General features: G+C 42.1%; 1 protein-coding gene across 2 annotated transcripts; it reads left to right on the top strand.

The window, feature by feature from the left end:
- The first annotated feature begins 23,540 nt into the window (after positions 1-23,540).
- On the top strand, positions 23,541-52,079 carry LOC124650622 (midasin). Of its 2 annotated transcripts, none has more exons than XM_047190139.1 (66): positions 23,541-23,953; positions 24,174-24,258; positions 24,384-24,655; positions 24,744-24,896; positions 24,986-25,134; positions 25,943-26,052; positions 26,125-26,244; positions 26,580-26,658; positions 26,806-26,928; positions 26,998-27,097; positions 27,167-27,263; positions 27,965-28,096; positions 28,179-28,235; positions 28,316-28,492; positions 29,303-29,428; positions 29,749-31,605; positions 32,097-32,164; positions 32,244-32,439; positions 32,540-32,644; positions 32,735-33,040; positions 33,385-35,613; positions 35,701-37,194; positions 37,263-37,449; positions 37,536-37,601; positions 37,892-37,974; positions 38,055-38,288; positions 38,468-38,603; positions 38,684-38,769; positions 38,853-38,929; positions 39,102-39,243; positions 39,317-39,406; positions 39,846-39,972; positions 40,442-40,596; positions 40,870-40,977; positions 41,411-41,563; positions 41,700-41,879; positions 42,086-42,283; positions 42,391-42,492; positions 42,570-42,788; positions 42,871-42,993; positions 43,201-43,282; positions 43,353-43,480; positions 43,556-43,720; positions 43,799-43,874; positions 44,137-44,249; positions 44,336-44,412; positions 44,486-44,599; positions 44,764-44,832; positions 44,911-45,070; positions 45,432-45,559; positions 45,633-45,730; positions 45,838-46,064; positions 46,229-46,465; positions 46,572-46,698; positions 46,774-46,835; positions 46,920-47,078; positions 47,318-47,536; positions 48,008-48,280; positions 48,359-48,493; positions 48,610-48,816; positions 48,900-50,558; positions 50,666-50,947; positions 51,145-51,324; positions 51,408-51,506; positions 51,594-51,719; positions 51,810-52,079. In XM_047190139.1, exons 1-66 carry the CDS (start codon positions 23,541-23,543, stop codon positions 51,840-51,842), a joined length of 16,149 nt encoding a protein of 5,382 aa, XP_047046095.1. In that variant the 3' UTR covers positions 51,843-52,079. The 2 variants fall into 2 exon arrangements, with proteins under 2 accessions (XP_047046095.1, XP_047046094.1); XM_047190138.1 differs by having other exon boundaries at positions 48,897-50,558.
- The last annotated feature ends 20,010 nt before the right edge of the window (positions 52,080-72,089 follow it).

Genomic DNA, 72,089 nt, shown 5'->3' with positions numbered 1-72,089 from the left:
ATACATATCATCTCATGCATGCTGTTACCATCGATGCCTTTCAGACCCCAATCGTTTAGGCTCCCAAGAAGTCCACAAGTCATCATAATAGCGTGTATCTTTTCCTCTCCCAGCCGTTGCTCTTTCCCCTCCATATTCTGTCACTATAAATACCCGAAGGTCCTCTCCCACCGCATCCTCCAAGTCTCCTCTTTCTCATTCGCCATCCACCCCGTCCTGGAATCCTCCATGGTTCTATCGGTCAGTAAGGACATCTCCACTTCTCCAGACCTCAAAGCAGTTGTCTACAGGTCATAGCACTAGCCTCCTATGACTTCTTCAGCAGCAGGAAGTCAGGAACCATTCGTGGCATCGGATCACCCCGTGGTATTGTTGACGGCAACCTGCGGTAACCCCTACACGGCTGTGCCTCTACTAACTACGGTTCTTAGAATCACCTGCCCGTGCTGTAGCCATGCCGTTTTATTTCAGATGTTGCTTCCAGGAGCTTTGTCTGTTCTTAGTCATGCAACGATCACAGGTTTCGTCTTTCATCCTGCCAAAAGCAATTGATTTAATTTTCTGCTCTTAGGCTCACGTGGGTGGAGTAAGGGAAGTAATGAAGTTGCTCCTATACTTATAATCGGCAGCGACGGATGCCACAAGGTTAGCTGAACTACACGACTGCAAAAACATGACAGCTTATGCTGACTATTTCTCTTTCCATTGACGTTTCTTTGGTATGCCTTTAGTTGGGATGGTGTGCTTCCTTTGATGGTAACTAATCTTTGCAATACCCACTGCCTTACCATATTGGTCATCAAGCAAGTTTCCAGGTGTGCGTGCCATTATGTTGACCACCGAATGCTTGACGCAATGCCTCGCAGGTTCACAGCAAGACATTTGGCTGCAAGCACGGATTCTGATTGTCTATTGTTGCAGCTGCACAGGTCTAGGCCGAGAAGGTCCTGTATCGGAGACTCTAGCATGCTCTGGTTTGTAGAATCGTAACCTGAAGTACCCTCTTATATTTTGTTTTTTAAAATAATCCCAAATCTCACGTTTACGGCTTTATAGTTAACTGATGGTAACCATTGTCATGCAGATTTCATTGTTGTTTTTGATATGCTTTCTTCAGTATAAATGTGGCTATGGTCTTTGCCCAGATGGTACATTTGATCCGAATTGTGCAGGGCAAAGATAGAAAGGAGCATGTAAGGTGCCCTTACCCTCTTTGCTCGGTAAGACTAAGTACTGATTTCATTTGTCAGTGTAGATGTTTATGATTCGTATAAGCTCCAATGTTTTTATCACTTCCCATTTAAATCTTTATAGCCTTTTAGCATGAAATATTGAAAACGTAGCTACTTATCCTTCCACATTTTGTTGTTCTTAATCAACACTTCACATTATTTTAAGCTCAACGAAAATGGTTAGCCTCTAATCGTTACAAATTAGAAGTGATATGTTTGTCACTCTTTGTACACATGCGTGGATGTACCATTTAAGGTGGTAAGATATACTTATTAATATCTTGCAGGAGAGGTAATATAATGGTGGGAGGAAGCATCATCCAAGGAAGACGTACGAGACCCAATGCATTAAATAGCTAAGATTTTTTCTTCAATAAAATTAGGTAGATGAACGCCCAAGCATTCGTTTCAAAATGCTTATGCACAATATGATTTTATTACTATGTATGCCCACAAAAAGTGTTTAGATTTGTTTCGATGTAAATCACTCTTTTATGAACGGTGGGATTATGTGAAATGAACCGGGATGACCTTTTCCGAAAAAAGGACCTTACTTTGTAATTAAGCACAGTAAAATCACTTATGTTCCATTTATTTTGATGGCTACTTTTAACAGTATTATCTAGACATAATATATTTCTTTTTTTCATCCGTGCTTTGTGAATGCCTTGGACGCTTTTATGGTACTTCTAATTCAGTTTACTAAAATTATTCCAAGGTACAATTTCATACATCTAAATTTTACATTAGATTTTACTATTTCATAAACTTCTCGCAGCAACGCGCGGGGTATCATCTAGTTGAATGAAAGTTGCGTACATATCTGAGGATCATGCATGTAAATTGGCATAATTTTCTGAGCTTCCTGCAGGGCAGTGGGCTCAGATTCGTGACAGCAAAGAAATCTGGAACTGCGCAGTAATCCAAATCTAGTACTTACTTTTCTTTCAACGGCTTAACTTGGCACAACAAAACTCAAAACTAAGATAAGGAGAGGTTGCTACAGTAGTAAACAACTTCCAAGACACAAAATAAAAACAAAGTACTGTAGGTAAAAACATGGGTTGTCTCCCATAAGCGCTTTTCTTTAACGCCTTTCAGCTAGGCGCAGAAAGTGTAACTCAAGTATTATCAAGGGGTGGTACTTCTACAGCGGGGTATGAGCTCTTCTCAACCAGGCATATTATATTAGATACATAAGTTTTAGCATCTCCCTTTTCATTAGTCTTAGGCGTGCTACTCTCATCAAACAAATTTTCAGGAACAAGCCAAGCATAATTATTTTCTAGTGCATCATTCATAGCTAGGAACTTGCATGGTATTGGTGCTTTGATCTCCCCACCATCATCAATATTATTAGTGTATCTTATTCTATCCATATCCATCCTTTCAAGGAGACTAGCAAAATTAGTAGGAGAACCAAGCATATTAAATTTAGCAAAGACCTTTCTAGCTTCTCTTGCTAGACCACCAAATTCTCTAAGAAGGGTTTCTAAAACAAAATCTTTCTTTTCCCCTTCTTCCATATCACCAAGTGTGAAAAACATATGTTGGATTATAGGATTTAGATTAACAAATTTGGTTTCCAACAAGCGAACTAAATGCGCGGCAGCAATTTCATAAGTAGGCGCAAGGTCTACCAAGTGTCTATCTTCAAAATTTTCAATTGTACTAACATGGTTGAAGAATTCTTCTATGTTATTTCTCCCAACTATAGACCCACGTCCTACCGGTATGTTCTTTGTGGTAAAATTAAAAGGAAACATGATGAAATAAGTAAAGTAAATGCTAGTAACTAATTTTTTTTTTGTGTTTTCAATATAGCAAACAAGATAGCAAATAAAGTAAAACTAGCAACTAATTTTTTTGTATTTTGATTTAGTGCAGCAAACAAAGTAGTAAATAAAACTAAGCAAGACAAAAACAAAGTAAAGAGATTGAGAAGTGGAGACTCCCCTTGCAGCGTGTCTTGATCTCCCCGACAACGGCGCCGGAAAATATGCTTGATGGCGTGTATTTCACACGTTCGTTGGGCAACCCCAAGAGGAAGGTATGATGAGCACGGCGAGCAAGTTTTCCCTCGAGAAAGAAACCAAGGTTTATCGAACCGGGAGGAGCCAAGAAGCACGTTGAAGGTTGATGGCGGCGGGATGTAGTGCGGCGCAACACCAGAGATTCCGGCGCCAACGTGGAACCTGCACAACACAACCAAAGTACTTTGCCCCAACGAAACAGTGAGGTTGTCAATCTCATCGGCTTGCTGTAACAAAGGATTAACCGTATTGTGTGGAAGATGATTGTTTGCAGAGAAAACAGTAAAAACAAGTATTGCAGTAGATTGTATTTCGGTAAAGAGAATTGGACCGGGGTCCACAGTTCACTAGAGGTGTCTCTCCCATAAGACGAACGAGCATGTTGGGTGAACAAATTACGGTTGGGCAATTGACAAATAAAGAGAGCATGACCATGCACATACATATCATGATGAGTATAGTGAGATTTAATTGGGCATTACGACAAAGTACATAGACCGCCATCCAACTGCATCTATGCCTAAAAAGTCCACCTTCGAGGTTATCATCCGAACCCCCTCCGGTATTAAGTTGCAAAGCAACAGACAATTGCATTAAGTATGGTGCGTAATGTAATCAACAACTACATCCTTAGACATAGCATCAATGTTTTATCCCTAGTGGCAACGAGCACAACACAACCTTAGAACTTTACATCATCTGTCCCAGTGTCAATGCGAGCATGAACCCACTATCGAGCATAAGTACTCCCTCTTGGAGTTAAAAGTAAAAACTTGGCCAGAGCCTCTACTAGAAACGGAGAGCATGCAAGATCATAAACAACACATAAGCATAACTTTGATAATCAACATAACAAGTATTCTCTATTCATCGGATCCCAACAAACGCAACATATAGAATTACGGATAGATGATCTTGATCATGATAGGCAGCTCACAAGATCCGACAATGATAGCACAATGGGGAGAAGACAACCATCTAGCTACTGCTATGGACCCATAGTCCGGGGGTAGACTACTCACTCATCACTCCGGAGGCGACCATGGCGGTGTAGAGTCCTCCGGGAGATGATTCCCCTCTCCGGCAGGGTGCCGGAGGCGATCTCCGAGGATCCCCGAGATGGGATCGGCGGCGACGGCGTCTCAGTAATGTTTTCCGTATCGTGGCTCTCGGTGCTGGAAGTTTCGTCACGGAGGCTTTAAGTAGGCGGAAGGGCAAGTCGAGAGGGGGCACAGGGGCCCCAGATGACAGGGCGGCGCGGCCAAGGGGGGCCGCGCCGCCCTAGGGTTTGGCTCCCCGTGGCCCCACTTCGTTACGTCTTCGGTCTTCCGGAAGCTTCGTGAGAAAATAGGCCTCCGGGCTTTTATTTCGTCCAATTCCGAGAATATTTCTTTACTAGGATTTCGAAACCAAAAACAGCAGAAACGACAGAATCGGCACTTCGGCATCTTGTTAATAGGTTAGTTCCAGAAAATGCACGAATATGACATAAAGTGTGCATAAAACATGTAGATAACATCAATAATGTGGCATGGAACACAAGAAATTATCGATACGTTGGAGACGTATCAGTCGCCCAATCTTATTGGTAAATATGCCTCTTATATGTGACGTGATACATTATTGCATCACATATGGGTCTATGCAAATAACCAACTAAAGATAGGCAGGATTTCCGGTGTTCTGGAATTTCCAGAAAACCGGATAATCCGGCCTTTTGGAGCCCCGGAAAATCCGGCCCGGCCGGATTATCCGTCCTTACTTAGGGCCGGATTATCCGGCCTGGGCAGACCCTGAGAGGGTTGAGGCCGAGGCCGCGGGGGGCAAACGGTTCACACCAGCCCCCACACGCTTCTCTCTTCTCTCTCTCCTCTCAAGGTCGCCGGAGCTCCTCCTCCTCGCCGGAGCCGCCCCGTCCACTCCCTCCCGGAGTTTTTGAGTGGATCGGGTGCCCCTCCTCCCTAGCTACCTTCTCCTCCAAGCGGCTTTCGTAATGGATGCGGGTATGACTCACAATCCCTAACCCTAGGTGTTGTGATTTGTATGTGCTATTTTCTTGGTGGATTTGGTGTCTAGTTGTTCCAAATCGTGTGTAGTATACTCCTCTTGCATGCTATGAGGCCGATCTGGTCATAGACAAGTTTTTGATTGGAAGAACTGCAAGATTCGCAGGGCCGGATAATCCGGCCCCTGCAAAGACCGGATTATCCGGCCTGGCCGGATTATCCGCCCCCAGGGGACACCGGATTATCCGGCCTGGAGCTTCATCGCCGCTGCAGTTCTGTTTTAATCTATCATGTCTAGCCTTGTACCGACTTATAGTATGTTTCTAGAGTACATTACTGTATCATACATGACTTATGAGCATTATGTTCTCTTTGCTATCCATCTTTGCTATTCACAGGTCGTGTTTCTCGGGGTGCTCGGAGACGCCCAAGGGCTGACCGGTCAAGTGATGAGTTCGCGTCCAACGCTCCTCGCAAGTCCTCCTCATCTAGGCACAAGAACAAGGAACAGAGGCAGAACTACAAGGCTATGGACAGTGTCTCTTATGCAGCTCTCCGTATGAAGAACTGGTATGAAGAACTCCCAAGGGATGAAGAGACAGAGGGCAGAAAATTCTGGTACATGCAGCAGGAGTTCATCTATAAGGATATCTATGAGCCCATGAAGAAAGTGCGATCCATGCAAGCTATCGATGTGGATCTTCTGGCAGTCAACAATCATTTTGAGGATGCCATCTGGGTGACTGGTAAGATGGGCTTGCAGGATCTCATGAAGATTCAATGTGACTATAGTCCGAGTTGGTGAAGCAGTTCTTTGCTACTTTGGCCATCCGGAAAGATGAGGACCGCACTATGGAATGGATGTCTGGCTCCACTCACTGTAGGGCCACCTTGCGCCGTTTTGCTGGTATTCTTGGAGTTCCTGCAGAAGGAGGTCGTCGTCTCCATGGACCTCAGAGGGCAGATAAGAATGTGCTGTTTGATCTCTATACATCAGCTGGAAAAGTTGGTGAGACCAAGGGGCTGCTTACCATCTATGGTCAGTTACTCAGATTCTTTCGGGCCACCATCTGTCCAAGTGGTGGTAACAATGATGCTATCCGGGGAACACTGGTGGATCTCATGTACCTCAGCTTTAGGTGTGCTCGTGATGAGAATGAGGAACGTAACTACACTATTGATGTCATGGACTTCATCTTCCATGAGATTCGTGATGCGATGGTCTCCCGGACCACTATACCTTACGCACCATATATCCAGCTCCTCATCAACAACACCGCGGGCGTGAGTGGTGAAGACTTGAGCGGGTACCCTTTGATGAAGCACTCTGTCAAGAAGGCCTACAAGCTTAAGCATGTCTCTTCTGCTGTACCTCCACCTGACTCCTTCATGGGTGATGCTCGTTCTAGTGGTTTTGCTCCTGCTCGCCATCCTGACCTCCCGACTATGAAGAAACAAGTGAACAGGCTCAGTTGGTTTCAGCGTTACATCCTTTGCATGAACATTGAGATCCATAAGGAGAACTATGCGGCCAGCCGAGAGCGTTACGAGATTAAGCATACTCAGGCGGTTATTCTGCACAAGCTCAGTGGTGAGCAAGGACCCCCTCCTCAGCCTCCAGTTCACCCAGGTTACAGTGGGTGGCATTCCGCACAGGTTCCATGGAGTGATCTTGATGATTGCATTCAAAGGTCCAGCCTCACTCGCCGCTCTCCGGATGCCCCTGACACTGATGAAGAAGAAGAAGAGGAAGCGGCGTACGAGTCCGATGATGAAGATGCCTCCGAGTGATCCCCATGGGGCGAGTAGCATCGCGCTTGTCCCCTTTTTGGCGTCTCGATGCCAAAGGGGGAGAAGTGTTCTATTAGGAACTCTCTCGGGGATTTGCATGGTTTGGGCACAAGCATATACGTTTATCATTCATTTATTGCTTGTGTTCCCTCTTATTTGAACTATTTGCTTTGGTTGTGTTCCGTTTAAAACTATGTGCTATGTGGTGTGAGACATTGTTATGGTTTTCGGATTTCTATATGTTGAGATCAAGGCTATTAAATTATGTGTGATGCTATATCTCCGTATCATATATCTACACATGGGTATGATTTCTAGCATCCTATCTCAACTTCATATATGTTTATGTCTCTTGTTAGAGCTCATGATGGATACCTCTTGTGTTGAGGCACCTCGCTCCTATGTGTTGTGTATTTGTATTCAAATGCAAATTACTTATATGCACACATGTAGGGGGAGTGCCTCTATGTTTTGCCATCATGCTTGTCTCTAGAGTGATTCTCTTGCAAATCCGTATATTGCCATCAAACACCAAAAAGGGGGAGATTGAAAGAACATCCCTCATATTATGTTTTGAAGTGTTTGATGTCAATGTATGTGATACACTAATGTTTGTTTAAGTGGTACAGGTATTATATAGATACATTTGTATGTGTGTTGGATGTGGTCGGTCTTTGTCAAAAGAAACGACAAAAAGTTCATCGAGGCCGGATAATCCGGGCCGGATATTTCCAAAATATCCGGCCCCCAGTTTTTCGGCTAAGGACTTGAGGAAATTGCAGCTCAGTACATTCTGGATTGGGGCCGGATATTTGCCCGGATATTGTCCCGGTTTTGTCCCAGGGCCGGATTATCCGGGCCGGACATTTCGGAAATATCCGCCCCCCTCGAAAATGGCTAAGGACCTGAAGAAAAACAAGTCTGGATAGTGGCCGGATATTTGGCAGGACATTGTCCCGGTTTTGTACCTGAGGCCTGATTATCCGGGGGGGGCGGATTATCCAGCCCTAACTTAGGCCGGATTATCCGGGCCCCCGGAAGCCCCAACGGCTGGATTTTGGGGAGGGGTATTTATACCCTTCTTCTTCTTCCTTCCCCCTTTGCTCAATCATTGCACAAGAAATCTGCCAAGCTTCACCTCCATGCCACCTCAAGAAACACAAGATTTGCAAGATCTCCTTCCTCCCCCAACCAAAGCTCTTGATCTTTGGAGATTCGAAGGAGAAGACACCGATCTACATCCTCACCGAAGCGTTTTTCATTTCCCCTCATTTGTTTGAGGGATCTCATGCTAGTGTTCCTATTTGGTTCCCTAGTTGATTTGTGTTGATGCGTTGTTGTTGATTGTTGTATTGTTACAGATTTGGGAGCCTCCAATTCGGTTGTGGATGTGTGCCCCAAGAACCTTGTAAAGGCCCGGTTTCCGCCTCGAGGAAATCCCTTAGTGGAAGTGGGCTAGGCCTTCGTGGCGTTGCTCACAGGAGATCTGAGTGAAGCCTTCGTGGCTGTTGGTTTGGCTTTCGTAGCAACCACACTCCTCCAAACGTAGACGTACCTTCTTGCAAAGGAAGGGAACTACGAGAATCATCTCCGTATCATCGCGTGCTCCACTCTCGGTTACCTCTATCCTATTATATCTCTTATATTGTGTAGCTATATTGTGCTTAGTTGCTTATCTTGTCATATAGGTAAACTAGCGAGGTGACCCGCGCATTTGCGCGGCTAGATTTTGTATCTTTCCACATTTGTGTGTTCAAGGTATATTATATTACCTTTTAAATGTTGCTATAAAGATAGAAATATTTAGTTGTTGTAAATTTAGAGTATAATCACTTAAATAGAAAAGGAAACGGATTATGGACATTATTTACATACTTTAGTGAATTAGATTTATTCAGTGTACATGTGTGTTGTAGTATTATATGATTTCTTAGTACTCGACATTGTAGCAGTTTGTATCTCTTCATGCCAAACTATAGAGTATTATATGATTTCTTAGTACCTTCTTCTCTTCTTCTCATATATTGGTATCTACACACTTCTTTATCATCATTTTGTTAGAAACTCCCGTTAAAATTAACCTAGCTGCTAGCGTGAATGTTTTTCTAACCCTCTCATCATTTTTGAAGTATTTTTGATAAATATAATGCCAAGAATTGCTTTCATGCTAAGTAATCGACATCTAATAAATGTTAAGAAATCATCTATGACAATAACATTAGCCTCTACTCACTTGAGTGTCGTGACCCGCGCATTTGCGCAGCGAGAGTTCTTATGTATTGGTATAGTCGTACTTTTATTTCATTTCATTAGTTTATTAGCCATGAGATATGGTGCTTTAGATATATATTTAGAATTAATAACATGTAGAAAAATTATATCATGTGACAACATAATTTATCTTGAAATCTCCTTCTTTTTTTATCTTGAAATTCTATTCAGTTTAATTTGGACCTTAATAAAGACCCATCAAGTTTGTATGGTTTTGGTAAATACTTAAATACATTACATGAAAAGAGTGAACTGAGATTTGGTACTGATCTCTTGTTTTTTCTCTCAGTCTCCTTATCTGTACTCATCATTTATTTCTATGTGTGTACCCTTTTGTGGGTATTTTTTTGACAACAACACTGGACTGGCAACAAATGGAAAATTCTATATGGGACCTTAAATCTTGTGTATTCTTCCTCTGCATGCATCATTATTGTGAGTGATACATTTTTTTTATTTTTGCAATGGCATGGCTCAATTCATTTGAAGAATGTTTTACTATCTTCACAACAATAGATTTCCTATTTAATCTCGAATTTAGCACTCCTTTCCATTGCATCCAGGTATCAGAATTTTTTTCAGTAACCACTTGTTCTTGCAACCTCCGATCTGTCGCATGTCATGAAAAATGATAGACTTTGAGAATAATGTCCAACTAACCATGTCTAAATGGGTTTTTAGCCTTCATGAGCCCCACTAATGATCCTGATTTCATACACGACTCAACTCTTAATCGGAATCGACTTGATCATCATTGAGTGGTCAGCTCGATCAATTCGTTTTGATGGAACTGTTTAATAAAGTTGAGTCCAGCGCTGCTTGAGTCCACACGCGTGATCATATATCCTCAAGCCCAACTAATGTGAACTGTGGCCGCACAGTGGAGTAGATCACCAAATGCTCTGTTTTCATTGGAAGTCCGACCTGTGTTGGTAGTAAACATCAGTCACGCTCCATGTAAACACTAAATTTTTTGAAACGAAGGCAAAAGATTTGCCCATTCTATTGATTAAGAATAAGAAGAATAAAATATGGTTTTGAATCTTGCATGCGGTGGCATTAGAGCCCTGGTCTGTACGGAATGAAGCAGGGTTGGAAGCGGTGGACCATAGCTTAGCTTCTACTAAAATACGTTTATGGGTAAATATAACAATGGGATTGAAATCTGAAAATATATGTAAATAACATGCTGCAGAGATGGGGCAAGGAAGAAGCGAAAACGTACTGTCAGGTTTAGGATTTGATTTAGAACAGGCCTCCATGTCCTGGTATAGTTCAGCATCTGGTCTTGTCATATGGTCCTGACGCGGGTCTCTGCCAAAAAAAGAAGAGAAAAATGCAATTAGAAAATATGGGAGAAAGAGAGGAAACGCATGATGCTTGAATAATGTTCGGCGCTTCAGTGTGGCTGCGGCGGCTACCTCGCTCCACCACCATGGTGAACACACTGGCCGTCGCGAGCACCCGGCTACAGCCTAAACATGCAGAAATTGTAGGGCCGTTCACTGTCGGCCTGTTCCCATCCTCTTCCCTCCGCCATCTGAGAAGCAAGAAGGCACCAGTTGAAAAACCGTTCTCTGTCTCAGGTCGTCCGCCTGCATCAATTGAAAGTAAGAACTAAGAAGGCAACATAACTTGCAAATGTCCTCTAAAAAAAGACATGCAAATGCAATAGTTCTCATACATCTGCTATCTGCTATTGAGATGAAAACATCTGGTAGCTTACCGTATGTTGGTATTCCTGTCTTTTCTCTGTTGAAGAATGATATTGACTTCTGCTTCAGTGATGTAAATGCATCAGTGATTTAATTTGTACGTTGGTGTGGAGAACTGGGCAGCCAACTCAACATGAGCCGATGACAATGAACTCTGTTGGCGTTGTGTCCGGGAGGCCATGTGCGGATTCAACCTCCGTCGTGTTTGTCTGTCGTCAGGTTTCTTTTCATTAATCATCAGATTTTGTTCATCTGTATAATGAATTTAGTTCGTGTCCGCCATAAGAAACTCAAGATTACAAAATCTACGGCAGCCAAAACCATTCAGAAACTATCTATGGGGAATCACGGAGGAGATGCAAACCTGAAGACTATCAAATATCAATGCCTCAACTCGAGCTGTCTCGTTGCCAAACTCGTCCTCCCATGCCTCTTACATCAATGGTCAGAGTACTTCCACCTCTCGATGCCTTGAAGGTGCAGTGCATCTATGCTGCAGCGCTGCTTCTGCTCTCGACCTAGATGCATATGATTTTTCCTCCTCCTTTCGTGCCACTGATTGCTGCAGAAAGTAGATTATAGAAGATTAAAGATGAAAGGAGAACGCCAAGACAATCGAGGGAGATCAAAGAGAGAGATGGGGATAATAAGCGCCGGTGAAGCTCGCCGTCGTCCTCCACTGGAGCGCGCCAGATTGATACCGCTAATTCGGCATACGGACTGGTCTAAGAACCTGATGTAGACTTAGAGTACCTTTACGTGTTCGTCAGCTTCATTGGCGCGAGATCACCATCGAACCCCTCGAGCTAGCTTCACGGAGCGGCGTTGTTGATTAGAGCTCATCCATCCATCCGAGGCTTTATGCTGGCCGGGTGTTAGTTGCCGTCTCCAGATCCATGGATGTTATGGTTGTTGTTGCACGCTATTTGATGCACATCGTGTTGTACCTAAATCGTTGGCATCTACTACTTGCCCGTCGTATTCCCCGCAGGTTTAAATCACGGCCGTGTTGATCGGAGCAGGCAGCACCAACCACAGCCTATATGAGGCGGATATAATGCTGGGTCGTTTTTTTAAAAGAAAGGCTGGATAGATTTACAACTTTGTACCTTTTCTTTTTGAGGGAGTTCGAACAACCCACGGTACATGAAATATTTTCTCAATAGACCACGCGACACGCGCTAGGTGCAAGTCTACAAATCTCAGCCGTTCCAATTTTTTGACTTCCAATTGATAAATCTTCACCATTGGTTGGTTGTTGTTTTAATAATATAATAGATTCACTTAGTTGCATATCTAGAGAATTTACCTTTGTGTCAAGCCTAAATTGAAAAAGAACTAAAAATTGGTTAGCACCTATTCACCCCCCCCTCTAGGTGCGGCATACGATCCTTTCATCCGGTCTTCTGGAAGCTTCGTGGAAAAATAGGCCCCTGGGCGTTGATTTCGTTCAATTCCGAGAATATTTCCTTACTAGAATTTCTGAAACCAAAAACAGCAGAAAACAACAACTGGCTCTTCGGCATCTCGTCAATAGGTTAGTACCGGAAAATGCATAATAATGACATAAAATGTGTATAAAACATGTGAGTACCATCATAAAAGTAGCATGGAACATAATAAATTATAGATACGTTTGGGACGTATCAAGCATCCCCAAGCTTAGTTCCTACTCGCCCTCGAGTAGGTAAACGATAATAAAGATAATTTTTGAAGTGACATGCTATCATAATCTTGATCATACTATTGTAAAGCATATGAGATGAATGCAGCGATTCGAAGCAATGATGAAGATAATGAGTAAACTAATGAATCATATAGCAAAGACTTTTTATGAATAATACTTTCAAGACAAGCATCAATAAGACTTGCATAAGAGTTACTCATAAAGCAATAATTCAAAGTAAAGGCATTGAAGCAACACAAAGGAAGATTAAGTTTCAGCGGTTGCTTTCAACTTGTAACATGTATATCTCATGGATAGTTGTCAACACAAAGTAATATAACAAGTGCAATAGGTAAACATGTAAGAATCAATGCACACAGTTGATACAAGTGTTTGCTTCTAAGATAGAAGGAATAGGCAAACTGACTCAATAATAAAGTAAAAGATAGGCCCTTCGCAGAGGGAAGCATTGATTACTATATTTGTGCTAGAGCTTTCCATTTTGAAAACAAGAAACAATTTTGTCAACGGTAGTAATAAAGCATATGTGTTATGTATAAGACATCCTATAAGTTGCAAGCCTCATGCATAGTATACTAATAGTGCTCGCACCTTGTCCTAATTAGCTTGGATTAACACATTGTATAGCATATGTTTCAACCAAGTGTCACAAAGGGGTACCTCTATGCCGCATGTACAAAGGTCTAAGGAGAAAGCTCGCATTGGATTTCTCGCTTTTGATTATTCTCAACTTAGACATCCATACCGGGACAACATAGACAACAGATAATGGACTCCTCTTTAATGCATAAGCATTCAACAACAGTTAATATTCTCATAGGAGATTGAGGATTAGTTGTCCAAACTGAAACTTCCACCATGAATCATGGCTTTAGTTAGCGGCCCAATGTTCTTCTCTAACAGTATGCATACTCAAACCATATGATCATGAAAATCGCTCTTACTTCAGACAAGACGAATATGCATAGCAACTCACATGATATTCAACAAAGATAAAAGTTGATGGCGTCCCCAGAAACATGGTTACCGCTCAACAAGCAACTTATTAAGAAATAAGACACATAAGTACATATTCTTCACCACAATAGTTTTTAAGCTATTTGTCCCATGAGCTATATATTGCAAAGACAAAGAATAGAAATTTAAAGGTAGCACTCAAGTAATGTACTTTGGAATGGCGGAGAAATACCATGTGGTAGGTATGTATGGTGGACACAAATGACATGGTTATTGGCTCAAGGATTTGGATGCACGAGAAGAATTCCTCTCAATACAAGGCTAGGCTAGCAAGGTTGTTTGAAGCAAACTCAAGTATAAAAGGTGCAGCAAAGCTCACATATGAACAAATTGTAGCTATTATAAGACTTTACATTGTCTCCTTGTTGTTCAAACACCTCAACCGAGAAAATATCTAGACTCTAGAGATCAATCATGCAAACCAAATTTTAACAAGCTCTATGTAGTTATTCATTAATGAGTACAAGGTACATGATGCAAGAGCTTAAACAAGATCTATATGAGCACAACAATTGCCAAGTATCACATTATTCAAGACTTTAAACCATTTACCACATGCGGCATTTTTCGTTTCCAACCATATAGCAATGAATGAAGTAGTTCAAATTTCACAATGAACATTAAAGATGAAGCTAAGAACATATGTGTTCATACGAAACAGCGGAGCGTGTCTCTCTCCCAAACAAAGAATGCTAGGATACGATTTTATTCAAACAAAAACAAAAACAAAAACAAACAGACGCTCCAAGTAAAGCACATAAGATGTGACAGAATAAAAATATAGTTTCACTAGAGGTGACCTGATAAGTTGTCGATGAAGAAGGGATGCCTTGGGCATCCCCAAGCTTAGACGCTTAAGTCTTCTTAAAATATGCAGGGATGAACCACGGGGGCATCCCCAAGCTTTGACTTTTCACTCTTCTTGATCACATTGTATCATCCTCCTCTCTTGACCCTTGAAAACTTCCTCCACACCAAACTCGAAACAAACTCATTAGAGGGTCAGTGCATAATTCATATATTCAGAGGTGACATAATCATTCTTAACACTTATGGACATTGCACAAAGCTACTGGAAGTTAATGGAACAAAGAAATTCATCAAACATAGCAAAACAGGCAATGCGAAATAAAAGGCAGAATCTGTCAAAACAGAACAGTTCGTAAAGACAAATTTTAAAGTGGCACCAGACTTGCTCAGATGAAAATGCCCAAATTGAGTGAAAGTTGCGTACATATCTGAGGATCACGCACGTAAATTGGAAGATTTTTTTGATTTTTCTACAGGGACTACTGCTCAAATTCGTGACGAGCAAGAAATCTGTTCTGTGCGAGTAATCCAAATCTAGTATTGGCTTTACTATCAAAGACTTTACTTGGCACAACAATGCAATAAAATAAAGATAAGGAGAGGTTGCTACAGTAGTAAACAACTTCCAAGACTCAAATATAAAATAAAGTGCATAAGTAAAATAATGGGTTGTCTCCCATAAGCGCTTTTCTTTAACGCCTTTCAGCTAGGCGCAGAAAGTGTGCATCAAGTATTATCAAGACACGAAGCATCAACATCAATAGGTATCTTAGATGCTCCCCCATCCGTAGTGGTGCTAAGAGCTTTGTCAATTTTAGGCCTATAATAATAATATTTTGGTTTAGGCACTTTAGAGACATACATAAACTTTTGCTCCTTACCCACATAAGCTTTCTCCTTAAACTTAAGAGAGGAAAAAGTTGAACCCAAGGTTCCCATAGCTTCTTCAAGTTCACTAATCCTATGGGTTCGATTATCATGAGTAGCACAAGTTTCTAAAACAGCAATTCTCTCATTAATTCCACCTAGAGATTTATCGAGTTTATCAGTGCTATTAAGTAATATTCCCAATTTAGTCTCAATACTTGGAAGATATTTCTCTATGGCCTCCAACTTTTTCATGACATCTTCAAGAGAGATTTCAATTTTAGCTTCATTAACAGGTGGTATTCCAACTAGACTCTCAATAATGCAACTAGCTTCTAAAGCAGGAGTGCCTAGGAAATTACCTCCCGCAAGAGTATCAAGAACATACCTATTCCAACTAGAGATTCCAACATAAAAGTTCCTAAGTAGTATAATAGTGGAGTGTTTCTTAATGCACCTATGATGAGCATCGCTAATTCTATACCAAGCATCTTTAAAACTTTGTCCCCCTTGTTGCTTAAAGGAACGAACTTCAACTTCCGATTACTCATTTTTAGCAGTAGTAAATAAAGCAAACTAAATAAAGTAAATGCAAGTAACTAAATTTTTTGTGTGTTTTTAATATGGGGAACAAGACAGTAAATAAAGTAAAGCTAGCAACTAATTTTTTTGTGTTTTGATATAATGTAGCAAACAAAGCAGTAAATAAAGTAAAGCAAGACAAAAACAAAGTAAAGAGATTGGAAGTGGAGACTCCCCTTGCAGCGTGTCTTGATCTCCCCGGCAACGGCGCCAGAAAAAGAGCTTGATGCGTGCAGTCGACACGTCCGTTGGGAACCCTAAGAGGAAGGTGTGATGCGTATAGTAGCAAGCTTTCCCTCAGAAAGAAACCAAGGTTTATCGAACCAGGAGGAGCCAAGAAGCACGTTGAAGGTTGATGGCGGAGGAGTGTAGTGCGGCGCAACACCAGGGATTCCGGCGCCAACGTGAAACCTGCACAACACAATCACAGAACTTTGCCTCAACGTAACAGTGAGGTTGTCAATCTCACCGGCTTGCTGTAAACAAAGGATTAGATGTATAGTGTGGATGATGATGGTTGTTTGCGAAGAACAGTAAAGAACAATTGCAGTAGATTGTATTTCAGATGTAAAGAATAGGACCGGGGTCCACAGTTCACTAGCGGTGTCTCTCCCATAAGATAGCAGATGTTGGGTGAACAAATTACAGTTGGGTAATTGACAAAGAAAGAAGGCATAACAATGCACATACATATATCATGATGAGTACTATGAGATTTAATCAGGGCATTACGACAAAGTACATAGACCGCTATCCAAGCATGCATCTATGCCTAAAAAGTCCACCTTCGAGGTTATCATCCGAACCCCTCCGATATTAAGTTGTAAACAACGGACAATTGCATTAAGTATGGTGCGTAATGTAATCAACACAAATATCCTTAGACAAAGCATCGATGTTTTATCCCTAGTGGCAACAAGACATCCACAACCTTAGAACTTTCCGTCACCGTCCCGCATTTAATGGAGGCATGAACCCACTATCGAGCATAAATACTCCCTCTTGGAGTCACAAGTATCAACTTGGCCAGAGCCTCTACTAGCAACGGAGAGCATGCAAGAACATAAATAACATATATGATAGATTGATAATCAACTTGACATAGTATTCAATATTCATCGGATCCCAACAAACACAACATGAAGGATTACAAATAGATGATCTTGATCATGATAGGCAGCTCACAAGATCTAACATGATAGCACAATGAGGAGAAGACAACCATCTAGCTACTGCTATGGACCCATAGTCCAGGGGTGAACTACTCACACATCGATCCGGAGGCGATCATGGCGATGAAGAGACCTCCGGGAGATGATTCCCCTCTCCGGCAGGGTGCCGGAGGCGATCTCCTGAATTCCCCGAGATGGGATTGGCGGCGGCGTCTCTGGAAGGTTTTCCGTATCGTGGCTCTCGGTACTGGGGGTTTCGCGATGAAGATTATATGTAGGCGGAAGGGCAGGTCAGGGGGCCACACGAGGGCCCCACACGCCAGGGCCGCGCGGCCAGCACCTGGGCCGCGCCGCCCTGTTGTGGTGGCGCCTCGTGGCCCCACTCCGTAAGTCCTCCGGTCTTCTGGAAGCTTCGTGGAAAAATAGGCCCCTGGGGGTTGATTTCGTCCAATTCCGAGAATATTTCCTTACTAGGATTTCTGAAACCAAAAACAGCAGAAAACAAAGAATCGGCTCTTCGGCATCTCGTCAATAGGTTAGTGCCGGAAAATGCATAATAATGACATAAAATGTGTATAAAACATGTGAGTATCATCATAAAAGTAGCATGGAACATAAGAAATTACAGATACGTTTGGGACGTATCAGTGTGCTATAATGGAAAAGCTCCACTGGGGTCGGTCGACCCGCCTTGTGTGCAAAAAAAAAGTTATATTATGTATTTCACAAAAATCAGTAGCAATTTCATTGAGGTGCTCAAGCAATTCATATACTCTATTTACTTCTCTAGTTGATTTGTATTCATAATAAGCTCTCAAAGTTTGGACACACATAATTCAAAGAATACTATTTTTATGGATTTTGTATTTTATGAAAAAGAACTAACAAGCAAAAACTAAAAACAAGCAAACAAAGACTAAAAACAAGACAAATAAAATACGATGCAAAATCTAAAAGAGATAGGAGAGCTCACAGTGATGTTATCTTCCCAAGCTTGGGTGAGAAACGTCTCCAGAAAATCTCTTGCAGTGCTTAGAGCTTCTTTGCGCAGCAACCACTTGTGATGTAACTCTTCTCGGCTCCCCGAAAACGGCGCCAGAAAATACTTTGATGGCGGTTGACGGGCTTGATGGAGTGTCTTGATTACTCCCCGACAACGACGCCAGAAAATGCTCTTGATGGTAGCTAATAGCAACGCCAAAAATATCTTGATAAGTTAGGACTCCAAGTGCAAAGTGTTGTATCAAGGAAGTATCTTCCCCACAAGAGGGTGACTCGAGGGTTTATATCGAACTCTCGGAGAACTGGATGGAAAAGTATTCTCTTCTCTCACATTCAAGCAATCTTGCAAGTAAGTAAATGCTTTCTATCCCCAACTTCACCGTGTGGTTGTCAAGCACAAGGTTTCGTGTAACTAAATAACACATGTATTAATAAAACAAGTAGTAACGTAAACTAGATAAAATAACTATGAAAATCTATAAAGAGATTGATTGTTTTTGGTGTTTTGGATGCAAATAAGAAAAGCAAATATTTTTGTATTTTCAGAATAAAATAATGCAGCGAATAGAATACAATGTAAATGCAAGATATATGTGTTTCTTATGATAAAAGGTGGGCCGGGGTTTATGGGTTCACTTGATTATTCTCTCGTAAAGTTGTGGTGGACAAAAAGAAATTTATTAATGAGATATGAAGGTACAAATCATATTATCTGTAAGATCAAAATTAATATGGTCATCACGTCCTAACATAGAGATGATGCAACACACCTCTCTTATGCTCCACAAGAATAAAACTTCATCAATCTTGTATTAAGAATTAACAGAGCATAGCAATAAGTACTTTAGCATGAAGTTTGAATATCAAATATGCTACCTTGAACAAACAAGATCACCATTACTGTCACATGATGAACATAGCACATGCATTCACTTTATCTCTAGTGAGGTAGCAAAAGAAAGGCAAAGCCACAATAACTCTTGAACATATTGTCACTATCCAATTACTAAAACCCTGCTACTCCATCTAACACACACATCACCCAACACACGCTCTTGCATAGATGTTGGATTTAAACATAAACTTGAGAACGGGGTACTTAATATGCATCTATCAACACATCTCACAAATATAATACGATCATATCTCATATAACAATATCATAGAACAAGGATCCACCACATAGGTATTACATATATGACCATAATCATGATAGGCAGCTCATATGACACTAAGTACTATGAAGAACATGAGAGAAATATATGAAGCTACTGCCACAAACCCGTAGTTCAGAGGTGGACTACTCCCTCTTAATTGGTCATGGTGATCATGATGAAGACGTTGGAGAAAGTGGACATCCCTCCGGCGGTGATCCTGGCGGAGTTTCCCCCTCCAATCTTCTCTGCAGCAGCCTCCACTTTAGTGTTTCTGTCTCTCTGCGGCGCTCTCCTCCCGAGAGCTCTTTGGGGCCATATATATAGTCGTTTTTAGGGCAAAATACGTCGGTGGACGAAATAATCAGGGCAATCGGATGATCGAGGTGCAAACGGAGGTGGGTGGCGCGGCCAGGCTTCTGGGCTGCGCGAGGTGTGCTCCAAAAGTCCATTATGTTCCTCCCGGTGAAAAAATGATGCTCCAAAAATCTCAGGTCAATTTGACTCAGTATAGGTCTCTGAAAGTGAAAAATACGCGAAACAAGGTTTTTCCTGTTCTGCAGGGTTATAAACTAAATAAAGAGGATCATTGGTAAATCCTCATAAATCAATGTAAAACATGGTATTATCATCATATATGTTGCAAATATGTGGAAATTCAACATGACAAAGGACAAAATTCGTGTATGCATTTTACATGCATCGGCGAGGCAAGCCCCAACAGCTTGCGCTTAAGGAGCTTCCTAAAAGCTCTCTCCTCCACAGATAGAGCCCTCGACTGCATAGCTACATCCAGATGGAGGATAAGCTTGTTGGCCAGCGGGATTTGCTTCTTGTTGCTACCAATAAAGCAGTCGTTCCAGCTAGTCAAGGCCTTGGACGTGGCTACCAGCTTGGCCACCAGCCGCTTGAACAGGTTAGCAATCACTTGACCCAAATCCTAGGTTCCTTGCACCACCTCCATGAAGTCGTCCACCTTGGGCCATAACGCTTCAAAGCAGAAGCGCCTAGCGGACTTGAGCTCAGCCGCAAGGAAAGAGAAGGGGAACGTCACCTCCTAATCCATAGTAGTAAAGACTCCATCCAGACTCTCCAAGTTCGCATGTTCCCTCTTGCTGGACCATGTATAGTGGCACCCACTTAAGTAGAGCTCCTTCATCTATAGCCCAAAATGGAGGCGGCGAAACTTGTCGATCATGCGCCTATTGAGATTGGGGTTGTTTTTATCCACATCATCCACAATCAGGTTGAAGTCACCAGCAACCGCCCACGGCCCCAGGTGGAGGTCCCTTATGTCCTTGATCTCCTGGAGGAAGAGACATTTGTACACGTCCGTACGTGGATCGTAAACACCAGCCAGCCACCAACTAGTCTCTTTGTGCCTTGAACCCTCACTATGATGGCATTGTTGGAGTAGTGAGTCTTGGAGGGGGAAGCACCGCCAAATTCCATGCTAGGAGTATGCATCCACGTGTGTCGTCGGCCAACAAGAAGAAACAACCAAAATCCTGCCAAGGCAAGGATCCACAGTCGCTCGAGAGACCACCTGCATCTTAGTCTCGAGAATGCAAACCAACTCGCACCGAAAGACAAACCACCTGATAGATCGAATCACATCACACCAAAGAGTTCAGGATGCGAACATTCCACATCAACAAAGAAAAAAACATGTCCGACATGACTAGCACGAGGTCCGAACAACAAGACTATAAGATAATCAGACAACCGCAACCACATCCACGTCTCCCTCCTCCCCCATGGGAAGCACACTCAGTTAAGAAGACAGTTGCTCAACAGTCATCGGCTTCTCTTTGAAGTAGCGCGTGGAGCGCCTCTTTGCCAATCACTTCGCCCTCCCTCGCGGTCTCCAACTGGATCATCAACATCTTATGTTGCTGCTGGATTGATATACCCGACGCAAACCTCCCTGCCGCACGCGAGATACGGTGAACCACCGACAGCGGCGGGCGCTTGCCCCTCAGCTTCCTAGCAACCAAAGATGAAGTAGTGTGGCCCTCGTGGACCGACAGCGCTCGCAAAAAGATGCTAGGCCACAATTGGAATCCGTGGAGTCTGATCGGTGGCAGCGAAGGTTCATACAGTGTTTAAAAGAAAATCTAGTACATGCTTTCTTATTTTATGTTTATGACTACCTTTGCTCCTGATTTCCACACGCGCCCGTTCCGATGAAGGCTTGAACGTGGGGTCATTGCAGCTAGCACCGCCGCCGCTCGCTACAGTCACAACAGCCCTGCGTACTAGTACATTTGTTACCAACGAGTATTGGTCGTTTTCTATATGGCGTCATATTTGCGGGTACTTTTTGGATAAAAATGAAATGGGCAGCTGACTGAGGAAAAAGTGGTACAGCTTCTGATGTTCGCCACATATTCAAAGCAGGGCGCAGGCAAGCCGCGTCCAATAACACATTGTTTGCATATGATTTTCTTCAATGTTTTCATGCAAGTCATGCTTTTGCGTGCATGTCATTAGTGATAATGTGCTTTTGAAATTTGTTATGCTTCCAAATATTCAGATATTTTTGTACTCGTATGAAATGATAATTTATGTTTCGAGTTGATCATGCTTTCCAATCATGGATATTTATTCAGACACATATAAATTGTTTGATGCTTCTAGTTTGACCATGCCTCCCAATTACTGTTCACTTGTTCCATTAGTACTCCACACTTGTTTCAACAATCACCCGATTTATCAAAATTTTATGATGTTTTAAAGGCAAACATATTCCATGCTTCACTTTTTCTATCCATGCTCCTTATGAACTTATGATTACCTTGGTTCGGCACACATTGTATGCATATGTTTTTTTTCAATATTTATGCAATTCATGCCTTTTCAATGTTTATGCATTTCATGCTTCCTACATGCATTTCACTAGTATATGTGCTTCTAATTACTTTATGCTTCCAATTCATGCTTCCAGCATGCATGTCACTAGTATATGTGCTTCCAATTATTTTATGCTTTCAATTCATACTTCCAACATGCATGCCACTAGTACATGTGCTTCAAATTATTTTATGCTTCCAATATTATACATATTTGGCATAGCACAATTTTTTTCCAGCACACATCTCCAAATAACGAAAGAGTCAGAGCCATAATCAGCGGTGAGAGTCGATTTCGATTGAGGGATACATTACCGGGACTTTAAAAAGCTCAAAGAGATCTCATTATTGCTCGGGGGGTAGGGTGTTCTTCTAGATATCATTGGCAAAGTACATCAATGCTTCAGTGGGTCATCATGGTGGCACTCCTACGCCATCGCTATCACGGTGGAACACATTGGAGATTTATCCAAATTGCACGATACCTAACCCTTGCCATGACTCGTTCTTGTTGTACTCCTACATGGAAGCAATTTCGGATACCACTGGAGCATATGCTATATATTTTTGAAGCAAGTTATATTCTCTTTTGTAAGGATTGTTGATAATCTTTCTTTCATTGGAAGCAATGTAATGTCACCCTGAAACATTCATTTGGTCTTTCGAAGCGAATTATTTCAGCGTACTAATTACTAGATTCTTGGAAGCAATACTGTGGACCCGTTGCAACATTTATTTTGAAATTAAAATATATTCTCTTTTGAAAACAATGTTGATAGAAAACAAATCTTTGTCTTATCGGAAGCAGCATAGTGTTACACGGAAATAATTTCTGGTCTTTTGAAGCACATTTTATCTAGGTAGGAGAGAAAACACTAGATTTCAATGTATTAGAAGCAAATATTCCTTGTAGTATGAAGCATGAAGCGGAAATAAAGTGGACAACAGTTATAAATAAAATCTTCACATTGAAGCTTGAAAAGGAACAAAAAGATAAGTCACATGGAAGCAAATTGCATGATGCTAGCAGCTAGTCAGTCTGGTGTGAATCAGGGAGCAGTTATTAGGAAATAAATAAATTATCATCAGTTCAACATGCAAGAATTTGGAGTGATTTATCTTCGCAGTGCACGAAGCCACGAACTAGGAATTGCTGATCTGACCAAATCATGCCAGGCACGAGCCAGGTCCCGAACCCGACCCCGGTCGAACGTCGTCACAGCCACGGCGTCTCCGCCGCCGCACCGCCCTAAAACCCTAAACCCAGCTTCCCCATATATACACACGCAGCCGAAATCTTCCCCTCCCCCAAACCGCCTTTGCCGGTGCCCCTGCCCCTGCCGCCAGCCATGTCGCTCGACCGGAGCTTCTCCACCTCCGCAGCGCTCTCGCGCCTCCTAGCTCGCTGCCCCGCGCTCGCCGCCGACTCGCGCCTGCTCGCCCTCGCGTCCGCGCCAGCCGCGCCCGCCGCCGACGACGTCGCCGCCGCGCTTGCCGAGCCGCTACTCCACCCGCGATACACCCTCCCCATCATCGGCTGCTTCCTCCCGCTCGCGCCCGTACTCCTCGAACGCGCCTCCGCGCTCCTCCGCACCGCTGGAACCGCCCTCCTTGTCGACAGCACCGCCAGCCAGGAGGAGGCCGGGGAGGGGGATACCCGCGTCGTCGAGTTCTACCTCTCCAGGGGTAGGGGCTTGCGGCTGCACGAGCTCGCCTGCCTCGCGCTCTCCCGCGCCCTCGACCTCGCCCCCTACTTGCTCCGGTAAATTGACTGCAATTCCCCACGCCAACTGTTATGAACTTTTGGACTGGTATAATCAACACGTTTTGTTGTTTGTACCTGCAAAAAATTGGCTCGCCATCTAGTTCCTTACTCAATTTACTGCTACATTTGGCCTTGAACTAGGCACATAAACAGGCAAACACCGAATGATAAGATGCTATATGTCATATAACTAACCAAAAACTGTATTTCATTGCAGATATGTATTAAACTACTTCAAGTTTTCTCCACCACCATTCCAAAGACTTGTGTGCACAGGTGTTCCATCAACGATTCCTACCAAGGTATTACTTCTTCATCTGGTAAATTCTAAGTACATACATGGTTGCTCCCCTTTCCAGTCTACTACTTGTTCCAGCTGTGATAGTTTTTGTGACTTAATTCTTATCATCTCATCGTTTGCTTTCAGGGACTACATCTCTTCCTTGATGCCACACGAGTATCATATCGCTTTCTAGAATTGGAACCCAGAGTATTTTGTGAGCAATGGGACTGGTCTTGCTTCTTAGACCTTGTAGATACTACAGCTGATTACCTTTTACCTGATGACCCACTTTACAGTGTTGGGTTAGACTTTAGATGGTGTTCAATACAAATACTCATGGTGGTTCTCAAAGCAAGTGATAGGGGTATTGCAAGTTTTGGTCTCCACGCAGATGCTGCATTTACATGTCTACTGAGGTTCCCTTCTCATTCTCTCTTCTTTGTTATTGTTTTCTATGGATCTTGACTTTGACGACTTTATGATAACAAGCTATTCATCTTCTAGATGGAAGGAGTATTGCATGGATACTTCCTTAGAGAAAGCCTCTTTATATCTGCAAACTCAAGAGACCAATTCTAACATTGATGTCACTTATTTGGCTGATACCTTGTCGGATTGGCCAGCGGTTACAATGGGGAAGGAGCATACCATTGGAAGGTCTGTTCATTTATTTGTATCCAATTAGCTATATTTCTTGCTGCATTCATCTTGCGTATAGTAATTTTGATTTTTTTTTTCTCTGTTAGTTCGTTTGTGCTCACTGCCACAATGAGGAAGAGTTATGAGGTAGCTCTGGTGGCAGTTAGCCAGAGGTGGCCCGTGCTTCTCTATGGTCCTGTTGGAGCAGGAAAAACTGCATTGATTAACAAATTGGCACAGAATCGTGGAAATCGAGGTATATAATTTTAATCTGCGACTCATATTGACAATGTTGAGAAACTTCCGTACAAGATTTTATGTAACCCCAAACTAGGTCCACTCTACTAGATATTGTATGGGCTAATATACTTACATGCACAGAAGGGGTATTCTTCCGTAGAAGGGGTATGCTTATTGTATGGGCTAATACACTTATATATACATACCATTACAGTTTTTAGCGAAGCATTCTGTTGTCTGCTAGTTTCAGAGTTGCTTCATGTAGTTTTGCTAATGTGTTGATACTTGCACTAGGCAAACAGAAATAGACAGCCACATTGGAAGAAAAGGTTGGTTGTACTCTTACAAGTTCAGATATTTTTTCTCCCAATTCGGTTGCTTGCTGTGTGCCTGTTGGTCCCAGCAGTTTCCAAACTAACCTCATGGAAATGCTGTGTTCCATCGATAGATTGTTGAGAACTCCCTGTCGAGTTTTGTCGCTACTTGAGTAGTTCAGCCAAATCCATGGTTTACACCTTTCATACTATTGCTTGAACGGGAGTGTTTCATTCATTGTCATTTTGTCCAACCGAAAGCTGACCCAACATCTTTCTAGCGAACCCTTTAGATACGGTGACTATTCATTTAAAAAATTAGAAATTTGGATGAAGCCAGTAATAAACAGGGCTCTGATCCAGCAGCTTTGTCACCCTGCCTCCACCACTGGCCGAAAGTATTGTCTTCCCAAAGTTGTGGAACGGATCATATCATCTCTGAGAACACTGCTAGTTCTCATTTCTCAATGCATTTCATTACTTAGTACTAACTACTAATTACATTTGCAGTGCTTTTTATCCACATGGACGAGCAAATGGATGGCAGGACCTTAATAGGAAGTTACATATGCACGGAAGTACCTGGAGAATTCAAGTGGGCCCCTGGTTCTCTCACACAGGTACTGTTCCCTCTGTAAACCCTATGGAGATTCTTGCTATAAATTTGTATTCACCATCTTATTGGGGGACAGGCCATTGTGAAAGGATTTTGGATTGTGTTTGAAGACATCGACAAGGCACCCACTGATGTGCAGTCAGTCTTACTGCCTTTATTGGAAGGTTCAAGCTCTTTCTCGATTGGGCACGCAGAGGTGAAATTGGCCTTAGCTTTTTGGTTGTTTGACATCATTATAATGCCATTACAAGTGCATGTTATTACCTTCGTTCCAAAATATAAGCCTTTTCAGAAAGCTAGTTTAGCTTTCTAGAAAGGCTTATATTGTGGAACGGAGGTAGTATAAGAGAAGAATATCTACTTGCGAAGGATGTCACTTACCTGCAGATGCTTACTAACTCTGGAATTTCTAACGCATTAGCTTTCTATAAAAAGGCTTATATTTTGGAACGGAGGTAGTAGAAGAGAAGATACTTGGGACGGATGTCACTTACCTGCAGATGCTTACTAATTCTGGAATTTCTAACACAGGTAGTTGAAGTTGCTGAGAGCTTCCGTTTATTTGCTACAGTCACCACATCAAAGCATGATGTTTCACATGCCCTGGAAGGTTCGTTTGGTTTGTTAAATTACTGTGTAATCACTGAACCCCACAGTGATAGTTTTACATTTTTACAACCCCACGACTTTGCATGTTTAATGAGTAAAGTAGTGTCTGTTTTAATTAACGTCATCACTGTTTACATCTTTTCATCAGGAAGATTAACCTATAGTGCACTGTGGAGAAAAGTGATGCTGGGAGAACCTAACCGGGAAGACATGATTAATATAGTTAATGGATGCTACCCAAGCTTGGAGCCCATCTCCTCTAAGCTCATAGGTAGATGAAATCATCTTCTATCACTTCTTTTTCTAGGTTCTAACTGTGTAATTAATGCATGTCTTGTAGATACCTTTGAAAAGGTCAACTCTCTGGTTTCTTATCAGTTTGGTGGGCTTAACTTAGCTGGAGGTTTATCTGATGGCATTCTGCACAGATTTTCATTAAGGTGCATACTTCTTGCAGCATTGTTTATTATTCCATCCTTAAGAACAAACTTCATAATCTTCATTTATAGGGACCTGCTCAAATGGTGCAAGAGAATAGCGGGCGTTGATCTCAGCTTTGAGGGCCTGGGATTTGCATCTAGTGACTGTAAATTCATATACAACGAGGTTTTTGCTCTTTCTATCTTCTACTATCTCTATAGTCTGATGTTCTCCCTATGGTCATCAAAACATGTCATAATGGGAGCATTAAGTTAAATGTTTTGAACTTTGTGTTGGCCAGATTAGCCACTTGAAAATGTGTGTATTGGTTGTAATAATTTACACTAAATACTATCATAACTAAGAATTACATTGTTACTCTGACGAAAATTAGCTGGTTCAAGTTGCATCTTGGACATGACCAATGTTGATGTGTGTATAACTGGACTGCCTAGCCCTTTCCATCAGTTCAGACTTGTGGTTGTGTGGGATAGTGCATGAAGATTGAAATGGTACAAGTAAATAACACATTTTTTGATGGCCGTATTTTAAAGCCTGCTTGCAAATGATTATTCAGGAATATATGCCACTTTGAGAAGTGAAGTGTTGTTGTAGTTTTATTTTCAATTCTGGATCTAATGATAACTTCCAACACATTGCAAAACATTTATTAACAACTTGCTTTATGATCAAATAGTATATTATTTTAAGCAGCAGCGCTCCCCTGGTAAATGCACTCGCATGGGAAGACACATGGAAAAAATGGCATGCATTCACTTTGTCATGTTATATTGTCCTAGTGGGAAAGAATGATTCGTAAGGAACAACTCTAATTGTACAATTTGTTTTCTCAGTTAATTAAATGACCCTCTGTCTTCTTTATCTAGGCTGCTGATATTTTTGCTGCTTCTCTATCATCTCCGGAGAAAAGGCTATATGTAGCAAGAGAAATTGCTAGAATATTAGGTGTTCCTCATCTAGCAGAAACCATGCAACCTACAGACAAGCCCATTATCCAGGCATGTTTACTGAGTTCCTCTATATGACATCTGTTCTGCTTTTTTTTTTGTTTTAATAAAATTAATCATTCCTAATGCACAGGCTCGACACACTGACTTGCAAGTTGGCAGAGTTACGCTGCAGTGCGTTGTCAAACCGGTAATGAACATTGCTTTTTTTTCAACACATATTTTCTTACGCTTCTGCTTGTTTGCTAATTCTGAGTTTCATTTCTGTAGGCGTTGATTCAAAAGGGGCCTTTTGCTGATATTCGCCATGCATTAGAAGTTCTTGAGAGGGTTGCATGTTCAATAAAGTTTAATGAGCCTGTTCTTCTTGTTGGTGAAACTGGGACGGGGAAGACTACACTTGTGCAAAATCTTGCTACTTGGCTTAAACGGCCATTGACTGTGGTGGTATGGACAAATAGTATCATACAATTCTCTTATAATAGTTGAATTTCTCGTTTACCATTGCAAAAGCGGTGATCATCAAAATTCGTTTGTATCGTAATTATCTTATATACTGAATGGACTACTCCCTCCGATCCATAATAAGTGTCATGGTTTTAGTTCAAATTTGAGCTTCTTGTTTACCATTGCAAAAGTTGTAATCATCAAAATTCGTTAGTATCATAATTATCTTAATACTGAATGAACTACTCCCTCAGATCCATAATAAGTGTCATGGTTTTAGTTCGAATTTGCTCAAATTTTAACTAAAACCATGACATTTATATGGATCTGAAAGCTCCCCTAATTAGCTGGCTAGATAGATTGTAGCTATCCCGTGGGGCGTGGGCTACGCCCATTGCATATCCTCTCTCTCTTGTACATTTTTTTCCTTTATGTATAAAATTTTACTTTGCCTCCCCTATGTCCGCTCAAAAATAAATAAATTCTACCTACCATGCAATTGCAAAGAATTGAAATCACAAAGCCATGAATCTCACGAAGTATCAATCTATCATTCCATTTGCCAGTGCCACGTGGAACTCGGGCACAATATTTTCGATACAATGCTTAAGTGGAACATGTTAATAGTGTTTCACAAATATTATTGAGGATAAGTTTCATTGGAAAGTAGCATAAAAACTGCATTTCCCGCTTCCTCTGTGACATAGAGATTCCAAAACGTGTACTAGAAAAGATCATACTTTCTATCTTGGTCGCACAATCTTTGAGATTTGCTGTGTGTTTATAACTTTTTGTCTTGTTATTTTACAGAACTTAAGCCAGCAAAGTGATATATCGGATCTCCTCGGTGGGTTTAAGCCGACAGATGCTCGGTCAATATGCTATCCTCTTTATGTGGAGTTCAAGGATCTTTTTTGTCGAAGTTTTTCTGTGAAGGTGCGGCGATCGCTTGGTTCTCATGGTGTTGGCCCATACTTGAAATTCTTTGATCTATGTTACAATTAGTTTGTAGCTTGGTTAGCCTTTCTAATACTCTGATGGATCGATTCTTTCACATGCTAGCTTATTAGATAAACTTAAAGATGTTATGTGGCTTATAAGTTCTATGATCTACTTTCATGGCTTATGGTTTATGGAAGGTTTGCTTAAGATCGATTATTAGCCCACGATTCTCTTGTCCTTAATCCTAAGATTTAGATATATCAACATGCCGTAGAATCCTTTATATTTACCGAATGACTGGTTTGCTTGTTCAGGAAAATCAAGCTGTATTACGTAAATATGATTCGTATGTAATGGAGAAGAATTGGATGAAGGTACTACGTAGTTTGGCAAAATGTGCTGGCGGAATTCAGCAGCTACTTGAAGGAAGTTCCAAGGTCAGCGTTGGTTTAAAGAGAAAAAGGCAGCTGCCTTCCCAAGACAAAGTTCAGCAGCTAGTTGAAGATAGTTACAAAGTCAGCGTCGGTTCCAAGAGGAAGAGGCAGCTGCCTTCCCAAGTTATATCTGACTGGAGCTCCCTTTCTTCCAGGCTAAATGCTGCTTATACCCAAATTGGTTCAGCCGCTGGCATGTCGTTTCAGTTTGTGGAGGGTGCTTTTGTCTCAGCTATAAGAAACGGTGATTGGATTTTGCTTGATGAAGTTAACCTTGCACCTCCAGAGACTCTCCAAAGAATCGGTGCAGTACTGGATGGAGAGATGGGCACATTGTGCCTGGCCGAAAGGGGTGATGTGGATTATATTGAACGCCATCCTAGCTTCCGTATGTTTGCTTGTATGAATCCAGCAACTGATGCTGGGAAAAGAGAGTTGCCATACACGTTTAGGAGCAGATTTACAGAATGCTTTGTTGATGATCTTATGGATGACGACGATCTCCGTCTTTTTGTCAGTAAGTATCTGGATGGTCTGCATGCTGCTAAAGGAGTTATAGATAACATTGTTCGTTTTTATAAAGCAGCAAAAAAGGAAGCTGAAGAGAAGCTGCAGGATGGAGCTAATCAGAAGCCCCAATTTACTCTGAGATCTCTTTCTCGTGCACTAGGTTATGTAAAAACCGCAGAGAAAATATTTGGCTTCAGGAAATCTCTTTATGATGGCTTCTGTATGTTCTTTCTTACAATGCTGGATGTCCCTAGTGCAAAAATCATTAAAAACTTAATAGTATCTCTTTTATTAAATGGAAGAGTGCCACCAAGCATTTCTTTTGCTGATTACTTTGTAGAAAAATCTAAGCAACTGGATGTTTCGGAAACAGATGATTTTTTGTGCAGCTATGTGTTAACCAGCAGTGTTACTGAGCACATAGTTAACCTTGCCCGTGCTGTTTACATAAAAAAATATCCTGTACTCCTCCAAGGTCCAACATCAAGTGGCAAAACTAGCCTGGTGAGGTATCTTGCTGCAAAAACTGGCCATGAATTTGTCCGCATCAACAATCATGAGCATACTGATCTTCAAGAATATCTTGGTACGTATGTCACCGACAGTCATGGGAAGCTTCAGTTTCAGGAGGGTGCTTTGGTGAAGGCTGTTCGTGAGGGGCATTGGATAGTGTTGGATGAGCTAAATCTTGCACCTTCAGATGTCTTGGAAGCTTTAAATAGGCTGTTAGATGACAACAGGGAGCTGTTTGTTCCAGAGCTTCAAGAGACTGTTCCTGCTCATCCTGACTTTATGCTTTTTGCTACTCAAAACCCACCTGTGCTTTATGGGGGACGTAAAATGCTGTCTAGAGCATTCCGCAACCGTTTCATTGAAGTGCATGTTGATGAAATCCCAGAAGATGAGCTAATCACAATTTTGGAGCAGCGGTGTACAGTTGCTCGCAGTTATGCCACAAAAATGGTTCAAGTTATGAAAGACTTGCAAACACATAGACAAAGCAGTAGAGTGTTTGCTGGCAGACATGGTTTCATTACGGCGCGAGATTTGTTCCGTTGGGCCAATCGGTACCGAGCATTCGAGGGGAAGTCATATGAAGATCTGGCTAAGGATGGCTATTTACTTCTTGCGGAGAGATTAAGGGATGACAATGAGAAAGTTGTTGTTCAAGAAGCTTTGGAACGCCAACTACGTGTTAAACTCAACATCCCTGATTTATATAACTCGGTAGGTTTTAATTTTTCTGTGGTATTTACTAACACTTCATTTCTCCAGCATCCTTGTTCTATCTTCTATGTCATTGGTGGAAACCCACTTTTCAAAGAACATTTCTCGTAGATCATAATGTTGGCCTGAATACTGAAACACTACTATTGTATATGTTATATAACCACACAATTCCTGAAATTGCATGCACGCCACTTAGTAGACACTCAATGTGAAAGTTGCTGTACATATCATTCCGCTGGAAACATTTTAATTTTTAGACATGTTGTACAAGAAGGCTTTTTTTTTTTTTTTTTTTTTTTGACATGGTTGTACTAGAAGGCTTCAAATTTATAGTTGCCAACATTGTCATACATGTATGGAAATTTGTAGTAGGCTGGAAGTTTTTTTTCTGGCATACTACTAGAAGCATAGTGATTGTACTCTGGTTGTACTTCTATTGCTGCTTGCTTTTGAGTCTTGTTTTCTAATTTAGGGATTATATTTTGCAGGAGGGCATCTATGGCTATAACTTATCTCGTCATGCTATAAGACAGAGAGTACAAGAAAGCTTTGGAAAGTGAGTTTGTTTACTTAATGCTTGAGTGTTTGTTTTGCCTTCTCCTGATCTGATGAAATATCCTTTTGAGCTCTCACAGTATCACTTGGACAAAAAGTATGTGGAGGCTGTACTTCCTTATCGAGCGCTGTTACAGGTCACGAGAGCCTGTCCTCCTTGTTGGTGAAACAGGCGGTGGGAAGACAACAGTTTGCCAGGTCCTAAGTGCTGTTCTTGGAGTAAAGTTACATATTCTGAACTGCCATCAGTATACTGAGACTTCAGACTTCATTGGGGTTAGTTTTCTGTCAACTAAATCTTTACTACGAATTGTATTTTTGTATTACGCTTCAAAGATTTTGTTCACTAGCATAATGGCATGTCTGTCACTCGCAGGGATTTTGTCCTATACGTGATAGGTCGAGAATAGCCCTCGAGTTTAAACATCTTATTTCAAGAATGATGGAAATGAAAATTTTCATTCATATTGCAGGAGATGTGGTATGTTTTTTTGGTTTTAGCATATGGTGTTTCAGTGATGGGTTATAGACACTTTCCAGAGTAGCGAACTGATTTTTCTATTGTTTACAGACACTTCCCTCTGATATATCTGGAGCTGCTAGTGTCATAAATCATATAAATGGAATACTTGATAGATACCGAAAAGAAAAGGAACTATTTCCAGACGTGCAACCTCAAGAGCTTAATGACATGGACGAAATTAAGTTGAAATTGATGCATCTCCACCAGAATTGGCAGACAATTTTTCTTTGGCAGGATGGGCCACTTGTGCAAGCAATGAAGAATGGAGATCTTTTCCTTATTGACGAAATTTCTTTGGCTGATGACAGTGTACTTGAACGATTGAACAGTGTTTTGGAACCTGAAAGAAAATTGGTACGCCTTCTTAATTTTCTACTCCCTACTGGAACTGCATCCTTTTCTTACCAAAGTAGCAACACATGGGTGGAAGTGTAAGTTTAGGGTCGTAGTGTACATTTGGGCTTTGATGGATCTTACTGACTGTAAAATTGTAAATGCCTGCTAGTGTCTGTTCTATATTCTATAAGCAGATTGCGTTTTGATACGTTCATTGTACTTGCACTTGCTTATCCAGTTCATGTAGTTGATGTCTTTTTTATTACTGTGTTGAGTAATCGTAAACTGTGTTGAATAATCTACTACTCTTTCTCCTGGTTCAGTTTTTTTTATCTATGTTCAATCGTGTCTTTTTTTCGCAGTCACTGGCTGAGAAAGGAGGTTCTGAGCTAGAGACGATTGTGGCACATCCAAACTTTTTTATTCTTGCAACAATGAATCCAGGTGGTGACTATGGGAAAAAAGAGCTTTCTCCGGCACTAAGAAATCGATTCACAGAACTCTGGGTTCCTGCTGTCACAGATGTTGATGAACTTAAGAGCATAGCTATAGATAAGTTCAGCAAAGCCGAGCTCTCTTGCTTTGGAGATTGCATCGTTAATTTCTGGAAGTGGTTTAACCAATTGCAGACCGGAAGAATTCTCACCATACGAGATCTTTTATCCTGGATTTCATTTATCAATGTGACAGAGAGAATTCTTGGACCAGAGCAAGCTTTAATACATGGTCTGTTCCTTACATTGCTTGATGGGCTCGCATTGGGAATGAATTTTTCTAAATCTGAGGCTACAGAGTTAAGAAGGACTTGCCTGTCTTTGCTTCTAGAAGAGCTGCAGAAGGTTGAGGGGAAGCCATTGAACTCGGACTTGAATGATCTAAAGAATTATGGGTGGGGTGATGGTATAAGAGAAGTTTATATTGATTATAATCATACAGATCAGTTTGGCATTGCACCCTTTTATATTCCTAAAGGTCAGTTGGTGTGTGAGCAGGAGGGGTTTGAATTCACGGCACCTACTCCCAGTAAGAATGTTTTGCGGGTATTGCGTGCCATGCAACTACCAAAACCTCTTCTGTTAGAAGGTAGCCCTGGAGTTGGAAAAACAAGCTTAATTGTGTCATTAGCTAAATATTCTGGTCATAAAGTTGTACGAATAAACCTATCGGAGCAGACAGATATGATGGATCTTTTAGGTTCAGATTTGCCAGCTGAAGGGGAGAATGGAATAGAATTTGCCTGGTCCGATGGTATTCTTCTTCAGGCTTTAAAGAATGGAAGTTGGGTTTTGTTGGATGAAATCAATCTGGCTTCCCAATCTGTTCTAGAAGGTCTCAATGCCATTTTAGACCACCGGGCAGAGGTATATATACCTGAGCTTGGTCAAACTTACAAATGTCCACCGTCGTTTCGTATCTTTGCGTGCCAGAATCCGTCATCGCAGGGTGGTGGGCGGAAAGGCCTCCCCAAGTCCTTCCTGAACCGCTTCACCAAGGTTTATGCTGATGAATTAAATGAAGAAGATTACTTTTCCATATGTAAATCACTATATCCGTTACTCAGTGAAGATATCCTCAGAAATCTGATTCACTTTAACAATAGGCTCTTCATGGATACCATGATACATCGAAAGTATGGCCAAGAAGGTTCTCCTTGGGAATTTAATCTACGTGATATTACTAGGTCTTGTGAGATCATAGCACGTTCCCCAGACACTTCAAAGAATGACTGCTTCTTAAATACTGTCTACCTTCAGCGAATGCGAACTGCAACTGACCGCGATGAAGTTCTCAAGCTCTTTGAAGAAGTGTTTCAAATAAAGCCCAGCATTCTTCAGTCGAAAAAGCTCCATGTCAATGCTCATTGCTTAGCTGTTGGAAGTGCGTCTGTTAGAAGAAATAACTTCCGGTCATATGAAGTTCACAGTAACCAACTGAACATACTTCCTAGTATTCTTCATAGCCTTGAAGCTGCTATCCACTGTATCCATCAAGGTTGGTTGTGCATTCTTGTTGGACAGCACTCATCTGGAAAAACTTCATTGATCCGCTTGCTTGCTCAGCTGTCTGGCAATACATTGCATGAATTGAATTTGTCATCGGCAACCGACGTGTCAGAATTGCTGGGATGTTTTGAACAGTATAACTTCTTTAGGCACTATAAAGAGGTCATATCAAAAGTTGAGCGGTATGTTGACGAATATTTCAGCCTGAGTATGGATATACGCTGGAAGGAGCTCATTATGAACAGGAAGGCTTTGTTTGTGAAATGGTTTGAATTTGTGGTTGCTAAGAAGTACTCTTCAATTCGTACTTCCACATTTATTGAGATGAGCAGGAGTGCATCTTTGCCACCATTGAGCTTGGTTACTGACATAGTTGAGCAAATGAAGTGTGATCTGGAAATGTTTGACTTGCCTATATCATTGACCAAACATGAGCTGACTGAAACACTGAAGTCCATCTACAGCTTGCAGCAGAAAGAAAACATAAACCAGCGAGTTAAGTTCGAATGGGTTGCTGGGGATTTGATCAGGGCCATTGAATGCGGTGAATGGGTTGTTCTGGACAATGCAAATTTGTGTAACCCTACTGTATGTTTACTAATCTCTTGTACTTTGCTATTTATCTTACAATTTGGTTTTGCTGATTTTTCTATTTGATTTCCTTTGATCTGTCAGGTGCTTGATAGGATAAATTCTTTGGTTGAGAAAGAAAGGTCCATTGTAGTCAATGAATGTGGTCTTGTAGATGGGAATCCTGTAGTTCTCGAGGCCCATCCTAAGTTCCGGATGTTTCTGACAGTTAATGCAAAGTATGGTGAAGTTTCAAGAGCCATGCGAAACAGAGGAGTGGAGATCTTTCTGATGGAGCAAAGTTTGTGCTTGGATAGATGCCCCTATGTCCCTGCGGATAGTGAGAGGAAGGACGTGATAAGGTTTTTAATTTCTTGTGGTATACCAAGAATGGAATTGATTTCGTCAATGACTGAAGCACACTTATATGCAAAAGCTGCTGGCTTACGTCTTGGGATAAGTATCACCCTTCTCGAGATCACACGATGGGTTCAACTGTTCCAACAACTTCTTATTAAAGGAAACCAGCTCCTTTGGAGCCTTCATCTAAGTTGGGAACACACTTACCTACCGTCGTTGGGTCAAGTTAATGGATCTGATGTTGTAAAGGAGGGAATATTAAGGTTTTTGACTAATTTTAATGGTTCAGCTGGTTCGCATTATGGGTTTTCATTGTCCTTGCCTGGTGGTTGGCCGATTGAACACAAACTAAGGGACTTCATTTGGTACTCAAAAGAATCATGTGTTCAAAGAAATTGCATGTATTTACAATCATTCGGTGCCAAATATGCTGCTTATCAAATAAGCAACTTTGAAGGTAGTTCATCGTTACTGGGACCGATTAGTAATATCCACCCATCTGTTCTTCCTGCCTCAAGCTTATCTGCACTGCAATTTCCAACTTTGCCCATTCAACATTTTGTTAAGACTCCTGTAGCTGGGGTATTCAATTCAGAATTAGCTGATCAGATGCTTTTCATAGCTGCAAACTGGGTAATAGAGCAATCTACGGAAAGCGATCTTGAATTGTATGGCATATGGTTTAAGTGGTATGATTGCCTGCTCCAGCCGTACTGCAGCTTCTTTGGAGACTTTGCTAATATTCATAAGCAATTAAGTGAGCATCCTATTTGGCAGAGCATCCTTGAATGCTACAGAGAAATTATTGCTTATCACAAGGTTGATGTCGTTGCTCATCCTATTCCGTTGCTGTCGATGAAATTGTTAGATATGTCAGGTTGTGACACACTTAAAGCTTGCCAAAAACGGCTTCGTAGCGCTCTGAATGGTTTGAGCTTGCTGTGGCTTACATTACAGCAATGGCAATCTGAGACAACTTTTCCTGATTATGGTGTTCTAAAAGCCACTCTATTGCCGGCATTGAAGTCCCTCAAATGCTTGGAGGACGAGGTACTCAAAATGATTGTGAAATCCCGGAAGGTGCAGCAGATATACACCCGTCTCCTGGATTATCACAAGTCAATATGGAAGATGATAGTTTCATCTCAATTTGAGGGCCTACCAGTTGTTTGGAATCTTTTGAGGACAGAAATACTTAAGCTGCAACCAATACTGCCAATAGAAGTTGGTGTGTTTTTGGTAAGCTATCCTTATATTTTCCTAGTGATACTACTAACTGACTGCAAACTGACATTACAATCATACAGATGGAAAGCGTTAATCTAAACAATGTGCAAGATTTCAATTTACAATATAGCAAACCAACTTTGTGGGTGCATGGTGGTCATCCTCTTGTACCATCATCTGGCAGCGTCTTCTGCAAAATTCGAGAAATTGTAGCATTTTTTGCAGTTGTTTGGCCAAGGAAGAATCTTTCAAAGAAACATCTTGATGGTAATATACCGCAGATTTGGCAGCTGAAACATCACCCATGCTTATGTAGGCACCATCCAAATTTTATTACCTTTTGTTGCTTGCAGATAAAGAACAAACAATTGATGCCATGGTGTCAGCCAATCAGGATCTTAGACGCCTTGCATTGGAAGGTACCCATACATTATTGGAAGAGATCTTTTTGAGGCTCGTACTTTTTCATATAGAATATAAAAGGACAATTTCCGCTTTCATAATTTTATGTTCAGAGGCAATCCACTCTTATCCTATACTATTGTTCTTGATTGCATTTTGCTCTTTTAGGATGTACTGAAGCACAATTTTGTTCAAAAATCGAAGTCTATTTTGCTTAACTTACATTTTTGATTGTTTCAAGATCGAAGCACTTTGATCCATAAATGGATTGCTTTTTTTTAATGATTCTATCTGTCTTTATGTCAAGGTCTTGGTATCGCTTTTCACGCTGCAACTGATTCTAAGGAAGAGGACTGTGAAGCTGTGGCCCGGTTGGATGAAATTCACAAGGTTTTATTTTGTTCGTTGTCATTTTGTCAAGATGGATTTTGTCATATATTTTTTTGTCTTACTGCATTTTCTTGATATAGATGCTCGTTGAAAAGGTTGACTTTGAAAGGAACAATCTTGGATTATTGTCAAAGACTTCAACTTCTGAAACAAAAATCTGTTGCTCAGTCTCATCCAGTATATGTAAAACTAATGGTTTCAGTGGTTGGTTAGCGAGTCTTCCTTTGCTCAACTTGAAGAGCTTGAACTTGGATACTGCTTTACTTCAATGCCTATCCAAGTGCACACAACTAGATTGTTCTGAAATCCATCAGGTCTCTGTCTCTCCCCCGCACCAACTTTTGGATGAGTTGTAGTATAACATTGGTTGACTTGTGAAATCAATTTGTGCTTATTTTCCATTCTTTTCATGGAAACTGAGTACTTTATGGGAAGAATCAGTAGGATGCAGAAACATATGTAATATTATGCAGTTTTTTCTTTCACTCTACAGATCATTGCGAACTCAGAAGCCCTTCTTAAGTATGCTATGGACTACTCATTGGAGTTATCGTCAAGGTCTCCTTTGGACTTTGCTCAACATCAGATTGTTCGTTGGATTTATCATGCCTGGGCCACAGTTGATAATGGTAAAACAATATCTGTACTTTGGACATAGTTCGTCACAGTTGTGGTTATTTTTGTTATAACTTAAAGCTATGTTGTGCAGTCCATGTAAAAGTTACTAGTTCACTTCTTGAAATGTGGTACAACTATCACACGTCTTTGTGGACTTACTGCTCTGGAAGTCCAAAGGTTTTCTCCTTGACTTGACATATAACTTCAGAAACATTTTATTATACAACCATGATTGTCCTACTGATTTGATTCATTTTCAGGCACTGCTCCCTATTACACATGATGAAACCTGTGATCTAGCACACCTGACAAAAATGGATGCCATCAATACTATTATGTACGATGCTATTTTCTTTTATACCTCTCCTTTCTTTTTTCTTGTGCTAGAAGTAATTTAGTCCGTGGTGCTTGTGCCCTGTTTCTCACGCATGCGTTAGTGCTGGGAAATATTTATGCTGATATTTGGGTCTTAAGAGATGTCTATATTCTAATGTTGTCTGTGTCTGCAGCCAAGATGATTTATGTGTGATGGATTATCAGAAGAACTGCTTGATGCTTAGAATTTCATCTAGAAACCTTTGGGAAGGTGTCTCTGATGCGGGAAACTTAGTTAGCGGTCTTTATTCCTCTGCTGATTCACTCTTTAAACAGGTAATGGTCTATCTATCTGTGTTCTGTGTCCAGCCACCCTCTTCAGTTTTGTGTTGCTGATAATCTGCTGCAGATCATATTTGTCCATAAGAAGCATTTCAAGCCAGAAGAGTATAAGCAGCTAGAGTACATCCTCTTTGAAAAGTCGGCACATTGTCTAGAGGTTTGTTATGGCGTTATCATCCTAGTTATGTTGTTTAGAGTCTCATGTACCATTGGAAGTTTCATTTCCTTCACAATTTTGTAATTTAATCCACAATTTTAGCTGACACGCAACCATTCATTTTCTATAATTCATAAACTGCAGTGTATGTTGGAATAATTTTGATGGTTTAGATTTTAAGCTTCTGTTGAAACTTAGTTTCTGTTCAGGAAATTTGTGGATACACTACTTTGAATTCTACAATTGCATCATGACTTGGAACATGAACCGTTGATTCTGATTAGTTGTTTTCCATATAAACCTGATGAATATAAAACTACCTCAGTCCAAATACATGTCATCTTTGCAAGTTTTCGTTCTTGCAAATATTTGTCGCTTTTCCTTTTAGCCTTTTTTCTGGTGCTTTTTGTATGTTCATGCATATCTTGCTTCATAACAGGAGCAAGGCCTACAAACTGCTTGTGCACTGCTATCTTCTTCAAGTCATGGAGTACTGGCTTCACTCTCAGGGCCAGATAAACTCGTGGGGTCAATTCTTCTGGAGTTGTACTCATTGCACTCACATGGTACGTTCATTTTGGATCTTTAGTAGTCAATGAATTATTTGTCGCATCTGTAATTTTGCCAGTTCAGCTCAACCATTATCTGAACTTCTTGGTATGATGTATGGATTTATATATGTTTGATGGAAACTATATGAATTTTAATTTGATAGCTCAATTGCGTGCTGCTTTCTGGTTGGATGTTTACTGTATGTCCAATGTCGTTTATTGGTTCAATTCTATAGAACTCTAGATCATAGCTTGTTGTGTAACACGAGATATACAGATTGACTACTGAGAACAGTTAGGTACAGGTAACATCAGCACGAACTACAGTTTTTGAATCCTTTCTAGTGCTTTTTTCCATAATATGTAGTTGCTGTGAACGGTTTACTACATGACTTTGACTTCTGCTCTCTTTGTTGGTTTGAATGTTCTATTCATTTGAGCAGATGCTGACCTTTTGTTTCTAAATATCTTTTGTGTCTTACAGACTCCTTATTGCATCTCGGGGCTGCTTGGGTGTATATTGGCCAGTTGCGGTTCCAGTTATTGTTGAGCTCATACAATCCAGATCCTACATTCATATCTGCTTTTATGCATTCTCAGATTCTGGAAAAGATTTCGTTCCTTGATCTCAAGGGACAGGTAAAAACTCTTTTGTTGCTTTGGCGCATAGCTTGAAATGTGTGCCCTGAATAGGCTGTTTTGTGCGATAATAAGCTTTTTGTTTAGAACATGGATTCACCATAGTCGTTGAGTTCATACAATCATTTTTTTATGTTGTTTCATTTATTCGTAGAAGATCCTACTATATTGTTAATGGCGAAACTGTTTTGATTGTTTATATGTTCTAAAATATATTCCTACAGAGTGGTTGTGTTATGTCTATAGAATTTATGGCATCTGTTTTTCTAAAAGGTACGCCGTGAATGTGAAGAATTGGCTGGCTCAAGCTCAGTAGAAGATGGTCATGCTCAACAGTTAATACAAGAGCTGAAAACTAAAGAGAAGAACATCCGGTCAAAGGTTCTGTTCTGATAATTGCATGGCATCCAGTGTTTACTGTTCAATTCTAAGTTCTGGTTGTTCCATACTTATGAATCCTGTGGTATCTGCCGATTCTACCTAGCTGCTAGTGTTATTTCCACTTTTTAATCCCTTTTGTTGTCGTGGACTGGATGATGTGAATTCAGCTATATAAATGTCCTGTCTTCTCTATTAAAATGTGTAATGCATGTTTTTCTCTGCGGTTTGCTTGCCCTGGTGCTTTCTCTGCCATGGTAGTGATTTGGTGATGCTACAAGTCCGATTGCCATATTCTGCAAGACGGAAGCTGGCCAGACCTCAATATGAATATGCAATCTGGCATTATATCTATACTTATTTTATTGATGTGATCTATCCATACACACAGTGGAATGGAAAGCAGTTGTACTTATCCTTGTACACTATTCTGCAGGTTGTATTTCGGCCTCAACAGTCTAAGCACAAGAGTTTGATTGCAGCGTGCTCTGAGTTTGAGGAACGGTTGTCTGACTGCAAGGATCTATTATTTCATTTAGACTGCAAAGGAGCTGGGCAATTGGAGTTTGATAGAATCTTCAATTGGCAGGTGAGATTTGTTGGGACTGATTTCAATGTCTTCTATCTATCGCGTATTGGCCTTGGGGCTATGTTTTGTTCCTCTCCTTTTCACTCTTCAGTAACTGCAGTTAAAATCAACTGGTCTTGCAATCATTCTATGACAGATAACATCAGGAAACTTTGTCAAGAGGCTAACAGAAGAGTATGGGGAATATGTTGATTTGATTCAACCAGTGCAAGTCGCAGTATACGAAATGAAACTTGGCTTGGCAATTGCTCTATCCGGTTCACTTGAGAGAGAATATTTGAAGAAGGTCAAAGAAGATGATATCGAAAGGGTTCTGGTATGTAAATGTCTGGAGCTGTAGCTGAAATGTGCAGGCTTCTTCATGGCTGTCTACCAATAGTCTTTTAGAATGTTTATACTCTACATCGCACTTTATATAGTCAATTTAGTCCACTTAACCAATCAGTAGCTGTCATCTGCTAACATTAAACGAATAGACACATGATGCTGATGGTGGTACTGCAAACAATTTCTGTGCTGCAGGGTGCAGTTTTTGCCTTTATGCAGTTTCCCTATGGATCTGTTGCTGGAATGGCCTTAGTGGGCATTCCAGATTTAACAAATTATTCAATGGGTGATCAGTTGGAAACTCAATACAGTGAGTTTGCTGATGTACACATAATGGAGAAGTTATCTCGTGCGTCAAGTCAGTTAGAAGTTGGTGAAGTTGCAGACAAAGTGGTTAGTGAATCGTATTGTCTTCTATCGTATTTTAATTTTATGCCTCTGTATATCATGAAAATTTGGAAAATGCAGCTTTTAGTTAAAGTCTTCTGTATTGATTGCAGAGATCCCATTCTCAGATGCTAGTATCATTTCATCATGTTTCTTTAGTACGAACAACGTACCGTGTCTGTCATTCCCTTATCATGGATAAAACTTCTTATCTGGTATGTACTCCTATCGTCATTGTTAATGAATCTCAAATGGAGAGAATGTGTGGTCTCTTACCAGTTTCTCTTTCCAGTCTTTGAAGGAGATCTTCGACTATTTTAAAAGCATGTGGATCGATATGAAGTCTAGTGTGAAGGCTAGGGAAATTGATGATTCTCAATATTACAAGTTCAGGTCCCGTATCATTGATATAGAGGACATTTTTAAAGGAGATGTGCCTTCACTTTCAGAAATGGACTCTGCTGGTCTAGATAATGAAGAAAAATTAGAGCTTGAGTTTTTCAAAATTACGGTATTCCCCTATGTTTTGTATTCCTTAAGAAAGATTATATTTTAATTTATATTTTATTTGATGATCTTTTTTTTTTCTCCAGGAGAGAAGTGACATGGATGATGGTTTTGTTGAAGACAAATGGGATCTTGTTCCAGAGTCTGCTTTGAAATGTATTATATTCACACATAACCAATTGTTTGGATCCCCTGACCTTATTGAAAAGGTAAGGGAACATGAGAAAAAGATGCATCTTCTTGTAACTTCGAAATGCATATTTTGTTGTTCATGGGGATGGAGTTGATAATAATTTTCTTGATGTTCGTTCATTGTGTTAAGTGATACCAACAAAGAGAATAAATAAGGAACTATTATGGGATAACCGTGTACATTCTTCATAGCTAATTTCATTTTCTTGGTGAATCTATTCCAGCCTGAAAAATTCCAAATAAGTGATCAGCAGAAACTTCAGTCTTTCGTAGACTCCTACGATTTTGGTGCAAGAATACTGAAAGGTATGTACATGGTCTATGATTCCAGAAGTGGTAAATGCTCGACTTGGCTTATTTGTGATATTATTTCCAGGCCTGCCTGAATTGACGTCTTCAAAACTTGATGAGAAGCTCATGCCTGAGCATTTACTTCGTGTTTGTCTGGAATATCCACGAACTTGTGCAGCCGCTCTTGACAGCAATAGTTATAACGCTTACAAGGTATCGGGTTGTGCAAGTTGTACCTTGATACCCAGCTGTTCTTTCTTATATAGTTTATTACTTGCTTATTTGCAGGATCCAAATCCTCCTGTGCTGTTCAAAATGGTTGAGCCACTAACTGCACTTCAAGAGAATATCAGGTCCTTTCTAGATGAGTGGCCCGATCATCCAGGCCTACTGAAAATATTGGAGATAATTGCTTCCCTTCTGGCAATGCCCCTGAGCACCCCAGTTTCAAAGGTCTGGTATCCAATAAATTGTTCGTAAAATATTACTACTACTAATCTGTCCTGTCTTACTGTTACCTTATTATTGAAGGCCTTACTTGGATTGCAACTGTTGGCCGGGAAAGCTCAAACATTGCAGGAAAATGACTCCAAGTTCTTTCTAAAAGGTAAGGCTGAATCTTCAACAACTTGTACAGTAGGAAGATTAATGTGTAATATTTGTATTATATGTTTCCCTTCTTTGTGTTCAGGTGGTAAAATTTTATAATCTAAAATGTAGGAACTAATTATTTACTAGTGCTTGCCTTATTCAAGGTTTAGCGTCTGTTCTAGCATAGTTGGCTTTGTATTTACGGTTGTGACATTTCCAGCATCTCACAATTCATAAAACGACCCTATTTGGTTGCTCTAATTTCATTTTCTTCACAGATAATCTTCCACCAATATTTATGCTTCTGTCTTCAATGCAAAGGCTTGAGTTAGAATGTTGGCCTATACTGCTTGAAGATGTCCAGGGAAAATATGAAACTAATGCTGCAAAGGTGAGTTTGTAATTAATATGCATCCCATTATAGTTTATTATAAGTTTGAATTTCGGCCAACATAATATATTCTCGGACCATTGCAGCTATGGTTTCCGTTACGAGCCTTGCTTTCTCAGTCTTGTGACATTCCAAGGAATGACGATTCATCTATAATCAAGAGGTATGCATCTGCAGTTGTTCTGTGCTATTGCCTGTGTATATATTTTCTTATGTTAGTTTGATCCATAATGCAGCGTCGAGGAGTTTGTTCAAACGTCAAATGTTGGAGAATTCAAGACACGCTTGCATCTCCTCCTTGCATTCCATGGTGAATTTTCTGATGGTGCTAGTGTGGGTGTTTATTTAAGGTGAGGTTAAGAGCTTTCCGTGTATGTTACAATTGGTGACTTCATCTTTGCTTATAGAAGTTAATATTGGTTTTTCTTTTTTTGCATCTCTGATGTGTGTTGAAAACTGGTCCCTTAATTCTGCAAATGTACATTTATTTATAATATTTTCTCTCTCTTGGCAGTACTCCTGTGAAGAAAATCCAGAACATTCTGTACAACGTGTTTGGTTACTACATGCAGTTTTTGTCACTGTAAGTTCTTGTCACATGAAGTCATTCCTAGCTCATTTCTTAATGGCTGGGTAGAATATAATTTTTTTCGCTACTTAGTGTTTGTCGGCAAATCGAGGCTGGTAAAGAATCAATTGAAAAGGAGTTGAAAGATCAGGTCAAGCTTTATCGATGGGAGCAAGATCCATACACTCTTGCTTCAATTGATAATTTCAAGAGGACGAGGCACAAAATATTTAAACTTCTGCAACGGTTCAATGTATGTACTACTAATTGCTTATTATTGTTATTTGTCCAATGAATTAGTTTACTGCGAGCTAAGGTTATTCTAGTTACCTGCTAAGGGGGCTTCTGCAACCTTTTTTGGATATTAAAACAACACTGTTGCTGAACTTGTACTTAGTCTTTTCTACTTCGGAATTACAACTGCAACCTGCAAATCATGTGCACTTCTCTAATCTTCTTGCTATCAGAAGGAAGCATGTTACTAGAAAATAACCTTTTCTCTTCACTAACAATAGGGTCTCTAATCTGCTATCGTTTTAGTGCTATGATATTTATGCTTATCTTCACCAACAATTGTAAAGATTATATGTATTGGTGTATTTCTTTTTTTGTAGGATATTTTGCAAAAACCTTTCATTGCCCTACTGAATGAAGAGGCTACATCAAGAAAAGTCCCAACTTGGCTTGATCCTGAGATACCAGAATCACAGTTTCCTGTTGACACAGAGAAACTTAGAGAAAGGTTTGCACCATATATGTAAATATTTTATTAATTTGCACCCATTGCATCTCCTTATGTTTCATCTTTCTTCCAGGTTTTTGTGGTATAGCAAATGGAAAAGTCATGCTTCTGTGTCATTGCAAACTTTATTGAATGCAAATGGTACTGCTGCTACAGTTCTTAACGTGAAAGGTTTGACCCACCCTCCTCTGTGACAACTTGTTTTTTTTCCCGCATGCGCTTTGTCTCTTCATTTTTCCTAAGTGTGGGATTGTGAATTTGGTCCCTTTGGCTGACAGAATCTGTGTATGCCGTTGTGCACAATATGAACCACCAACAAGATGAAACTGATCTCAACGACAGATTGAAATTCTTCTGGTATGCACTTGAGAGAATTTGCAATGCGGCTGATTTTGGTTCTATACTGAAGCATGGTAAAAAGAACCAGAAGAAAACCGCTTTATCCAGTTTGTTCAAGACACTCGAGGAATGTGGACTCTCAAAGCACAGGCCAATGGGTCATGAGGTACTGTTAATTGTAAAAAACTCATTTTTTTTTTACTTCCGCTACAGTTTGTTTGACTGTTGAATGCCCTGAAAATATATAACAGAAAATGATGTCTTGTAAGTGGTATCCCTTGTTTATTTTGTCTATAAAAATTGACTCCTACAACTTGATGTTACTTCCAGTGGGGAAACGAGTTGGATGCACCAAGCCCGTTGTTTTTGGAGCAGTCATATAACGTAACACATTTGCTCCAACAAGTGACCACACAGAAAACATGTGAAGATGTTAGCATTCATTCTGCAATATTGGGCACAAATAATTGGAAGCTTGCAAATCAGCAGTACTTCAGATGCTTGTCAACGGTGCAGCAACTTCGACAAATATCCTTGAAATTTAACAAAGATCTAGGTTTAGAGGAGGTCAGTTACTCTACTTTTTGCTGTTCTTTCGGTTTTGGTGTTTTGACACCATAGCATGCATGTATCAAATTTGTGTTTATGGTCTGACAGCTTGAGCAATTTGCAGGTTAATAGGGCTACATCCTTTATGAACCATTTATTGACCATGCTATGTGAACAAAGACATGTTGCTTATGATCTATTTGAGCAGCTGAACCAGTTCCGGCATATGATCTTCTTGTTAGGTTCAGGAGGTACATGTAAATCTCTGCCTTTTCTTTTCCTGTTCTAGATTTTGTAAGCGGAACTTATGACTTATCCTTTTATAGGGAAGAGCGAATCTCTATCATCATGCCAAAATGTACTGGTAATTTCCATGTGGCAGCAAAAGGTATGGTATCCACTGCTGAAGTTTTGAACTACTATGAAATATATGGGTTTTAATTTAACATGTCCTTTTTCACCTTTGCTGTAGCAATTTTTTGACAGTATGCTAGCTATGGTTACGGATACCAACTTGTTGCTCAGAACCTTCAAAGGTTGTCATCATGCCGCTTGTGACAACTTTGAAGTAGAAATTGCTGAGATGTCTATTCTTTTTGAGAAGTTCATTACAAGATTTTCTGCATCCAAGGTAAAGTTTCTTTGTTTCTTTTGACGCTTGTGGCTTGTGTATAGCTTAATTGTGTGAGCTTGTAGCTGAACTAGTGTTAAAAAGCGGCTTCCTTTCGGTTGTCATCTGAGAGTTTTAAGCTCTGTTTCATTGCAGGACTCATACTTTTGGTCCAGTAGCTTAGTTAAAACATTTTACGAGAACTATACCTCAGTTAATTTCATTGGTATGCACATAATAACTCTGTTCTATTTTTGTAGGATCTATTAGACAAATTCCTACTTGGATCCAACAATATCGTTGCTGGTGCCCATAAAAATATGCCTGTTGCTACAGTAGAGATGGAGCAACTTGTTGCTGCGAATGTCCAGCTTATCAACACATTTAGAGAGGATATGCAGGTCTTATGCCGCCAAGATGTTTCGATGAGATCTGTGAAGAAAGTTATACTCTCTCGCTTCGAAGAGTTACTGGACAAGGTTTGTATTAATATCTATATGAATGCTGATTATTGTTGGGATGCTTGATGTTTCGGTAGCTCTGACGATATTGCTTAAATATCATTGATTTCCTTTAATATGCTTGGGATGTAATATGTCCCACAGAAAGTTTACCGAGAGTTTTCTAACATTTTGAGTTGCCCTGTTTTGTTGGGGGGACCAGTAGAGTTCTTCCTATATTATGCACTTACTTACACCTTGTTTTACCATAGCCATCCCTATTATTCTTTATACCATAGAAATGTTTAGCATGAAGAATATTTATCTGGTTCTGTGTGACCGTACGTGGACTCATATCTTGCTCTTGTCCGGGATGTAGTTATTTCTACTTCCTCTCTTCATTTTGACACCATGTTTGAGAAATTTCTCGTGTGTTACTATTTGATGTAACCCGACATTTCTTTTGTGCTGTATGGATGTTTTGTTCTTAAGCTCACTTTAATGTTGCAGGGGAAGATAGCAGCAGCGAGTTTCTCTAGAGAAGCTGTGTTCTCTGATGAACAAAAGCCTGAAGAATCATATACTGAAGCTTTTAAGGAAACTTTCACACTAGCTCTCAGTGTTGTAGAACAGCTCACTGGTCTTGGGGTATCCACTGATGGAACTAAAGAATCATCACTAGAAGGAAATATTACTTCCTGGAAAGATATTTTGCATTCATATGTCATGAATCTTCAAATGGACCATGTCCGTGATGCTGGTGAAAAACTTTCTGTTTTAGTGGTATGTTCCGTTACCTTTGTTACCTGTGGATTTTTTTTTTTGCTTCGCCATCTCATCCTTGTTAGAATTATCCAACAGAGGAAGCTAGTAGACTATAAACCTGAGATGCGTTCTACAACAGAGGTGCAGTTAATGCATCTTCATGTTTTGCTGGGTGTGATCATGTCATCAGCTGAAGGCATACTTTCTGAACTTCTGGAAGCTCATAGAAGAGTAAGGGTTGTCTTGGTTTAATCAAGTTTTTTACTTGTCCTTTTTCCTTCTTTGGTTATAATTATTTATGGTTTCTTTCCTTCATCTCAATTGCTATATTTTCTGAATGGCTTCAGACATCTGAAATGACTCATGCACTTGGGGACCTTTTAATTTATCTATGTGCGGAGGGGTTTGGTTGCACAGAAGATACAGCTGAAGATTCTTCAGATGGACAAAATGACGCAACAGTAACTGGAACTGGCATGGGTGAGGGTGAAGGTCAAGAGAGTGCAAGCTCTAAAATAGATGATATATCACAACTTGAGGGCACCAATGAAATGGTTAGTGTGCTCAACAAATAATTCAATATTAACAAGTTTTTGTTTTGTTTTAGGGATGCTAACCATTTTCTGATACTTAGCAGGACACTCAGTGTAAGGCAGATCAAACTCCTAAGGATGATGATAATGCGATTGAAATGGAAGGAGATTTTGCTGCTGAATTAGCTGATGTTTCTGAGGATGAAGGCAATGACTCGGGCAGTGAGGACGAAGACAACTTGGATAAGCAGATGGGTGACACTGGTGATGCAAGCGAAATGGTTGGCAAGAAATCTTGGGACAAGGACGAAGATGATGATTCTAAAACATCCGCTGAGAAGTATGAGTCAGGTTCATCAGCCAAGGGGACAGATGAGAATGATAGGGAACTGCGAGCTAAGGACGACTCTTCCATGGAGACAGATAACATGGAGACAGATAATAATGAGCAAGGCAAGAATAATAATATGGAGGATGAACGTAGTACTTGTGAGGATACTGATGAGAATACTGATGATGTAATGAACAAAGCTGATGCATATGATGAGCGAACAGGACCTGAACTCTCTGAACCAGACAAAGATTCCGAGGATGTCAACATGGACGAAGCAGAACAAACCGATGACATGGATGCTGACATTCCCGACAATGAAGATATCAACCCAGAAGAGGGGAAGCAAGAAGACGAGCCTGCAGTTGCCTCAGACATCATGGAGGATGGTGATGAAACACATGATGGTGATAATGTGGTCGATAATGAAGGGGATCATCTTGAAGATGGAAATGTGGAGTCAAATAACATGGAGAATCAACAGTTGGACAAAATTGAGTCACTTGCACACCCTTCACAAGGTATACAACCCAACCATGTGGAAACAGACTCTAACAGAGAGTCTGAAGCAAACTTGGCGAACAGCATGGACATGAGCAGTGCAGTTGCTCCTTCTGTTGATTTTTCAAGCAATGAAGTGCCTAGTCTGGAAATTTCTATACCCAACTCTGGTGAAGGTTCAAAATTGTTGTCCAACTCCAAGCCAGAGCTGCCGACTGATGCTCCACCATCACACATCAAGCAGACAAATCCATTCAGGAGCATTGGAGATGCAATGGAGGACTGGAAAGAACGGGCAAAAGTCTCAGCCGATACCCAGGATCATCAACCAGAAACCGAACATCATGTTGATGATGAGAGTGCTACTGAATTTCGTTATGTACCAGAGGGTGAACAGAGCACCTCTCAAGCACTGGGTGATGCAACAGCTGACCAAACCAATGATGAGCTCCAAGTCAGGCAATCTAACTTGGAAGATGAAACCCAAGTCCAGAAAGTGGAACTACCTGATGAGAGGATACCTGGAGATGATAACCCTGAAATATCCCATCTTCAAACTTCGCAATCACGTGCCAACAAGTCCGAAAGTGCTTACAGATCGGAAGTAACAGATGCATCCATTCAGGATATGGTTCAAGGTGAAACAGATGACACTTTTGGAGATGTTGTCTCATTCAAGCGACATCCGGTAGATGACAGGATAGTTCAACTGGATGACCTAATCAGTGACAGGGAGATGTCTGCTCAGATGGATCTGGACGTCACTAATGAAGAAACACAAAGGACTATTGTGGATTGGAGAAATCTTGAACTGTCTACCATGAAGTTGTCCCAAGAACTGGCTGAGCAGTTGCGCCTTGTCATGGAACCAACTCTCGCAAGCAAGCTTCAAGGAGATTACAGAACTGGAAAGAGAATAAACATGAAGAAGGTACCTGTATTCTTGTTGTCCCTTGTCGTAGTAGTGACATGCTCTCCCTTTTTTGCCCCTTTAAAGGATGTGCACTTATGATGGAACATTATTGTATCTTATTTCAGGTTATTCCATATATTGCAAGCCATTTCCGCAGGGACAAGATATGGTTACGACGAACTAAACCCAATAAACGGAATTACCAGGTGGTAATTGCTGTGGATGACTCACGAAGCATGTCGGAGGGCAAGTGTGGAAAAGTTGCTATTGAAGCATTAGTTACAGTTTGCCTGGCCATGTCGCAGCTTGAGGTTGGGCAGTTTGCGGTTGCAAGTTTCGGGAAAAGAGGGAATGTTAAAGTGTTGCATGATTTTGATCAGATCTTCAATGCAGAAGCTGGAGTCAAGGTAGGGCTTCTCTTTTGCCTTCATTAACAGATAAGCAAAGGAAGACTGCGGTTCTGAACTAGGCGAAACTTAGTTTATTACCTCCTAGTTGTATTGTGAACTGGCTTCGGATGTGTCTGGGCAGTAATAAATTTGCAGCCTTTTCCTCTTACAAAACAATAATAAAAGATTACTAATCTCTCACTCCCTCTCTGCAGATGATCTCTAGTCTGTCCTTTGACCAAGACAACAAAATTGATGATCAACCAGTTGCTGATCTCTTGATGCATCTGAATACAATGCTTGATGCGGCTGTGGCAAGGTCTCGCACGCCATCCGGGCAAAACCCACTTCAGCAACTCATACTTGTAATATCCGATGGCAAGTTCCATGAAAAGGTATCAACTTCTGTGTCAGATTCCCTTGCAGGTTAAAACATTGCCCTATTGTTTTAGTGCTGAAGTTCATTTCTTGGGAGCAGGAAAATTTAAGGCGCTGTATCAGGAACGTTCTAAACAGAAGGAGAATGATTGCATATGTACTCCTAGACAGTCATGAGGAATCTATTATGGAGACACTGGTGAGTTCTTCGAGACTTCATCTGACACAGTTTTGCATGGGCATCTAAATCATGTTGTTCAAATTTTGATTGCATTTTTCTTTGCAGGAAGTGTGCTACAAAGGAGCCGAAGTAATCCTGGGAAAATACATGGACTCATTTCCGTTCCCCTACTATGTTACGCTGAAGAACATTGAAGCGCTTCCTCGCACATTGGCTGATTTGCTTAGACAGGTATGAGGAGCAACACGCATTTTAGCTCATGCCATTCCCTAGTTAGCAAATGGATGCTCTATTAATATTCTGCTGTTTTCTGCTGCGCAGTGGTTTGAGCTGATGCAGAGCGCGAATGAATGATCTTTGGAGACGTCAGCTTGTCAAATTGCTCTAGTGGTCCAAATCCCCAGTTCTTTGTACTAAATATACCACATTTTGTTAGCTTGTTCTACTTTTTAGTTTTTACACTTGGGACAAATTCATGTAATAACCTACATATTTTTGGTGCTACTTTTTTTAATGTGGAAATACCACTGTTTCCAAATATACTGTTTCTGTGTATCTGCTTTTTGAAACAAGGAAAAAAACTTTGCCTTACCCATCAATCAAGAAGGTGCCTAGTTATAAAAAAAACCTATTTTTTGTATGTATCTAATCTATCTCTGTATCCCTTTCCGGGGTCGCCACCTTAGGGTGGCTGCCCTGACGTGCACCAAACATTGACAAAAAGGGCACTCTGCGCAATATCCACCAGCTGGTTATCCAAAATGACACTCCTAAGAGCATCTCTAGCCGTTTGGGCTCCCCACGCCCAAATCCCCGGCTTTGGCGATATTGTCGTCCGGATTGGAGGAAACTTATAGAGGCGAGAGCGATGCTTCAATACCTCAATAGCATTGCTGGCGTCGACGAAGAAGGTGTTTGCCAGCTCTCCAAGAGTCTTGTTCTAGTTCAGCTTGGGGAACATCCACTACAAGAAAAGTTGCCATGGCCGACGAAGTTGAAGTCGCGTCGTGGTTGCTGGTGTACCATGGCCGGCGATTTTGGGTCTGTCCGTTGTGCATGTCAAAACGTTTTTTTCTCGTTTTTGAGGCCACCTAGCCCGACTAAACAGGCCAAAACGTTGCGTATGGTGGCCCGGGACGTGGTGCATCTCGAATTCTCGGGTTCGCCGGCCGAGTCAACGCAAATCCGCACCGCCGAGGGATGTAGGGCCCGGATGGTAGCCTCTCCGGCATTGTTTTTTCTCGATCGCGCCATCTCGTTCAACGCTCTCCGATCGAGCCGTTTACGATGCAAGATCATGGGGCCCGCATGTCATCCTCTATGAACCAAAATTCTTTCTATTCTTGGATTTTTTTTGACCCCCTGATTTATGGCTACTTCCTTTTTCTTTTGATCCCTTGCCGCCTTGAAACCTTGAGACCGCTGCTGCTAATTGGGACCCGCATGTGATCCTCTATGAGCAATCAACTTTCTTTTCTTGGAGTTTTTTTTGGCACCTCAAATTTGGTCACTTACCTTTTTCTTTCGATCCCCTGCCGCCTCTCAAACGGTGATACCGCTGCTGCTAAATGGGACCCGCATGTCATCCTCTATGTACTATAAAACTTTCTTTTCTTTGATTTTTTTGGCACCTCATATTTGGTCACTTACCTTTTTCTTTCGATCCCTGCCGCCTCTCAAACGGTGATACCGCTGCTGCTAAATGGGACCCGCATGTCATGCTCTATGTACTATAAAACTTTCTTTTCTTGGATTTTTTTGGCACCTCATATTTGGTCACTTACCTTTTTATTTCGATCCCCTGCCGCCTCTCAAATGGTGAGACCGCTGCTGCTAAATGGGACCCGCATGTCATCCTCTATGTACTATAAAACATTCTTTTCTAGGATTTTCTGGCACCTTATATTTGGTCACTTGCCTTTTTCTTTCTATCCCCTGCCGCTTCTCAAACGGTGATACCGCTGCTGCTAATTGGGACCCGCATGTCATCCTCTATGTACAATCAAGTTTCTTTTCTTGAATTATTTTTGGCTCCTGATATTTGGTCACTTGACTTTTTCTTTCGATCTCATGCCACATTTGAAACGTTGTGGAACCTGTAGGCTCATGAGACCCGCATGTCATCCTCTATGTACTGTAAAAGTTCATTTTCTTGGTTTTTTTCACCCTCTGATTTTTGGCTATTTCCTTTTTCTTTTGATCCCCTGCCGCCTTTGAAACGTTGAGGACTCTGCTGGCTCATAGGTCCCACATGTCAGCATGTATGAACGATAAAACTTTCCTTTCTTGGAGTTTTTTTTACCCCCTAATTTCTAGCTACTTTCTTTTTTCTTTTGATCTCAAACCGCATTTGAAACGTTGAAACTGCTGCTGCAAAATGGGACCCGCATGTCATTCTCTATGTACAATAAAGTTTCTTTTCTTGGGTTATCTTTGGCTCCTTATATTTTGTCACTTGCCTTTTTCTTTCGATCTCATGCCGCCTTTGAAACGTTGAGTAAGCTGCTGGCTCATGGGTCCCGCATGTCATCCTCTACGAACAATAAAAGTTTCCTTTTTGGAGTTATTTTTGACCCCTAATTTCTGCTATTTGCCTTTTTCTTTTGATCTCCTGCCCCCTTTGAAACGATGAGGACGCTGTTGGCAGGTCGGTCCCACATGTCATCCTCTGTGAACAATAAAAGTTTCCTTTGATGGATTTATTTTGAACCCCTAATTAATTTCGGGATATTTCCTTTTTTTTCTTTGATCCCCTGCCGCCTTGGAATCGTTGAGGATGCTGCTGCCTCATGGGTCCCGCATGTCATCCTCTCAGAACGGTAAATTTTTCTTTTCTTGGATTTTGTTTACCAAATGATTTTTGGCTAATTTTTTCTTTCGATCTCCTGCCGCCTTTAAAACGTTGAGGACGCTGCTGGCTCACGGGTCCAACATGTCAGCCTCTATGAATAATAAACGCTGAGGATGCTGCTGCCTCATGGGTCCCGCATGTCATCCTCTGAGAACGAAAATGTTTCTTTTCTTGGATTGTTTACCAACATAATTTTGGTTTATTTTTTCTTTCCACCCCCTGCCGTTTTTAAAACGTTGACGACGCTGCTGGCTCATGGGTCCCCGATGTCAGCCTCCCCGTACAAGAAACATGTGATATCTTGATTATTTTGCAGACAATAAACAGTGTATTGCGCTCTGAGCTATTTCAAACGGATAAATCTTTATTTTTACATAAACAAAGTTATATGTTGAATCTCCTTGTTTTTTTGTTTTTGCGAAGCATAGGACTTTCCTATTTTTTTTAGAAAATTCCGAACTTTCTTGTTTTGGAGTGGGCTGAAATTGTAAGAGTCAAAAGGCGAAGCAGGATAGTTCGAAGACCCAGATGTCCAGATGCAGCCCAATTGAAATCTTTCTTCTTGGATTTTTTTTACCCCCTGATTTCAGGCTACTTCATTTTTCTTTTGGTTCTGTGCCGCCTTGGAAACGTTGAGACCGCTGCTGCAAAATGGGACCCGCATGTCATCCTCTATGTACTATAAAACATTCTTTTCTTGGATTTTTTTGGCACCTCATATTTGGTCACTTGCCTTTTTCTTTCGATCCCCTGCCGCTTCTCAAACGGTGATACCGCTGCTGCTAATTGGGACCCGCATGTCATCCTCCATTAACAATCAAGTTTCTTTTCTTGAATTATTTTTGGCTCCTGATATTTGGTCACTTGCCTATTTCTTTCGATCTCATGCCACGTTTGAAATGTTGAGGAACCTGCAGGATCATGGGACCCGCATGTCATCCTCTATGTACTATAAAACTTTCTTTTCTTGAATTATTTTTGGCTCCTCATATTTGGTCACTTGCCTTTTTCTTTCGATCTCATGCCACGTTTGAAACGTTGAGGAACCTGCAGGATCATGGGACCCGCATGTCATCCTCTATGTACTATAAAACTTTCTTTTCTAGGATTTTTTTGGAACCTCATATTTGGTCACTTGCCTTTTTCTTCCGATCCCGTGCAGCCTCTCAAACGGTGATACCGCTGCTGCTAAATGGGACCCGCATGTCATCCTCTATGTACTATAAAACATTCTTTTCTTGGATTTTTTTGGCACCTCATATTTGGTCACTTGCCTTTTTCTTTCGATCCCCTGCCGCTTTTCAAACGGTGATACCGCTGCTGCTAATTGGGACCCGCATGTCATCCTCTATGTACAATAAAGTTTTTTTCTTGGATTATCTTTGGCTCCTGATATTTTGTCACTTGCCTTTTTCTTTCGATCTCATGCCGCATTTGAAACGTTGAGTAAGCTGCTGGCTCATGGGTCCCGCATGTCATCCTCTACGAACAATAAAAGTTTCCTTTCCTGGAGTTATTTTTGACCCCTAATTTCTGGCTATTTGCCTTTTTCTTTTGATCTCCTGCCCCCTTTGAAACGATGAGGACGCTGTTGGCAGGTCGGTCCCACATGTCATCCTCTGTGAACAATAAAAGTTTCCTTTGATGGATTTATTTTGAACCCCTAATTAATTTCTAGATATTTCCTTTTTTTCCTTTGATCCCCTGCCGCCTTGGAATCATTGAGGATGTTGCTGCCTCATGGCTCCCGCATGTCATCCTCTCAGAACGGTAAATGTTTCTTTTCTTGGATTTTGTTTACCAAATGAATTTTGGCTTATTTTTTTTTTCTTTCGATCTCCTATCGCCTTTAAAACGTTGAGGACGCTGCTGGCTCACGGGTCCCACATGTCAGCCTCTATGAACAATAAACGCTGAGGATGCTGCTGCCTCATGGGTCCCGCATGTCATCCTCTTAGAACGAAAATGTTTCTTTTCTTGGATTTTGTACCAACATATTTTTGGTTTATTTTTCCTTTCCATCCCCTGCCGCCTTTAAAACGTTGACGACGCTGCTGGCTCATGGGTCCCCGATGTCAGCCTCCCCATACAAGAAACATGTGATATCTTGGTTATTTTGCAGACAATAAACAGTGTATTGCGCTCTGAGCTATTGCAAACGGATAAATTAAATCTTTATTTTTACATAAACAAACTTATATGTTGAATCTCCTTTTTTTTGTTTTTGCGAAGCATAGGACTTTCCTGTTTTTTTATAGAAAATTCCGAACTTTCCTGTTTTGGAGTGGGCTGAAATTGTACAAGTCAAAAGACCAAGCAGGATAGTTCGAAGGCCCAGATGTCCAGATGCAGCCCAATTGAAATCTTTCTTCTTGGATTTTTTTCACCCCCTGATTTCTGGCTACTTCATTTTTCTTTTGGTCTTGTGCCGCCTTGGAAACGTTGAGACCGCTGCTGGCTCATGGGACCCGCATGTCATCCTCTATGTACAATAAAATTTCTTTTCTTGGATTATTTTTGGCTCCTGATATTTGGTCACTTGCCTTTTTCTTTCGATCCCGTGCAGCCTCTCAAACGGTGATACCGCTGCTGCTAAATGGGACCCGCATATCATCCTCTATGTACAATCAAGTTTCTTTTCTTGAATTATTTTTGGCTCCTGATATTTGGTCACTTGCCTTTTTCTTTCGATCTCATGCCACGTTTGAAACGTTGAGGACCCTGCTGGCTCATGGGACCCGCATGTCATCCTCTATGTGCTATAAAAGTTTATTTTCTTGGGTTTTTTTTTCACCCTCTGATTTTTGGCTATTTCCTTTTTCTTTTGATCCCCTGCCGCTTTGGAAACGTTGAGTAAGCTGCTGACTCATGGGACCCGCATGTCATCCTCTATGTACAATCAACTTTCTTTTTCTTTTGATCTTCGGCCGCATTTGAAATGTTGAGACCGCTGCTGCTAATTGGGACCCGCATGTCATCCTCTATGTACAATAAAGCTTTTTTCTTGGATTATCTTTGGCTCCTGATATTTTGTCACTTGCCTTTTTCTTTCGATCTCATACCGCCTTTGAAACGTTGAGTAAGCTGCTGGCTCATGGGTCCCGCATGTCATCCTCTACAAACAATAAAAGTTTCCTTTCTTGGAGTTATTTTTTACCCCTAATTTCTGGCTACTTCCTTTTTCTTTTGATCCCCTGCCGCCTTTGAAACGTTGAGGATTCTGCTGGCTCATGGGTCCAACATGTCAGCCTCTATGAACAATAAACCTTTCCTTTCTTGGATTTATTTTGAAACGTTGACACCGCTGCTGCAAAATGGGACCCACATGTCATCTTTTATGTACAATAAAGTTTCTTTTCTTGGATTATTTTTGGCTCCTGATATTTAGTCTCTTGTCTTTTTCTTTCGATCTCATGCCACCTTTGAAACGTTGAGGAAGCTGCTAGCGCATGTGTCCCGCATGTCATCCTCTATGAACAATAAAAGTTTCCTTTCTTGGAGTTATTTTTGACCGCTAATTTCTGGCTACTTCCTTTTTCTTTTGATCCCCTGCCGCCTTGGAACCTTGAGTAAGCTGCTAGCGCATGTGTCCAACATGTCATCCTCTATGTACAATCAACTTGCAAGATCTTGGAGCGAAAGAGCTTGTATAAGTGGGACCCATATGTCATCCTCTATGTACAATAAAAGTTTCTTTTCTTGGATTATTTTTTGCTCCTGATATTTGGTCACTTTCCTTTTTCTTTCGATCTCATGCCGCCTCGAAACGTTGAGTAAGGTGCTGGCTCATGGGACCCGCATGTCATCCTCTATGTACAATAAAGTTTCTTTTCTTAGATTTTTTTAACCCCCTGATTTTTGGTCACTTGCCTTTTTCTTTCGATCATATGCCGCCTTTGAAATTGAGGTCGCTGGTGGCTCATGGGTCCCACATGTCAGCATCTATGAACAATAAACCATTCCTTTGTTGGATTTATTTTTTGGGATTTCTATTTTCGTGCCCTCGGGTCGTTAGTTGTACTCAGTTTTCCCCAGCCCCTTAGTTTTTTCCTCAGTTTTCCCCAAGCCTATGTCTGAAACCCGCAGAAGGAGCTCAGACAGAAGGAATCCGTTTATTTGGACGTTCTGTGCTGACGTGTTGCGTCGCGTCGTCTATGGGGCCGCGTCGTGTGGGGCCGCGTCGTGTGGGGCCGCGTCGCGTGAGGCTGGTAGAAAGGGACCGCGTGGGACAGGACGAGAAGCGTTTGGTTGCACGTGAGCAGGAGCTGGGTTTTGTCTCTCTCGGTCCAAATTGGCATTTTTAAGAGCACCTTTTCCCCTCTTTCTCTCTCTGTCTTTTTCACCAAATTAGTATCAAATCTAGAGAAGCTTCTATTTCGGTCTTTCTTCAATATGGCAGCAAATCTAGTAGCAAATCTCTGGGGTTATTTATGCCTTTTGGCCCTCGTTTTTTGCCCAATATGGCAGCAAATCTAGAAGCTAGTATATGATAAATTCACAACAACATAATCAGAAAACTAAGTATAATACATAAACTGCATACAACAGCCAAAAGCAGCCAATAACGTTGTTAATGTTCACGACAAACTAAGCCGAAAAATATACAAGACACAAGCAATGTATGGACAACAAGAAGATTAGGATACCCCAGGATGAATGAATTTGTTCTTCATTCCTCCTCATATATTTCTTCCTTTCTCCATTCTTGCATTACCCCAAGGAAATATTCATTGAACTCCTTCCGTCTGTAGTGTGAGGCCATTACATCCTCCAAACGGTATGGCCTGTGTTCATTTCTCATACCGTAGTGTCCTATTCTATCCACACGTAGTGGCCACTCATCCCAGGCCTTTGTATCATGAGAGTACTCTCTGATATAACCCAAATCCGTGTAGTAGATGCTGCCAGGTCGAAGTGTCGGGTACACTCGGTGTCGACGGAGATACACCGGATATAATTCACGAAGAAGGCATTACCGCCAATGTTATCGACCGGATGGAGAGAGCGGCTCCGAGTGTCCACATGGTACACCAATGGTTTGCCCGCCAAAGCCTCGCCGACCAACAATACAAGCAGCAGATCACCATCCGACTTCACAAGGTAGAACTTCGATGTCCAAGTTCTGGAAATGAAATTAGTGTCTCCATCTTGACAGTGCTCGCGCGCTGCTGCAACTGTACATTGGTGCACACTATTCTTCCGTTCTCAAAATTGTTCGCAGCTACTGCATACAGTTCACCATTGAACGGGGTAATGCAACCCAGACAATGGTTCTTGATCGAAAATCTTACTTCTCCCCAATCTTCATTTATATCCTTAGTTGGAGTGCTCTCATCGACCCAACCAATTTCCGACGGGTAATGTGCGGCAACGAAGACCATAGTCGGGGATTTGATAACGGCGGCGATTTCAGAAAAACAGATGGCATCTGCGCCTCAAACATAGTGTTCGATTTCTTTGTGAGTGGGTTCAGAAGCCGTATCTTGTGCGGCGGGTTCTTCTGGGCAAGCACGATGACGCCACGGCAAAAGCCGACGAAGTAGTATCTAAAATATATTGATGAAGATAACATTCAGCACTAAGATGTTTAAGATTGAAAATAAAAAGGTAGATATGGAGGAATTTGAACCTTGTATGAACTTCCGATAGATCTATGGTGACGTAGCGTGATGTGCCGAGTTGGAGGAAGGTGAACTCAGCGACGCGTGCAAGGGCGTGTTCTAGCATGATCCATTCGTCCAGGTGCACGTCGGGCTCAGGCAAACCTCAGCGCCAATTTCTACAGACCTGCCTCATAGCAGATTAGGTGTCGGCGTACTCCTCGTTCGCCAGTAAGCATTCGCCGATCTTGTGAAGTGGTCCATCAGCCGAGAGAGAGGCCCAGTTCACTGAGGCGCCGCGCTTGGATGCGCTGCCCTCGGTGGCGACACGCTCGGCGGCGACGGGCTTGGAGGCGACGGGCGCGGAGGCGACGGGCTCGGAGGCGACGGCCGCCGGCGCATTCTTCTTCTCCATCGCCGGCAGGGTAGCGTGCGTAGGGCGGTTGGGGTTGGGTTTTTTCGATTTGGAGAAGTTGATGGGATGTGAGAGGGGTGGTTTCGTGCGTGAGCGAGAATGAGACGACTGTGTGCAGAGGGAGGGAGGGAGGGGCTTACGCGTCCTAAATGCGACCCGCGTCCTACACGTCCACTATTTGCACGTCTGCACCGCGACACGCGTCAACAATGGCACGTCTTCCACTTCGCACCGCAACACGCGTCCTCGGGTCTAACCCCGGAAATTTAGATATACTCGGGTATACCCTCGAGTCATATACTAGCATTTTTTGTGTGCTCGGTTTTCCCCTTGGGTGCTAATACGGCTAGTGCAATATACTCAGTTTTACCCTCAAGTGGCTGGTCAACGGAGAGTCAACAAATGGGATTAACCAGATTAAATGAGTTATTTAATGTGCAAAAAATTCCGAAAAAGAGTGGCACTTACTCATGGAGTCTTTACCACAAGTTGCCACTTCTCAAATCATAGATAAATCAAGTTTTACCACAAATTGCCACTTCTCAAATCACCTAGTAGCTATGAAGGTGCATGGTTTTCCACAATAAGCCCTACCCAAAACAGACTTTCCCCAAAACATACTTTGTCTGAATGAGGCCATAATTTTCACACTCATGTATATTTGTATTGCAAATAGTTTGAGGTAGGCCAAGATGGGTTTCATTGTACAAAACACGCATTTTTCATTTTTTTAAATCTCATATTTGAATCCCTTAGTATGTTTACTACTCACTTGCCCTTGGTTTCTTGATACTACTCAGTTTTGCCCTCTCCCTTCACAAACTCTCACAGACCCCCAACATTGCCCTGATTGGTCTGGCCCATGTCACGCGGATCGTGCCCACCGACCATTGATCGTATGATCTAACGGGCAGGATAACCCCTATCTCTCTCTCTGGTCGGGGCCACCACCCTCTCTCTCTCTCTTTGTCGTCGGTTAGCTTCACGCAAAGTTTGGTTTTCTGCATTATTTTTCACGAGCTAAATTATAAACTCTTTTTAGGCATTACTTTTCACGCAAAAATGATAAACCATCATCGATTTGTTGTAGCCATTACTTTTCACGCAAAAAAATGATACACCATCACCCATTTCTTGTACCCATTACTTTTCACGCAAAAAACGATAAATCATCACCGATTTTGTTGTAGCCATTACTTTTCACGCAAAAAATGATACACCATCACCCATTTCTTGTACCCATTACTTTTCACGCAAAAAACGATAAATCATCACCGATTGTGTTGTAGCCATTACTTTTCACGCAAAAAATGATACACCATCACCCATTTCTTGTAGCCATTACTTTTCACGCAAAAAACGATAAACCATCACCGATTTTGTTGTAGCCATTACTTTTCACGCAAAAAATGATACACCATCACCCATTTCTTGTAGCCATTAATTTTCACGCAAAAAACGATAAACCATCACCGATTTTGTTGTAGCCATTACTTTTCACGCAAAAAATGATACACCATCACCCATTTCTTGTAGCCATTACTTTTCACGCAAAAAACGATAAACCATCACCGATTTTGTTGTAGCCATTACTTTTCACGCAAAAAATGATACACCATCACCCATTTCTTGTAGCCATTACTTTTCACGCAAAAAATGATAAACCATCAACGATTTGTTGTAGCCATTACAGTAAATGATAAACTATCACGAATTACCATTTCTTTTAGGCATTACTTTTCACGGTAAAATGATAAACTACATCACGAAGTTCCATTTCCGTCAAGATAGTCCGCATTACTTTTTTGTTGAGATATATACCCCCACAACGGTCGTCTCCTCCTTAATTTATTGTGTAAACCCCCACAACGGTCATCTCCTCCTTAATTTATTGTGTAAACCCCCACCAACGTTCACCTCCTCCTTATTTTATTGTGTAAACCCCTACAACGGTCATCTCTCCCTTATAAACACCCACACGGCCATCCCTTGTGTCAATAGGTTCTGCCTCTCTCTTCTTCGTTCACATACACTTGATCCATTGCCATGGCTTTCACGTCTCGGACGCGGACCGGAAGGGGAAGGGGAAGGGGAAGGGGAAGTGGATCATCATCATTGACACCACCACCGTCAACACTGCCATTGATCATAGAGGAGTTCTTCATCGTCGTCTATGAAGACCCTTTGGTCAAGAAGGTACGTACGCGTTCCCACATATATGATGCATGTGATTAATTATGGGCATGTTCTAAAAAACCTTTAATTTCAAACGATCGGCGCTCGATCTCTTTGCGAGCTCTCCCAAAAAAGTTTGCGGACTATCTTGACGGCCAGGAGCCGGCTAAGGTGTATCTCGCGAGCAGCTGACTGTGGTCCTCGTCTCTGGACCGTGGAGGTCCTATTTGACGGTCAAGGCCGGATGTACCTCGACAAGGGCTGGGAGAATTTCGCCATCGCGCACGGTGTGGATTTCGGCTGCTTTGTACACTTCAAATATGAAGGCGATGATGTGCTCACAGTGAAGGTGTTCGACGGAACAATGTGCATGAAGTACTACTACTCGGACGACGAAGATACTGACGATGAAAGCGACGACGACGTGAAGCCATGCATACCCTTTAGATAAGGGGATTATGACCAAGAATATATATGTAGCTTCATATGCATCGATTTAGAGATCTAACTATTTTCTATATATTATGTATGTAAAAAATAATATCGCATTTCCACTATTATTCGAGCACCACATCCTCCAAACGATGCCGATGCCGATGCCGATATTGGCATGGTCAGAACGGCTATGCTCGTCGCCACTTCTAGGTCAACGTTGCGATGCACAATGTTTAGCATAAGAGTCACTTTAGATTAAGCTGCGAAAATAGTCACCTGCCACAACGGTCATTGGCTGCGGAGGCCCCACAGAGCGGCAATATAATTTTCTATAAATAAATAGACGACCCACTGGTCATTGGCTGCGGCAGCCCCATAGAGCGGCCCCATTTGTCATTGGCAGCACCGTGTATACAATCAGGAAATAAAACGGCCCACGCATCAGCGGTAGATGGATGGCTACCCGTCAGCACGAGACAGTCAGAGAGGAACTGCCCTCTATGCAGCCCCACCTCTGTGCAGCCCCACCCGTCAGATTAACGGTAACGGTAAGGCCTCTGACCTGACGGCAACCCGCATCTTCGAGGGGTTTCAAACTAGAGGGAGGGGAAAGCTGAGGAAAAACTAACGAGCTGGGGAAAACTGAGTACAACTAACGAAGCAGGGGCACGAAAATAGAATCCCTTATTTTTTACCCCTAATTTCTGGATATTTGCCTTTTTCTTTTGATCCCCTGCCCCCTTTGAAACGCTGCTGGCAGGTCGGTCCCACATGTCATCCTCTATGAAGAATAAAAGTTTCCTTTTTTGGATTTATTTTTGACCCCTAATTTCTGGCTATTTGCCTTTTTCTTCTGACCCTACCGACTTCGAAATGATGAGGATGCTGCTGGCAGATCGGTCCCACATGTCAACTTCTATGAACTATAAATGTTTCCTTTCTAGGATTTATTTTTTACCCCTATTTTCGGGCTACTTGCCTTTTTCTTTGAAACGTTGAGGACACTACTGTCTCATGGGTCCCACATGGCATCCTCTCTGAACGATAAACCTTCATTTCTTGTTAACGACAGGTTTATCAGTATTATTTTTGCAGACTAATACAAGCTCTTTCGCTCCAAGATCTTGCAAGTTGATAGATTAAATCATGGAATTATCAGGATATGTTTTAAATTTCAAATCCACTTTATGAATTTTTAAAAATACCGTTATCCATGTGGGTATGGAGCAATCAAGGATTTTCATATTGGGCATGAGCAGTTTCAAAAATTGGAACCCAATAATTCAAAATAAATAAAAACAACTCTTATGTAGAATCTTCGTGTTTTTTTTTGCCAATCATAGGATCTGTGTTTTATTAGAAAAGGGCCACAATTGCATGAGCAGAAAGGCCCATTTGTAGTTATTGGGCTTCGACAGCCGGAGCAAGTAGACCGATAACAATTACCATGTAGATGTTCGTTGGCAACCCAAAAGTGAAATATTGCGCCCAACAGGGGAAGGTTGAACAGTACTTTTTCTATTGGGAAGGTGGTACATGGGGTTATCCTGACAAAAAAAAATGGAACATGGGTTACTGAAGGTTGCCCATTTGTGCCTAATATGTTTATCAGCAGGAGCTTTACCTTCCGCCGCCGCCGCTCCGCTTCCGCCTCCGCCGCCATGGTCGAGCTAGCGGTACGACGGTGTCTCGAGCTCAGGGTAGCGCAGTGTCCGCGCGCGCTCCAAATTAAGGTACCTATTAAGCGGAGATACGTACCGGCGACGAGCACATCGGCCTCGCGACGGCACCTACGATAGGCTCGGCTGGCCTTGGGGCATTTACCACTAGCCTCTTCCATGCTCAAGTTTTAGAAATGTTTCTGGCTCTGTTTAACACTGGATCAAATTTGTCAACATGACCATTTTTATGTAGTAGCAACGAGTTTTTTTTCTGTCAAAACTCTTTAAGTTCTGCAATATAACGACTAATTGGTACTACCTTATACAAAATGATTACATATCCTTATTTTGGAAGCAAGCAATCACACACTTATAGTTTGCTAGTCAGCTGCATGTAAAGTTAAAAATCGGCAATTATAATGATTAAACCTGTAATTTTCACTTGAAATGCATTAAGGAGCATCAAATTTGACAAATCAAACCATGTCTTACTGAAAATTGACATGTCTTTCTCATGCAGAAATGTAAAATTATCCATGCATGTGCGTTTATACAGGTTAAGTTTTGCACGTATTATTTTTTGTAACTTTTCTGACTACCTTCAAAGCTCCAATCCTTCTTCATCATCTTTGTTGTACCGCACTGATGCAAGTGAATGCGAGCTGCTCGCCAGACGCGACTTCGTGTTCGATATGTGTACTATGCCTTCTCCATCTAGTGCTAGTTACGCCTCTGTGCTAATTAATTCTATCCCAGTGCCTACATCCAGCACAAACCTCTATTATTGCAGCTGTAACTCACCTCGACCATTGGAGCCCAATCACAAGAGCGAGCTCAGTCTCAACCAGAGAGGCATGTGTCTCATGGTTAGTTATCTACAACTTGCTGTATTACTAAAACCGTGCCTATCATAGAGATCACCTCGCTGGTGTAGCAATGGCTGCAAGTAGCTACTAGCATGAGCGAAGGGGATAAGGAAGAAAAGATTTAAAAAATGGGGTGGGGCCAACAAGCAGGAAAGCTATCTATAGCTTTATGGATGTTTCTGGAATTGGGTAGAAAATAGTAGATGACACTGTAGCAGCGAATCCCAGAGACCAAGGCCGTTGGATGATGTCTAATGAATGGCAGAACTGTGTTAAAAAAAAAACGGCAGAACAAAATAGGCAAAATTAGCTTGAATTTTGATAATAAATCTTGGGCATTTTCCCTCGAACATGACGTACTACTACTACTGTACTCAACTTTGGGTAGTCTCTGGACTAGTCTCCCTCGTCCACCACTTATTATTATACTACTGCGGAAAGTTGAGGGGAGTCCCTAGTCCCGAGCACTTCGCCCACTTCCCCTGGCCTCATCCCAGAGATCTCACACCAACCACCTCACCGTCGACTAGCCGCCTGTCTACACCCCTCCGAAGAATCCCCACACAGCACTTTCTTTTTCGGTACCACAAAAGGGTGCTTTCTCTACAATAGCTATATGAGATAGATTAACAGAAAAATCATAATCTTTATCCTTAATGCATATAGGAGATGTGGTAAATTTAGGATCAGGAGACAGTTTATGTCTAACAGTGTATTGTGCAAGAAACTTTTTAATTTTTCTTGCATCAGCAGTAGCATTGCATCTATTAATAAGATCATCATTAAGCTCCACATAATCCTCATCAGGATCATCACTAGAATAATCAACAGACTCAGGTGAATTAACAGGTGTAACAGCATTTTCATTAGGAGTTTCAGCATTTTCAATTTGTCTAGACTTAGCAATTGTAGCATCTAGAAAAGATCCCAATGAACCACTATCATCAAGCACAGCAGAAACATCATCAATATTATGAGAGTTTTCAGATTCAGCAGAAGTACCAGCAAGTGAAGCTTGCGGTGGTGAAACAAGTTGACTTATCACAGATGGTGAATCAAGAGCAGCAGAGGTACTCAGAGTTGTACCTTTTCTTGTAGTGGATGGTAATATGGCGACTTTAGGATCGCGAGATTTACCCATGATGGAGAATTTGCAGCGAACAATATCAATCCAAGTGAACTTCCAAATAAAGCTATGCTCCCCGGCAACGGCGCCGTGAAAATAGTCTTGATGACCCACAAGTATAGGGGATCGCAACGGTCTTCGCGGGAAGTATTACCCAATTTATTGATTCGACACAAGGGGAGACAAAGAATACTTGAAAGCCTTAACAACGGAGTTGTCAATTCAGCTGCACTGGAAACAGACTTGCTCGCAAGAGTTTATCAGTAGTAACAGTTTTATAGCAGTAGCAGTAGTGGAATAACAGCAGCAGAGTAACAAAAACAGCAGTAGTGATTATAGTAAACAGCAGGATTAAAATACTGTAGGCACAGGGATGGATGACGGGTGTTGCATGGATGAGAGAAACTCATGTAACAATCAAAGCAGGGCATTTGCAGATAATAATAAAACGGTGTCCAAAGTACAAAGCAATCCATAGGCATGTGTTCCATATATAGTCGTACGTGCTCGCAATGAGAAACTTGCACAACATCTTTTGTCCTACCAGCCGGTGGCAGCCGGGCATCTAGGGAATCTACTGGATATTAAGGTACTCCTTTTAATAAAGTACCGGAGCAAAGCATTAACACTCCGTGAACACATGTGATCCTCACATCACCGCCATCCCCTACGGTTGTCCCGATTTCTGTCACTTCGGGGCCTTTGGTTCCGGACAGCAACATGTGTATACAACTTGTAGGTAAGATCATAAAACAATGAATATCATGATGAAACAATAACATGTTCAGATCTGAGATCATGGCACTCGGGCCCTAGTGACAAGCATTAAGCATAACAAGTTGCAACAATATCATCAAAGTACCAATTACGGACACTAGGCACTATGCCCTAACAATCTTATGCTATTACATGACCAATCTCATCCAATCCCTACCATCCCCTTCAGCCTACAGCGGGGGAATTGCTCACACATGGATGGGGGAAACATTGCTGGTCGATGGAGAGGCGTCGGTGGTGGTGATGGCGATGATCTCCTCCAATTCCCCGTCCCGGCGGAGTGCCAGAACGGAGACTTCTGGTCCCCGAAACGGAGTTTCGCGATGTGGCGGCGTACTGGAGGGTTTCTGGCGACTTCGACTTCTTGGTCGCGATTTTTAGATCGAACCCTTTAAGTAGTCCAGAGGAGGGCGTCGGAGGCCACACACTAGGGCGAGGGGGCCACACACTAGGGCGGCGCGCCCCCCCTGGGCCGCGCCGGCCTGGTGTGTGGGGCCCTCGGGCCTCCACCTGGCTTGCCCTTCTGGCTCCCTGAATCTTCTGGTAAAATAGGCCCTTTGGTATAAATTCCGAGGATTTTCCCGAAAGTTGAATTTCTGCACAAAAACAAGACACCAGGGCAATTCTGCTGAAAACAGCGTTAGTCCGTGTTAGTTGTATTCAAAATACACAAATTAGAGGCAAAACAATAGCAAAAGTGTTCGGGAAAGTAGATACGTTTTGGACGTATCTGTTATCACCAGATTTTGGCTAAATCAGGAGGTGGGCCGCGATCAGGATGGGCTTGGAAGATTACACGTGGAAGATCTCTGAAGCGGCCCTGTTCGGTGGAGTTGGGCCAGATGGCCCATGTATCTTTAATTATAGTAGATTGTATCTAGATTAAAAGTTAGAGTTTATCTCGTGCACGGTTTAGTGCACGCCCACATTAGAAAGTCCGTTGGACTATAAATATGTACCTAGGGTTTATGGAATAAACAACAACCAACGTTCAACCACAAACAAATCTCGGCGCATCGCCAACTCCTTCGTCTCGAGGGTTTCTACCGGTAAGCGTCATGCTGCCTAGATCGCATCTTGCGATCTAGGCAAGCACAAGCCTGCCTACGTTGTTCATGCGTTGCTCGTATCGAAGCCTTTTTGATGGCGAGCAACGTAGTTATCTTAGACATGTTAGGGTTAGCATTGTTCTTCATGTTACATGCTTTCGTAGTGCAACCCTTGCATGTCTAGCCGCCCTTACACCTATCTTAGGTGTAGGGGCGGCACCCCGCTTGATCATAGTTTAGTAGATCTGATCCGTTACGATTGCTCCTTGTTCTACAAGGATTAGTTTAATATCTACAATAGTTAGGCCTTACAAAGGGGGGGAGGATCCAGCGGCACGTAGGGTGTCGTTCGTTGGCCCTAAGCAGGATGTTCCGAGGATCAACCTCGTGTTGGTTTTTAGGCCTTGTTTAGGATCGGCTTACGATCACCGTGCGTGGCCGCGAGGCCCAACTCCGGAGTAGGACGATCCGATTATGCGGTGAAAACCCCACATCGTCGTAGATCTCATTAGCTTTACCTTGATCAAGCAGGACCACCATATATTCGGACACCTCGTCTGAATCATGGGTGGATCGGCTCCTTGAGCCGATTCACAGGATAGCCTGAGAGCCGATCGAGGCTCGTATTTAACGTTTACGTGTGTGCCCTGCAGGAAACTAAGCGAGGCATCATCCACACCTTCCTGACCAGGTATAGGTCAGCTGGCACGCCCTTGTGATAAACATCGGTGCGTGCGACCAGGAGGCTTTGCGGGCCGTCGCTCAGAGGGACCAGGGCCAGCCGCAGCCCTAGTTGTTCCCGGCTCTACGGTGTTGCCCGTCTCTGCCCGCCAGTGGGTTTCTGACGTCAACACATTCTGGCACGCCCGGTGGGACCGTCGACGGCATCCACGACATCGCCATCTACATCCGAGATGGCGGAAGACACTCCGGTCACGTACGCGGATCTGCCTGATGAGCTCAAGAAGAAGCATGACGAAATCAAGGCAGTCCTCGAAGCCGAACTCATCGGCTCCTTCCACCGAACCCACTCCCATGGCGTCAGGTGGAAGGGTTTCACACCTGAAGGCGCACTCGATGGAGTGGACCTGTCCGCCCCGTCAGAAGAACGCACCGGGTCGCTGAAGTACGAGGATCTGCCCGAGGAGCTCAAAAGGAAACATGACGAGATCAAGGCAACCCTCAAAGCCGAACTCATCGGCTCCTCTGAGAAGACCCGGCCGCACGATATCAAGCTCGCTAGAGACTCAAGTCCGTCGCCTGGCGTCAACATGGTGGATCTCAGCCACTCCATAGGCCAGCCGAAGTCCTCCTTTGGTGTCAACATGGCAGGGCTTGCAAGCCGCCATGGCAAAGATGAAGCAGAGAGCAGCCACTCCCGGGGCAACGATGAAGAGGAGGCCGATCCACGCGACCGGCCCCGAGATGATGACAGGCGGTACCTGGCTGGGGAGGGAATGAGAAGCGTGCGGTATCAACGTCCACTCTCCGAGCGCCTCCTCAACAAATATGAGCACCAGCACGACCGACGTCAGCACTACGACGTAGATGATGAAAGGAATGGTCGGTCTGATGCAGAGGTCAGGAGGTACCGTCAACATGATAGAAGCGACGACGGGTACAATCGTCGCACTGAAGGAAGGTCAAGGGGGCAGGATAACATGGATAGGCACTGGAGCTGTCCGTTCTTCAAACATTGCTGGGACTCAGGAATGAGCCGATTGCCAACAATCGAGAACTGCCCAGAATGCAAACAGAGGAAGAAGGACGCCGCTAACGTGTCCGTGTTCGAGCGTCTAGGACCTCTCCCACCTCGGAGCAAGCATACTGAGCCCGCTCGGGTGGAAGATCTCGAGGAACTAGAGGACGATGATGAAGAAAATAAATATCATCGGCCCAGGTGGTGCCCTGATGGGCTCAGCCGTTCCCAAAAGCGAAGGGTTCAGCGTCTGCGTGGGTTGGAAGAAGCTGAAAGGATGTACCTGCACACGCTAAGGAAGGCACGGCCTGATCTGGCCGCCAAAATCCGGCGAACCCTGGACGAAGAAGGTCGGCCACAAAGAAAAGAGTGGCGCCCCAAGCAGAGGAAAGCCGATGATGATACATCGGCTGGCACAAACATGGTCTTCATTCTTCCAACGGAGTTTAGCGCTCCAAGATTGTATGAAGCACCTGTGGCACAATTAGACTGCGGCCCACGGCCGGTCATCTTTGAGAAGCCAAAGGAAAGAAGTTACAGGCATCTGAAGGCCCTGTACGTGCGAGGCTACATCAATGGGCAGCCTGTCAACAAGATGTTGGTAGACACCGGAGCGGCAGTCAACATTATGCCATACTCCATGCTACGTCGGTTGGGACGCTCCAGCTCGGATCTGATCAAGACCAACGTAACGCTGAGCGATTTCAACGGCCAAGCATCTGACGCGCAAGGTGTTCCGAATGTGGATCGGACCGTAGGAAGAAAAACTGTCCCTACGACGTTCTTTATCGTCGACAGCAAGAGTACCTACGCTGTCCTACTAGGGAGAGATTGGATCCACGCCAACTGTTGCATTCCATCCACGATGCACCAATGCCTGATACAGTGGGATGGAGATGAAGTGGAAGTCGTCCGTGCAGATGATTCAGTCGAGGTTTCAACAGCCGGCATGGACATTTGGGAGACATCAGGCCAAGAGCCGCTCTCAGGTATCAATTTGGACGACTGTGAGCGCATCGACGTGACAAAGAACGGGGTTAGGCTGGTCTTATCCACCGGCCTGACCGTGTAACACAAGCAAATGTCGATGGACAAACGTGGCGAGACCGATCCTGGTGATCGGCCCCAAAAAGATGTGTGGAGGGACATCGCAAAACCTTCACCGAGAAAGCAAATGGGAGGCCGATTCCAGCAATCGGCCAAAATTATCCTCACCATCCATCCTGCCTGGGTTCAACACATGATCCAACAGAGCCGATACCATCAATTCTCTTGACGGAATCGGCTCGGGGGGCACATGGAAGGATAAAACACGAGGAAAAGCAGTCTCATCCTTTGATGATGGATATTGGAGTATGGGGGCCGATACACAAATCGGCCGAAAATTCAAAATTTTTCAAGCGTAGCCGATGTGCAGACATCGACTTAAGAATCAATGAAGCAGGGGGTGGATCTTCCCTTCAAGGACCCCTAGTTCCCGTTGGCTGTCACGTTTTGACTCAGCAACTGTCACTTCCAGGGGAGAGTCTGGAGGGCGTCATAAATGCGAGAACGTTCTCACCGGAAGTTGCTGCAGCCTGCCAAAGATAATGAGCCGATCTAATCAACAAGGCGCGAGGATTGAACTGAAGAAGCTCGGGGGGCAGTTTGCCCTGAAGGATCCTTTGCTACAGGAAGCCGATTTTGTTGATTCAGCGACAAGCCCAGGGCTCTGTCATGGACACCTGCCTGAAGCTGGTAGATGGGCTGGTTAGAGTCATGATCAGGATCAACGATCCTTTTTGGGGTGCGTCATGATGCAGAGCCGATGCACGGTCGTCGACCTTAGTACAAGTGCGCAAAGTTGCCAAGTCGCCAGTTCAGCAGTACTATCAAAGGAATGTTGGCATGCAAATCAGCCGTGACCATGGAGCTGTGGGTAATCATCCACCGTATCGACTATCAACG

Source organism: Lolium rigidum, chromosome 4 (genome assembly GCF_022539505.1).
Source record: "Lolium rigidum isolate FL_2022 chromosome 4, APGP_CSIRO_Lrig_0.1, whole genome shotgun sequence".
In the NCBI taxonomy this organism is placed as follows: Eukaryota; Viridiplantae; Streptophyta; class Magnoliopsida; order Poales; family Poaceae; genus Lolium; species Lolium rigidum.
The sequence above is the reverse complement of the archived record's forward strand: the minus strand, read 5'-3'. Positions and strand labels throughout refer to the sequence as shown.

Coding starts and splice junctions, on each gene's coding strand:
- LOC124650622 (XM_047190138.1), top strand. CDS start 23,541: ATGTCGCTCGACCGGAGCTTCTCCACCTCCGCAGCGCTCTCGCGCCTC. Junction 45,731..45,837: donor TACAGTTCTTAACGTGAAAG/GTTTGACCCACC, acceptor TTTGGCTGACAG/AATCTGTGTATGCCGTTGTG. Junction 47,537..48,007: donor TCGAAGAGTTACTGGACAAG/GTTTGTATTAAT, acceptor TTAATGTTGCAG/GGGAAGATAGCAGCAGCGAG.